General features: G+C 34.2%; 3 protein-coding genes, 4 long non-coding RNA genes and 1 pseudogene across 7 annotated transcripts; 2 read left to right on the top strand and 6 right to left on the bottom strand.

The window, feature by feature from the left end:
- Nucleotides 1-6674: 6674 nt before the first annotated feature.
- On the bottom strand, nucleotides 6675-7177 carry LOC148571272 (uncharacterized). The gene is made up of 3 exons (XR_015907371.1): nucleotides 7080-7177; nucleotides 6866-6981; nucleotides 6675-6792 (listed from the first exon to the last, which is right to left on the bottom strand). It is a non-coding gene; the product is annotated as an uncharacterized LOC148571272 (long non-coding RNA).
- An 8669-nt stretch (nucleotides 7178-15846) lies between these two features.
- LOC148571271 (uncharacterized) lies at nucleotides 15847-17441 on the top strand. The gene is made up of 3 exons (XR_015907135.1): nucleotides 15847-16094; nucleotides 16376-16610; nucleotides 17158-17441. It is a non-coding gene; the product is annotated as an uncharacterized LOC148571271 (long non-coding RNA).
- Nucleotides 17442-20913: 3472 nt separating this feature from the next.
- Nucleotides 20914-22007, bottom strand: LOC148571270 (protein argonaute 2-like; annotated as a pseudogene).
- Nucleotides 22008-41970: 19963 nt separating this feature from the next.
- Nucleotides 41971-42357, bottom strand: LOC148571269 (cysteine proteinase inhibitor 5-like). Its single transcript, XM_088507247.1, has one exon. The coding sequence runs from the start codon at nucleotides 42355-42357 to the stop codon at nucleotides 41971-41973; it is 387 nt and encodes a 128-aa protein (XP_088363373.1).
- A 6176-nt stretch (nucleotides 42358-48533) lies between these two features.
- LOC107637545 (uncharacterized) lies at nucleotides 48534-50128 on the bottom strand. The gene is made up of 3 exons (XR_015907589.1): nucleotides 49596-50128; nucleotides 49400-49455; nucleotides 48534-48999 (listed from the first exon to the last, which is right to left on the bottom strand). It is a non-coding gene; the product is annotated as an uncharacterized LOC107637545 (long non-coding RNA).
- A 1445-nt stretch (nucleotides 50129-51573) lies between these two features.
- LOC148571268 (cysteine proteinase inhibitor 1-like) lies at nucleotides 51574-52085 on the bottom strand. The gene has a single exon (XM_088509932.1). It carries the CDS (start codon nucleotides 52023-52025, stop codon nucleotides 51675-51677), a length of 351 nt encoding a protein of 116 aa, XP_088366058.1. The 5' UTR covers nucleotides 52026-52085; the 3' UTR covers nucleotides 51574-51674.
- A 2630-nt stretch (nucleotides 52086-54715) lies between these two features.
- On the top strand, nucleotides 54716-59130 carry LOC148571267 (uncharacterized). The gene is made up of 3 exons (XR_015907637.1): nucleotides 54716-54996; nucleotides 55228-55557; nucleotides 58962-59130. It is a non-coding gene; the product is annotated as an uncharacterized LOC148571267 (long non-coding RNA).
- A 6998-nt stretch (nucleotides 59131-66128) lies between these two features.
- Nucleotides 66129-69825, bottom strand: LOC148571266 (tonoplast dicarboxylate transporter-like). The gene is made up of 6 exons (XM_088508867.1): nucleotides 69270-69825; nucleotides 68694-69171; nucleotides 67640-67683; nucleotides 67440-67535; nucleotides 66623-67136; nucleotides 66129-66522 (listed from the first exon to the last, which is right to left on the bottom strand). Exons 1-6 carry the CDS (start codon nucleotides 69714-69716, stop codon nucleotides 66452-66454), a joined length of 1650 nt encoding a protein of 549 aa, XP_088364993.1. The 5' UTR covers nucleotides 69717-69825; the 3' UTR covers nucleotides 66129-66451.
- Nucleotides 69826-72089: the final 2264 nt, after the last annotated feature.

The raw sequence follows: 72089 nt of genomic DNA, 5'->3' as shown, positions 1-72089 counted from the left end.
GCATATGTGGAAGAATTTCATAAACCGATTCAAGGATCTGTATATAAGAGAAATTGTGTGGAACTGTGCTAGATGCACAACCATCTCAGAGTTCAAGACAACCATGGAAAGACTGAAAGTAGTGAACAAGGATGCTTGGGCCTATCTTATGAAATTTGAACCTGCTACCTGGATTAGAGCATACTTTAGCCATGGTCCCAAGGTCGACAACCTAACAAACAACATGTGTGAGTCGTTTAACGCAAAGGTGGTGAAGTACAGAAGCAAGCCCATACTTACAATGTGCGAGGAGTTACGGTGCTATGTGATGCGGCGAATGGTTCAACACAAGAAACTTCTGGGGACTCATGAGGGAAAACTGGCGCCAGTACAAGAGAAAAGGCTACAGAGGCTTATCAAACCAAGCAACAAATGGACAGCAGAGTGGATTGGTGATAACGAGCACAAACGGTTTGAAATCACTCACAAGGGATCCAAAGTTGATGTGGATCTGATCAAACACAGCTGCTCGTGTAACAAATGGCAACTCACAGGTTTGTCAAGTTCCTGAATTTCAATATTACCATGCTGTGTATTTTTTTAATTTAAGCCTGCTGTGAATTCATAGTTGATGTGAATTTCAATTTTACTTATAGATGATGTTAACCATGTTGTGAATTTGGACATGCTTGGTGTGAATCTAATTAACATGCTGTGAATGTGTTGATATTAACTATGCTGTGAGTTTGTATTAACATGCTGTGAATCTGTTGATATTAACTATGCCGTGAACCTGTTAGTCATGCTGTGAATTTATATTAGTTCATTCAACTTTTATTCATGTTTATGCCATTTTGTTGTTGTGAAACTGCTGTTTTGTTGTGAAGGGATGCCGTGCATTCATGCTATAGCAGCAATCAGAAAACGGCATGATAATCCCGACGATTATGTTCATCCATGGCTATGTATGGAATCTATTAGAAAGACATATGAGCACTTCATCCAGCTAGTAACGAGTGAGGAATACTGGACAAGATCTGAGTTTACTAAGCCTGTTCCACCTGTGTTAAAAAGGCCGATTGGACGTCCCAAGGTACATAACAGACAGAAAGACCCAGCTGAGACTGTTATTGATGGTGACAAATTGAAGAGGAGTTTCTATGTCACATGTAGCAAGTGTGGTGAGAGGGGACACAACTACAAGACGTGCAAAGGGGCCCCATCCAACCCTAACTGGAAGCCAAAGATGAAAAAATCAAGAACAAATGCCAAGGACTCTCAATCACTTGTGGTTCTACCTTTGTCACAGTCAGCCCCCGAGGAAGAGGTAATCCTTACTTTCCCAGGGATGTAATTGTCCCCCCGATAATAAACTCAGGGATTTAAGTGTCTATTTTAGTTTTAGTTAGGGATCTATTTGTCTATATTTTCAGACTTCAAGGTTTTAAATGTCTTATGATATAATGTGCTTTTATTGGGACTGTTTAAACTAACTGGATACATTATACACAATGCCTCATCTCAGAGTGTGGAACAGAGTCCCCCTGCTGCTATGAACCCTCCTCATGTGAATATTGGAACTTGATTGAGATTTTGAAAAGCTTGAGAAAGGGTTTTGGTGTGCAAAAATCTATTCTTAGAGGTGTTGAGACCTTGAGAGCTTGTGGACAAGTGATTTGGAAGTGCTCCGGTTGAGCTTGGGAAATCGGCTAAGGTATGGTCTCGGTTTCCTGTATCTAAAATGTAATGTGGTGTGAAAACTTAGGCTAGAGGCCCTAAGATAGGAATTGAATTGTTGATGTTGTTGAATGGTTGAGATACATGATGTGGTCATATATGTAATTATGAATATTGATGCCTTGATTGTGTGATATATGAGAAAAATGCATGTTGTGATATATGCTTGATGAATGGTTGAGGTTGAATTTGGGTGAAACCATGTTGATGGTGAGTATGATATTGATTATGTATAATGATGATTGATTGAAAATGATATTGTTGGAAATTGGGATGAGGAAGGATGTATGACATGTTAATGTGTTTGTGATTTAGCCATTTGATTAGAATGGGTAAAATGGTTGGATGGTGGTTTTGTGAATTGTGGTAAAGTGTTAATGTGTGAGTTGAGGAGGCTTGATGTTGATTTTTTTTTGTATATTTTGATTGATTTAAAAAAAAGTTGAAATTGGTATGTTTTGGTTGATTTTGAAAAGGGATGAATTGGTTTGTTTTGAAAATGGCACTTTGTGGTTTTATATGAAAATATGATTTTTGGACATACTTTGACGGGACATAACTTGGACTCCGGATTCCCGTTTTGTGCCAAACTTGTTTAGAAATGAAATTGGATCCGGGATGTTCATGCCATTCAAAGAACGGGCGAAAAATGATTTAAAATGAAGAAGTTATGCCCGTTGGAAGATTGGGGGTTTAATCTGTGAATTCTGCAGCTTTTAACTTAGAAAAAATTTTTAGCAGAATACTCCCCACGCGTAGGCGTGCCTGATGCGTACGCGTCGTTTTTCAAAAACGTGCCATCCACGCGTGTGCATCGATGCGCTGCACCAAATGTCCAGCCATTTTCCCGAGAGTTGTGCCAGAATTGGGCCAGTTTTATGCGTGGGGCACAAACGCACCCACGCGTACGCGTGGCTGACGTGTACGCGTCATTTGGCTGTTTTCCATCCACACGTGCGCATGAAGGACGCGTACGCGTGGCCTTGTTTTCATCCCAAAGTTGATTTTTGAGTTTAAAAAGCCAAATTTCATACTTCTAAGCCTTCGATCTCACCCTTTATGTCTTAAATCATTATGATATGCCTAGCAATGAGAAAGGAGCTAGGGAATGTGGTAACTTGTAAATGAAGCAAGGGAAAAAATTATGATCAAAGATGATTATATGAGATACGGAGGATGGCGGTGGAAGTGCTTTATGTGCCATGAGCCGAAGGGCTGTATTTGTTGATAAATGGCTGATTCTGGATTGAACTGTGAGCCGGATGGCTGAGTTATTGCCATGGTTACGGCGGAGCCATTATTGATTATGGCTAAGTATTATTGCATATATGCGTATTGAATGAAATGTGAATGTTGCACTTCCACTATCTGAGATACGAGTTTCCCTGGGTGAAAGCAGTGGCTAGCCACCATATGCTCCAGGTGGAGACTCGATACTCTGCTGACCCTATGTCGTAAGTGTGGCCGAACACTGTGAAAGTTCCGGATGAGCTCGCCCCCATGAATATACACCAGTGATGGTGTTGGATATGGATTATGAGTATGATCATGATGATGATCGAGAATAACTCGAGTTGGGGATGCACGACAGAGGGATAGTCCAATGGTTAGCTACCAGGACTTGTCGGGTTGGCTATATAACCGACAGATGATATCATCAGCTATTAGGACAGACATACATCATATGCATACTATGTGAATTGTTTGAGATTGCCTATTCGACTGCATATTACTTGTTAATTGTCTAAATGCCTTATCTGTTCCTACTTGTATATCTCTTGTTTGATATAACTGTGTTTTTTATATTATACTCATGCTGGTGGTTGGGAGGTCTGAAGAAATTGGAAAGGGAAGTGTTAGTTAGACTGAAGAATCTTTAGTCAATTGCCATTTATGGTTTAACTTGTTTATAATCTTTGAATTATCTGTTGGAAGTTCTAGGATTGCCTTTGGCTTTCCCAGGACATTACATGTTAGATATGTGGGCACTGTTACTATACTGAGAACTCCCGATTCTCAGCCATGCAGATTTTGTGGTTTTCAGATGCAGGACGTGAGGCTTCTCGCTGAAGCATGCTGGAGACTTCTGGATTAGCGAAGATCCTTTGTTCTCAGGACTCTGTCTTGGTTTTATATGTTCTGCTTAGATACTTTTATCTCTATTAAATAATACAAACTGTGATGACTCTTCTTAGAGAAGATTTTGGAGAATAGGTTTTCTGTATTTATGTCCCTTTGGATTTCCTTGGGGTTTCTTACTTTATTTACCTGTATATATTGCTATGCTCGGACCGGTTATCTTCGCAACCGGATTTTGAGTTTTGATATTCCTGTTTTTGACACTCCTTGTATATATATAATCTTGCGATAGTTCTTTCCTTTATTCGTTACATTTTATATCGGAGTGTTGCGCTTTAGAGTTACGATTTTGTTTTACTCCTTTTCTTCAAAGGCTCCTAGTTATAATCATTATGCACACTACTATATGTACTAAATTTTAACTTTTAGAGGTCGTAATACCTTGCCATCTCTGAATTATGACTTGAGCATAAAACTCTGTATGGTAGGGTGTTACATAAAATAGAATTTTTTTTATTTTTCTAATTACAAAATAAACTTATTTTCATACAAAATAAATATAAATTTAATACAAATTTTTATCTAATTTGTATTCGAATATTTATAATATTACAAAAAATAAACAAATTCATCATATTATAAAACTAAAAGAAAATTATTATAAACAAGCAAGTCAATATAATTCAAAATGTAAACAAAGTGTATTATCAACTATAATCCTCAGTATATTGTTCAACCATATTAAATTTTACACAATTTTACATGTATTACAGAAATATTAACTGAATTCTTTCTCAAAAAATGGAAGTGAATCAGCATCCATCAACCATATGTGCATGAATTCTTCTTGAACCTGATAGGTTTTGATTCAGAAGAGTTGATCACCAAAGGGAAAGTAATTTCCTTATGGTGCTTTGTTCTTACTAGTTTCCCCACCACATTCCCTCTTGAACGAATCTCAAGGTTCATAGCATTCTTATTCCCATTAAATTTCTCAACAGCAGCTTCTTCTGAATGACATCCACTTCCTGTTGGATTAGAATCTAGTTCATTGTAAATAGAATCATTAAGTTCTAATTTTGACATGCCTTTCTCCATGGAAATTGATGATGAATATGCTGATGAGGGCAAGAGACACCAGTCCCCTAATTGGCAATTTGCATGAGCAAAACAGGACAACAATTTTAAGTTCTTTGGACTTTGCTCTTCATCTGGTGCAGTATAACTAATAGAAGTTTAGTGTAATAGAATCAGCTAAGAAGTTATAACAAAAAGAGAAACTCCACAATAACAGTACAATTTTGATGAATTGCATTTGACTAAGCAGTGATGGCAGGGATGGCAGTCGACAGAGTTTCCTATTTCTACTGCTATTTTTCAACGCAGTGATGGCAGTCGACAGAGTTAGCAAACACTAAATAAAGCAAATTAAAACCATATAATTGCAAGTTTGTCAAAAGGAAAATTTTTAATACTTCAAGAGAGAGTGGGGTAGAAGATGAAAAGGAAAATAAACTAAAGCAATTTGCAATGCAGAAGACATACTTAAACTATATAATTGCAAGTTTGTCAAACATCATATCATAGAATCATAGTAGCTTCTTCTTAGCAGACTTACAATGATGCATTGTGTGCTCTGTAGTTTATAGCATTGTACTCAAATGAATTGCTTCTTGCAATCTTTTATCTTCTGCTCTCACCTTTCTTTGAATTCAGCAACACAATCACCACAATCAAAACATCATCAATAATCAAAAAAGGATAAAAGCTTAAAAAAATTATTTGAAGATTCTTATAAATTGGAAAATTCAAATTGTCTTTATATTTTAAAAGCTTCTTGTTAGGTTTATATGACTAGTCAGTGGTTCTGTTGTGTTGGCCTTACATCGAGGAGAAATTCAATTGTTAATATAGATTATTAGGATCGATTGCATTTTCCATCAAATGTTGAAATTCTTCCTTTTTCCATTAGAAACCTTTGCAATTGGGGAGCCAGATTGAAAATTTTGATGACAGTAATCACAGGAACCAAATTCAAAACTTCTTAAGTCATATTGTTAAAATAGGATAAATTGTCTTCATCAGTGATATTACCAAGTGAGAAATAATGGTCGATGTCTTAAAAGTCTATTCCATCTACTACTGAAGACTTACCAAGCTTAATCTCAGACGTGGGGTTGCCAAGAGCATGAAGCAATCCTACTGTACCACAAGCATTACCCACAGTTTGCTTCATAAAATATATCTATTTTTGAGACCCTTACCCGGCCCTAAACCCGATGAAATCACACCAAATTAGCCTCTAAAGTGTTTGGGACCGGGCCGGGCCTTCGGGCCGGGCCGGGTCTGTGCACCCCTAACTTTACTGCTATATTCCTCAAAAAAAACCCTCAAAAAAGGTTGTTCATAAAAAAAATCAAGGATAATGCACTATGTGCTAACCAGAATAGAATTTTATTATTTTTCTAAATATTGAAACATGCATGTAAAGTGTCGTAAAATTGAAAATGCATATCCACAAACAGATTATGTGCACTCACCCTTTTTTCATGTTCCTGTTGCAACCTCTCTTCTTCAGTCTGGTAATATCAAAATGTTTTAAAAAATCAGAAGAAAAGAAACAGCATAGTCATTTCTAGTACTTAACACGTTCTTTTCTTCCAAACAATAATAATCATTTCTAGTACTGAATGGATATGAGGAAGGATCTAAATTCTAAAAGTGACTTATAACCTTCCCTCATTTAGTTATAATTTGATTATTCCATCCACATGGAAAGCTGAGCAAAAGAATCTCAAACTTCAAATTATTAATATTATTCTTCATCAAACGTAATAATTGAATCACAGATTAATTCATCCATGCTGACATAAGATCAAGCCACATCCACATTTTTCTTTTATCTTTTTCTCCCTCTAGATGTGGCTAAATAAATTGTCACCTCTTTGACCTCCCCATATGTCCCAAATATGGGCTAAGATAGCACCTATGAGTAACCTGTGTCAGGTGAATAGTGTCAACAACTATTACAAAGTTGTCCAATATGTGTATGTATGATTTTGTTAATTACCTTGGAAGACCATAAAGAACAAGAATAGCTGTAACTTCACATTTTCTAGTCAGTTTTTTATGTTAAGTTCTCATTCCTATGAATCTATGCCCTCCCATTCTTGGCCATCTATGTACCTGAAAGTATAGTAACAAAATCATGATTAGTAGAGATTGATAAACACATTCTAATAAGATAAAACTATAAACAAGCAAGTGTTTCTAAACAATCATACACTGGTGACAGTTTGCTCTTCTGAGAGGCACAAACCCTTCTGAGAGGCACAAACAAGCAAGTGTTTCTAAACAAGCAAGGATAGTTTTCATTGAAAATTTGAAACCAAAGAGATCTGACCAAAAATAAAAATTGATACCAAAGAGACACATTATGTCTGAAATTATCAATATTTATGTCCAAAAAACAAGACTCCATTATTTATTTATTTAGTTTCTGATAATTAAATTATGGCTCAACATTTGAAGTTAATGGAATAAATATTAGAATAATAAATTTAAAAAATAAAATTCTACAAACATAAAACCTAAATAAACTCCATTTATTCTACTTTTAAATTTTGGCAAAGGGAAATTGGCCTAACATAACATCCCTCATTCCCTCCAAACTTAAAAGTATTAGATCCTTTAAGCTGTAGTGTTTTTCTTTTCTTCCCCCAATTTGATTACTCCATTTCCACTTTTCAATTTCTTTTTCTCTTTATGATAAATTTTAACTGAAAAAAGCTTTGAGATAAAAATAGTAAGCACAAGCATTAGCACAAAAACAATGAAACAAACCTTCTGATCCTCATGTTTAAGCTTAGTTTGATAATTGGAGTCTACAACTACAAATTCTCCATTCCCAACCCTATTATTTGATAAATAGAAGAGTGAGTGAGTGAGAGATAAGGTATATTTGATAAATAAGAGAGTGAGTGAGGGAGAGATAAGAGAGTGAGAAAGAGAGTAACTTGAGGTTAAATCAAAGGCATGATGATAGTGCTGTTGTTGAAAGACAAGAGCAACCGCAAGATCAGAATCAATTAAACGTGTTGTTGTCTTTGGAGTTGTGTTAGTGTCATCTCCCCTGTTTCAAAAATACTGAAAAGAATGAGTTATCTGTCTGTAATTCAGCAGATTCAGACAAGGACAAGAAGGAGGAGCCAAAATCAAGTCATAAAAAGAACAGGAAGGAACAAGAATATGCATGCAAATTCCAGATAAAATATCTCAACAATTCAAATATATAGTTCATAAACAAACTTCAATCTATACTACAATAATAGAAATTATGTTTCAGATTTCACAAATTACAGGAATATACAAAATTCATACCTTAGAATTTAGAAACTCCGTTCTCTGCAGCAGTAACAGCTGATTTGCAAACATAAGAGCTCTCCTCGATCGTATTCTTTGATTTTCAACTTCAATCAAAACAGGGAAGGGACAGGGTTAGGGATAGGGATAATGAAATCGAAACAGAATCACAATGGAAGGGTTAGGGCTAGGGACGAGAAGGAGGCGGAGGCATACCTGAACTAACAGCGACGCGAAGAGATGATGACAAACCTCCGGCGAGGAGAGAAGAAGCAGCGCGAGAACGGCGGCAGAGGGAGCTCGTAAGATAAGAGCACGGCCGAGAGAGCTCGTGTGACGACGAAAGGAGCAAACGCATTGAAAGCAGCGGTGGAAGGAGCTCGTGCGACGCGAGCGGTGGCGGCGGTGACAGCGGAGGACATCACATCATAATTGAAGGAGAAGGGGAGAACGTGAAAAAAAAGTGAACCGAAGGATTGGGAGTAAAGTGACCCATCTTCTTATTCTAATATTTTCGACGGAAAAATTTAAATTATAGACGGATTTTCTGTTTGTAATAATTTAATAAAATGTAACATTTTTGTCCATTTAATTACAGATTGATTTTCTGTTTATAACTATTTTCCACGGAAAAAATTAATTTTTTCATTAGAATTATCGACGGATTCTCTTTTTCGTCTGTAATTTATGCTAATTCATTTTTTTTTGTTTTTCAACAAAAAATTTTTCTAAAATTCTGTCTGTATTTTCGTGGGATAAAATTCGTCGGAAATATCCGTCCGTAATAAATAGTTTTCTAGTAGTGAACAACAACAACAAAGCATTGTCTCACTAGGTGGGGTCGGCTACATGAATCAAACGATGACATTATGCTCTGCCATGTATCATGTCTATAGAGAAACCGTTTACATGTAGATCTCATTTGACCACCTTATAGATAGTCTTTTTAGGTCTTTCTCTGCCTTTCACCCCTTGTTCATCTTCCATCTCATCCACCCTCCTGATTGGGTGTTCTGTCAGTCTTCTTCTCACATGTCCAAACTACCTGAGACGCGATTCAACCTTCTTTTCCACAATGGGTGCTACTCCAACTCTCTCCCTTATATCTTCGTTCTTTATTTTATCCAATCGCGTATGACCACTCATCCATCTCAACATCTTCATCTCTGCCACACTCAGCTTATGTTCGTGCTCTCCTTTGGCGCCCAGCACTCCGTACCATAAAGCATAGCCGATCTTATAACAATGCGATAGAATTTACCTTTTAAGTTTTAAAGGCACTTTTTTGTCGCATATAAAACCAGATGCACTCCGCTATTTTGACCAACCTGCTTGGATCCTATGATTTACATCCTGTTCAATCTCTCCATTATCCTGTATGATGCACCTAAGATACTTAAAACTTTTAACTTTCTGTAGGATATTTTCTCCAATCTTCACCTCTATATTAAGGTTTTCCCTTCTTAGACTGAACTTACATTCCATATATTCTATCTTGCTACGCCTTATGCGCAGACCATACACTCCTAGAGCTTATCTCCATAAGTCCAACTTTTTATTTAAGTCTTCCCTTGACTCTTCCATAAGGACGATATCATCGGCAAAAAGCATGCATCATGGCACATGCTCTTGGATGTGATCTGTGAGTACTTCCAAGACTAATGTGAAAAGGTATGGACTTAAGGATGAGCCCTGGTGTAATCTTATACCAATAAGAAATTTCTCTGCCACACCACCTTGAGTCTTCACACTAGTTATGGCCCCATCATACATTTCTTTAATTGCATGAATATATGCGATCCTTACTCTCCTCTTTTCTAAAACCTTCCATAAGACCTCCCTTGACACATTATCGTACGCTTTTTCCAAATCAATAAACAACATATGTAGATCCCTTTATTACTACGATACCTCTCCATCATCCTTCTTAATAGGTATATCGCTTCGGTGGTGGATCTACCTGGCATAAATCCAAATTGGTTCTCTGTTACTTGTGTCTCTTTTCTCAACCTCCATTCTATCACCCTTTTCCATAACTTCATGGTATGGCTCATGAGCTTGATCCCTCTATAGTTTCCGCAACTTTGTATATCTCCCTTATTCTTGTAGATAGGCACCAATGTGCTCTTTCTCCACTCATTAGGCATCTTCTTTGACCTTAAAATCTCATTAAAAAGCTTGGTTAATCAGTTGATGCATTTTCCTCCAAGGCCCATCCAAACCTCAATCGGGATATTATCAGATCCTACTGCCCTGCCATTTTTCATCTGCTTTTGAGCCTCTTTTACCTCGAAGTCTCGAATCCTTCGATAGTAGTCAAAGTTTTGATCTTCTTCCCTTGTGCATAACCGACCAAGGCTAAGAAGAGTCTTCTGTCCTTCATTAAATAACTCGTAGAAGTTGCTCTTCCACCTTTCATTAATCTTCTCCTCTTGAGCCAACATCTCTCCATCCTTATCCTTTATGCACTTAACCTGATCCAAATCTCTCGTTCTTCTTTCACGGCTCTTTGCGATTCTATATATACATTTTTCTCCTTCTTTCGTGTCCAAAGACTGGTAGAGACCCTCATATGCTCTTGTTCTTGCTTCACTTACAGCCACTTTTGCCTCTTTCTTAGCCGCCTTATATTTTTCCCAATTATCTGCATTGCGGCATAAAGACCACTCTTTAAAGCACTCCCTTTTTATCTTTATCTTTTCTTGTACACTCGCATTCCACCACCAGGACTTCTTATCTCTGGGTCCTATTCCTTTATATTCACCAAAGCTTTCTTTTGCTATTCTTCTAATAACTTCTGTCATCTCCCTCCACATCTCTTCCGTGCTTCCATTCCCATCCCACTTTGCCTCTTCTCCTACCCGTCTTAGGAAGCTTCTTTGTTCCTTACCTTTCATCCGCCACCACCTCGTCCTTGGGTTCTTCGTATGATGTCTTTTCCTCAACTTTTGCTCAACGCGAAAATCCATGGCGAGCACCCTCTGTTGTGTTGTCAATCTCTCTCCCGGGATAATTTTACAATTAATGCAAAATTTTTGGTCGACTCTCCTCAACAAGAAAAAGTTGATTTGAGAGCTTGTCATGCCACTCTTATAGGTTATAAGATGTCCGTCTCTCTTTTTAAAACATGTATTTGCGATGAGAAGGTCAAAGGTTGAGGAGAAGTCCAAAATAGTTTTACCCTCGGTATTGATCACCCCGAAACTATGGCCTCCGTAAATACTTTCATACCCAGTCACTTCTCTTCCAACATGGCCATTTAAATCTCCTCCTAAGAAAATCTTATCTCCCGAAGGTATGTCTTGGATCAAACTCTCTAGATCCTCCCAAAATCTTATCTTGTGTTGTTCGTCCGAACTCACATGCGGTGCATAGACGCTAATCACATGAAAAGCACCTCCCTCTACCATAAGTTTGATAGAGATGATCCGATCTCCCACCCTCTTGACATCCACTACGTCCTTCACTGCTTATCCACAATAATACTAATCCCATTCCTATTCTTCACCTTTCTTGTATACCAAAGTTTAAAACCAGAAGTATCCAACTCCTTAGCCTTCGCATCAACCCATTTTGTTTCTTGTAGACACATAATGTTAATCTTTTTCCTTGTCATTGTGTCCACCACCTCTATGGACTTTCCTGTTAGAGTGCCTATGTTTCATGTCCCAAATCTCAACCTTCTGTCACTCCAACCTTTACCTTTTACTTTGTGAATTAGCTTATTTACCCTCGTCCGTTGACGAAAACGCGGGAATCCTTGCTCATTTAACACTACATCCGGACACTAATGCAGTGACTCTTGCTTATTTGACACCGTACTCGAGCCATACAGCGCGTTGCTTCTGGGCAACGACCTAGTTTTAGCGCAATAATATTTTTGATTCATGTCATGGCTATTCGACTATATTTTTATGTTGGTTGTCGAAGACCTAACACAATCCTCATCATTTATCCGAATTTGAGACCGACTATGTACTGCAAGTGTAACATAAGCAGAATTTTGCTGCAATATGTTGCATCTATGTTAACTTTCTTCCGTCTTTTAGAGGAGGCCTCCAGGTAACTTCTCTGTCCCCAGCGGAGTTGAATAATTGTTTATTTCGATGGCTTTATGTCTTATGACTTATTATCACTAATTTCCAAGCGTATATTGTCTCTAAACATAAGTTCTTACCAAATCTTAATTAAACTAAGCGAGGTAAATTTTAGATAATTAAAGACCACACGACAAAATTATAATTCTAAAATATAACCAAAAAAACTCATAAAATTTAAATAATGAGTCACCATTTTATTAATTTTAAAAAACAATAATTACAAATAAAATACAAAAAGATCTAAATTCTAGATCTTGAAAGCACCTAAGTTTTAGAAACATTGTATGTTATCTTTTTAGGAGATGCATGGGGATTATTTTTATTCCTGAGATGATAGAAATTTTTACCCCTGAGATAATTGAGATTTTTATCCAAGAGATTATTGATATTTTTAGAGGATTATTAGGAGATTAGCATTTTTGTTAAATTCTGGTCAGCATTTAACTATCAAAAGAAAATTAAATGATTCTACACCATTAGATACAATCTCACACCATTAAAAACATCATTGATGGTTAAAACCCACAAAATCTGCAGGTCCCTAGACTTTCTCGTATTTTTATCTTTGAAGTTGTTGGTACTTTTACCGTGCAAAATGTGTTTATTTTTATGGCTAAAGAAATTGGTACTATTACCCTTCAAGAATGTGCTCATTTTTAGATACAAGGTGGATAGACCTGTCGATGAGCCAATGGTTGAGACCATGCTGAAGATAATAGTGACAATTTACTAACTACTACTTGATTTGAAAAACAAAAAAACAAAAAAACTACATACTTTATGTTACAAAAAATAAAAATAAGAAATCATCTACATGATTCCAACCAAATAATAATATTACTACAAAATTGTTTGTGTATCATTAATTTTACTGAAAAAAATATTTTTAATATTTTTTTTAGTTTTTTAATATGTTTAGCAAATTTTTAATAGTAAAAATTAAAAACAAAAGTACTTAAAAAAATATATTTTTTTAGACGTTACAATTTGTATTTTTTTTAAAATATTTTTATTAAAAAAATTATATTTACATAATAAATAAAAAAAATATTTTTATATTATTATACCTAAATATAATTGATAAATAAAAAATATTTTTATATAAAATATTCAAACATAAAATTATTTTTATTTTTTTAATAAATTTTTTGAAAAAAATAATTTAAAAAAAATCTTTTTTTAAAATCTTAGGATATTTATTATATTATAATTTCTATTGTGTTTTAATAAATTAGAAATTTTATGGTTTGAATATTTTTTACCCTCCTATTTTAAAGAATTTTTTTAATCTTAAAGTTAACTTTAGCTTTTTTTTAATTTCATTATAGAATTTTCAAAAGAGAGAGAGTTTGGAGGATATAAAGAATTTATTGGCTGCAAGTATAGAGAAGATATGTATAAATCAAAATTTATTGAGATGAATTGAGATGTGAAAATAAAAAGTAATGTAGTAATTTGTCATGATCCATAGTATTTTTATGAATTATTAGTTGTTAACTTCATGCTAATTTATCACGTAGAAGTTGTTATCATTTGAAATTCATTAGTAGTTTTGTCATGTAACTTACACTCTATATTTCTATTCCATGAAATTAGTAAAAAGAAGGTCAATCAAAACCACGTAGAATAGACTAAAGAGAGTACATAAAGAGTACATAGTCTATAGAGAGTTTGGAGTATATAAAGAATTTATTGGCTGCAAGCATAGAAAAGATATGTATAATTCAAAATTTATTGAGATGAATTGAGATGTGAAAATGAAGTAGTTTGTCATGATCCATAGTATTTTCATGAATTGTAAGTTGTTAACTTCATGCTAATTTATCACGTAGAAGTTGTTATCATTTGAAATGCATTAGTAGTTTTGTCATGTAACTTACATTTTATATTTCTATTTGATGAAATTAGAAAAAAAGAAGGTCAACCAAAGCCACGTAGAATAGATTAAAGAGTACATAAAGATTACATAGTATATATAGAGAGTTTGGAGGATATAAAGAATTTATTTGCTACAAGTATAGAAAAGATATGTATAAATCAAAATTTATTGAGATGAATTGAGATGTGAAAATGAAAAGCAATGTAGTAATTTGTCATGATCCATAGTATTTTCATGAATTGTTAGTTGTTAACTTCATGCTAATTTATCATGTAGAAGTTGTTATCATTTGAAATGCATTAATAGTTTTATCATGTAACTTACATTCTATATTTCTATTCCATGAAATTAGTAAAAAAATGTCAACCAAAGCCACGTAGAATAAATTAAAGAGTACATAAACATTACATATTATATAGAGATATTATATAGAGAGTTTGGAGGATATAAAGAATTTACTGGCTGCAAGTATAGAAAATATATGTATAAATCAAAATTTACTGAGATAAATTGAGTTGTGAAAATGAAAAATAATGTAGTAGTTTATCATAATACATAGTATTTTCATGAATTGTTAGTTGTTAACTTTAATTTATGCTAATTTATCACGTAGAAGTTGTTATCATTTGAAATGTATTAGTAGTTTTGTCATGTAACTTACATTCTATATTTCTATTCCATGAAATTAGTAAAAAGAAGGTCAACCAAAACCACGTAAAATAGATTAAAGAGTACATAAAAATTACATAGTATACAAAAAATTTAGAGGATATAAAGAATTTATTGGCTGCAAGTATAGAAAAGATATGTATAATCAAAATTTATTGAGATAAATTGAGATGTGAAAATGAAAAGTAATGTAGTAGTTTGTCATGATCCATAGTTTTTTCATGAATTGTCAGTTGTTAACTTCATGCTAATTTATCACGTAGAAGTTGTTATCATTTGAAATGCATTAGTAGTTTTGTCATGTAACTTAGGTTCTATATTTCTATTCCATGAAATTAGTAAAAAGAAGATCAATCAAAGCCACGTAAAATAGATTAAAGAGTACATAAAGAGTACATAGTATATAGAGTGTTTGGAGGATATAAAGAATTTATTGGCTGCAAGTATAGAAAAGATATGTATAAATCATAATTTATTGAGATGACTTGATGTGAAAATGAAGTAGTTTGTCATGATCCATAGTTTTTTCATGAATTGTCGGGTTGTTAACTTCATGCTAATTTATCACGTAGAAGTTGTTATCATTTGAAATGCATTAGTAGTTTTGTCATGTAACATATATTCTATATTTCTATTCCATAAAATTAGTAAAAAAAGGTCAATCAAAGCCACGTAGAATAATTAAAGAATACATAAAGAGTACATAGTATATAGAGAGTTTAGAGGATATAAAGAATTTATTGGCTGCAAGTATAGAAAAGATATGTATAAATCAAAATTTACTGAGATGAATTGAGATGTGAAAATAAAAAGTAATGTAGTAGTTTGTCATGATCCATAGTATTTTCATGAAGGAAAAGTATGAGGAGACAATAGCTTTATTGTACAATGCATACAATGGGGTTTAATTGAATTTAAAATTAAATTATGGATACAAGTATTAATTATAAAGATGTGATAATTTTGAATTTTTTGAAAAATTAGGATTCAGTTATATGAAATCCAAAACCACGAACATCTCTTTCTGAAGGGCAAGGACAGACCAAAAACGTAGCCTCTCCTGTCGACGGTGATAACGCATCTTCTCCCTGGCTCGTATCTTGTCACCGGAAGTCCGCACCAGTGAACTCCCAGCAGCGCATTCTGGTCGTCCGGCGTGATTTGACGGCACCGCATCAAGTCCACCTGCAAGAAATCCCAGTGCAACCCAGCAGCGGCTGAGCTCTGTGCCGCTGCAACACCGCCTCTGCTACTCCTCTCTTTTCATTCTTCCCCTTTCACCAACGCAGGTTCCATGCTCCCTCCTTCCCGTGTTCTTTCGTTTATTTATGTTAACTAATTTTTAATTCTGTTTTTAGTGTTTAGATTAGGCTTAGATTAATGGATTGATACTTTTTGGATTCCAAAATGTTTGATGGCTGATTTTTCTGGATTGATTGCTGCTTAAATTAAGTGAAAAATCCCTATTTACATATTGTGCACACCATATGCTCGATGAAATGCTTGAGTGAAATTTTTTATGTAATTCCTATGTTTGGCCAATATTTGTCTTAAATTTTGTTATCTTTAGGCATTTCGTCGCAGCCGGCTTGCGTCTTCCTTGCGACGTAGGCATTCGCAAGTTAGAGGGATTACAAGTGGAGTCAGGCTTGAGACGTCCATCACGCCTCGGAAGAGCATAAATGGAGTTGAATTTCATTCAACCGCTATGTGGTGTTCTATTGGCCGTCAGTAACGGAAATTCATCAAATTCACATAACAATGATCCCAACCATTGCGTAGAAGATGGTGAGGAATCCAACAAGGTAAGTAATTTATGTGGAGGCATGCATAGCGGATGGTTATTTGTTTATGATTTTTATTCATTCCACTTAGTGAAAGTAGGGGGCTCTTTTTTATGTTAAATGCTTCAGTAGATGCAACAGAAGTACTCCACATGCAACCACTTCTATGGTTTTATTAAATTCTTTTTATGATTATATGGACGAAGAATTTGCATGTGATAATTCAATGTCATGTACATTTGATATGTGCAGAATTTGCGTGTGATAATGATTCCAAAGCTCCACTGGAACCGTATTAGTGAAGTATATAATATAAAATATAGCTAATGGAGATGTGGTTATGACTCTTTGTAAAATAATTGTTAAATATTCAGAAGATATGAATTCATGGTTGACTAAATATTTATCCTGCATATTTAGATTAACTATATTTATATGATGAATAAACTAGATAGAGAATAAATTAAATGTCGCTCCGGTACATGATTAAATTAATCCGACCTTGCACGATTATTTAGTACATTACTATGCAAGTAGTTAATTGTTGTCATCTTTTTGTGTTGTTTAGCATGTGGTTCCTCTGGATGCCTCTCAAAATATGGAATTTGGTGCTCCGATTTGCCGGCATGAGCGCCAACAAGCTGGTAGCTGCATGTCTTTGTTAAGCTCATTCGGCAGCAGTTAGAATCTGTTGGAAATGGTTTCGAGTACCTTTAATATTTTTCTTCATGGATATAGGATTTCAATAGTTATTCATTTGTCAGCAATTGTAGATGAAGATGATATTTTTCAAAGACGCAAATGCCAAGTGTGATGCTTTTGTTGTTAGCAACGGGTGGCTTTATTCTCTAAAGATATAGGTATCCGGTGTGTTCGTAATTGTTGTAAGAAACTAGACTTGATTAATTTCAATGAACCAATTTAATCTAGATAAGTTCCGATGCTTTGTTGTATAAGGAGCTTGATTAATTTCATTCGGTGTGCAGCTAGTCGCTTTAGATAGTAGTTACATGTTTATCTTTACTTAGATGTGTTGGATGTTCATTTATGTATGAAATCGGACGTTTACTGTAACTGTATACGTGGATGGTTGTTTTCGGGTATTCAACCCTTGTAAACTGTAGCAGGTACTCAAAACAAATTATAGTATATTGGTTCAAGAACAGTGATAATGAAGTCAACACTTATCAGATTCAAGTAATGTCAGCTTGAAATACAAAAAAGATATCCCTGTACTAAGAAATAGTATACTGGATGTTCAGTTCACCATGTATCTAGATGGTTACTTTCATAAGAAAAATAGATGGTCATTTTCGACTCACTCGTCAGTGTCATGCTTGAATTCTTTTACACCAACAGATTCACATAAGTTCTAAAAAAAAGGGATCCGCCACAAAAATGTCATCCCAATGTGTCATAAATAAATTCCAAAGACTCTAACTAGTAAATAAGGTAAATATTCAAATCTTAAGTATGCTAAGTTTTTCTTCCTTTGAACTTTCTCCCTTTTGGCAATCCTTCTGTACGTTATTTCAACGTCCTCGTGCTCGGAGCCGTGAATGGTGATCTCACTTCCTTTTTACCCATCTGATTTATAGCTTGGACTGTAGGAGACTGTATGATTGGATCGCCGTGAATAAATACTCACTCAATAGGTTCTCTGCAATCCAAGTGAATATTCTTTTCAGTTTATAATCAAGTAAGAAAAATTAAAACAACATGAGACATAAAAATGTATTCATTCCAGCTGCTAATAAAAAATAGCAGCCCCATGTAGAGAAAGAAAATCTTCAGCAAGAATTTAATTGGATTTAGAGACCAAATCAACCAATTATAAACACAACAATGAGCAAGGTAAATAAGAATCACACAGCACAACAACATGTTATCACCAAACAACAATGGCTACAGTAAAAAATAACCACCGCAACATGAATTAAAATAACCTGCTTTTCAGCACCATATATACACTAGTTTACGTAGAAAACAGAGACTCTTTTAGCATTACCTTTTAAAAAGGTGCTGTCACTACAATCAAATCAAAATAGCAATTCCCATTATGAAAAATGACCATCCAATTGCCTGAAAAACTAACCATCCGACATGTAATTAATCTCATCATGTGTACATCGAGTTAGTAGCAAATACAAAAAAAAAAGCATACATCTAATACCAATGCAACAACGATATATGCAAGTACTAATTAATTAAGGGAAAAGAAATAAAATAAAATCCCCTCATTTCTAACACTCGACTCTCATTCTACCCTCAATTCCAGCAACAATCCAAGATGCTCTCAAAATCAATTCCAGGAGCATTTAACAATAAAAAATGATCTCATAATATATATATATATATATATATATATATATATATATAGTGACATAAAAAATTCAAAGACGATCACTCATGAAGATCAAACCTCACAATTTCCCTTTTGTAACCATCTATAAATGAGATAAAAAAAACTAACTCATGAAGACATAGCAGCAAATACGAAATCCAACCATCTAATCCCCTATCAAAGTGACCATCCAAGTTCTACAAATGAAATTATTAACAACCCATGAGGAGGAGCACAGCCATCAATTACAAACACACCAAACACAACCACATATCATGCACGGTCTATCAAAACAAAGTATCCCAATTTAATAAGTAATTTAATAACCTATTTGGTAGTAGTTAATATAATAAATCATTTGTTATTTTCAATAAAAAATTGAGAGATGAAACTAGCTAGACAATAGATAGAGCAAGTAAATAGAGACAAGGCAGTGAAAAATCATAGTTTTGCAACCTAACAATTAAACAACCATAAGGCAAGTATGGAAGTTGGTGGAATGAGTTAATCCGACTTCCCTTTCAGAGTCTGAAAGAAATTTACTTTATGTAAAGCTGCAGATAAAATAAGCTACCACAGCTTGTTCACCATGGGTAATCAAGGATTTAATCAACAAAATCTATCTACATTCAAACATGTAAGAGCGATTACCAATTAAAACATGAACAACTAAACCCACTTACATTGGATGGTTAGGATTCTTCCAGAGATGATGTTTATTGTGTTTCCAGTGAACTGTTGACCATCATACGGCTGTTTTCCCGGGTCGGCTGCACCGCTGCTATGGAGAGGAAAGCGCCCGCACGAGGAGAACTCTGCTGCTGCTCGGTTCGTCGGTGAGGGCTCCTTGGTTGCGTTCCTAATCGGCGGCGTCGCGCCCGGTGGCTCGATTGCAGAGACGGCCGGATGTTCAGCAGAGAGAGGCCGCCGTCCTTGATGCCAACGATGAGGAGTATTGCGTTCAGGGGTGACCTTCCTCGGTTGTAACTTGAGAGGTTCTCAGGCTTCTGCGCCGTAACGGGTGTGTGCAAAGATTGGGAGGGTTTGGGTGTTGGGGGAGGGGGAGGGGGGACGGCAAAAAATAAGGGTTGGGTAATTTGGGGAAAAAGTGAAAATATGAAAATTTGGGTGGTGTGTTAATCTAAACAGCCATAATAGGATTAAGGTTATTAATGGGTTAATTCTCTCTGTTAATATTAATCGGGCCTAATAAACGGCCCATTGTATACATTGTATACATATTTCATTGTCTCCCTAGCGGTGCTCTTTCATGAATTGTTAGTTGTTAACTTCATGCTAATTTATCACGTAGAAGTGGTTATCATTTGAAATGCGCATTAGTAGTTTTGTCATGTAACTAACATTCTATATTTCTATTCCATGAAATTAGTAAAAAGAAGGTCAACCAAAGCTACGTAGAATAGATTAAAGAGTACATAAAAATTACATATTATATAGAGAGTTTGAAGGATATAAAGAATTTACTGGCTGCAAGTATAGAAAAGATATGTATAAATCAAAATTTATTGAGATAAATTGAGATGTGAAAATGAAAAGTAATATAGTAGTGTGTCATGATTCATAGTATTTTCATGAATTGTTAGTTGTTAACTTCATGCTAATTTATCACGTAGAAGTTGTTATCATTTGAAATGCATTAGTAGTTTTGTCATGTAACTTACATTCTATATTTTTATTCCATGAAATTAGTAAAAAGAAGGTCAACCAAAACCCCGTAGAATATATTAAAGAGTACATAGTATATAGAAGCACAATGCAAGTTTTGATATATAATTAACAGACAAGGCGAGATTTGATAATTCAACCCAAAAAATAGTTGATGGCATTTTCATTTTTCAGCATGCAAATAAAAAACAATGCAGCATTGTCATTCAATACTTAAAATCAAGTAGAGGATAAATTAAGTAAACCAAACAATTCAAGTTTCAAAAATAGCATAATCATGAAATCATAGACCACCTACCCACAAGGTCCACAGCTTGAATTCACCATCTCCGGTATTGCAGCTTGCCTCACTGTCGATGAAGGCAGGCATAAATTTTTCAAATTCTTCACAGCATCCCTGCTCAAATGCTTTTGGGGATGAATCTGACCCTCAACAAAGTCACAAAGTTCCATTGGCACATATCTTGGTCCTATTACCTCCAAAAACCAGTGCAGGGATATCCTTGTTCTTGATATCAATCTGATACTTATCGTGGAAGTAGCCAACAAGGCTAAGCTGCCCGGTGGGGTTCCCCTGTGCATCCACTGCAGGGAAAGTGATTTGTCACGTGTCTTTGCCAGTTAGACGAGCAACTGTGTACTTCTGTTTGGTCTTTCGGTGGGTGACCTGAACCTTCAAACCAATTAGCAAATTTTCAACATTTTTTCTATAGGTCCCGAATTTAAGCAAATTGAAACCGGTAATCTGTTTTTCAAGGAAATCCAGCACTGACATTTGTTTCTTGAAAGACAAAACCGAAGAATCCAAGCTGACAGTCCTTGATGGGTTAGTTTGAGACTATGCTAAAACCCTCTAATAGCAATCACACCAGGCTGAAGATTCGTCTCACTAAACTTTGGGTCCATTGGGTAAAAGAAGCGCCCAACAGGAACCGTACATTTTGTTGGATTCTCCTGGGGATTGACAATGCCCTGCCTCGGATGTAATCATCCAACCTACTCATTTCAAGGATTTTTACTAGAGTCAACATCACGGTGAATCCTGTGGGTTTCTTGTTCTCTCCCTTGGATACTTCCACCAGAAGAGCTTCCGGAAAATTAACCATGCTAAAAATGCTCTTCTAACCGTCATAGGTGGTCATCCCTGGCGGCACCTACGGATGGTTAAGGAACTTGTCACGTATCAATGACAATTTAGTCTTTGATATCCTCCTCGGTGGATGGCCCAGTTGCAGCGGCGATTAGGGACTCACCTCGACATTGTAGTGCATTATCCTGCTTTTTAGGTTGAATTTCACTAGAAAATGGTTTGCCTGAAGAGTCTTGGTCCGAACAACCACCGTGCCACCGGTGTCGGGCCTCTGAACTAGTGAGATCGTTCGGGTGTAATATAATTATTACACGTGCCACTTTTATTTATTAATCAATGACACCTAATGAAGCATTAGTCACCATAAATTATCAATTCATTCCTATCAGCCTTATCACCTTCATTTCTTTGCTTTCACTATCGAATTGAACTTGGGTAAAAGAAGAAAGAAAGGCCGAGAGAGAGAATGTGAGCTTCCATGGAAACCATGAATTTTTGGCTCCAATTTTTTGAGATTTGTAACTCTAATAAAAAATATAATCCGATAAAAGTGTTCGTATCCTCCTCCTCTACATGTTGGCGTTACTTTTACCCCGTAGAAGTTGACGGTAACTAGCTCCTCTTCTCTTTGAGTTCGGATAATTGGAGTTCTAGGAGGTACAGGCAATTTCTGACGTTTTCTTCTTCAGTGACTTAGTCAGAAAGATTTTCCGAAATTTCCGTTGCTTTTATTTCAAGCAGAGGTAGGGGGTTTCGTTTTAAATTAAAAGTTTTTAATTCAAGAATGCCAAAACGTTTATTGAGTAATTGCAAATAATTTATACGTATTTTGTATGTCTAATTGATGAGAATTGGTTATATTGTGATTGTGAATGTTGATAAATTTAGTGTTGCTTGTTAAATTGAAATATGAATTGAGTTTATGAATTGAGTTTGAATCGAGACTGTGATGCTGGAATTTATGGTTGTGGAAGTGAATGGTAATTGATTTTGGTGTTAGTATGATGGTGAGTAAGTGCTGATGAAAGGCTGGTAAAAATATGTGAAAAGGTGATTTTGGTTAGTATTAAATGCTAAACGAATATTGTCGAACAGTTTTGTAAAATTTGAATGAAGAAATGAATTTCCTTTAATTTCAAAAGCAAAAGATTTGAAATGTGGCTAGTTTTATTGGAATAGAAAGTGTCTTACCTTCAAAGAAAAAACGGTTTGACTAATGAAAAGAATTTGATATTCGAAATATTTGAGAAATGATTTGGTTGGGACTCTTAGAGGGTGGTAAAGCCCAAATTTTAGAAGAAACGTTGCAGAAATTTTTATAAAACACCAAGGCTTTGTTTAAAGCGTTATTTAAAAGAAAATTTGATTTAAAAATCGTATTAATTGATTTCGACGTATAAAGAAAAGATTCTTGTTTTCAGTTTGATTTATTAAAAAAAAGTATAATATTTTAATTTCAATCTGTCGAGAAAAGATTTTGTTTTAAGTTTTGAATTGAGTTCGGTTTATTAAGAAAATGACATTTATCTTGATTAAATATTAAAGAAGTTTGGATACTTAGGAATTAATCATTTTGACGATACGAGGGATGAGCAACTAAACGTGTACCTTTTTGGAGATGCGGAGGTGTGAATAATATATGGTGATACAGAGGTGTGAATAAATATGTGGTGATGCGGATGTGTGATTGATTATTTGGTGATGCGGAGGCATGACAAAAAGAAAAAGAATGAGAAACTAGGAATGAAAGGAAAATTGAATATTGTATGTTTGAATGGGCCTTTATGCCAAAGTGCTAATGCGGAAGTGCCCACCTGACTGATAGCCTAAGGTTGCTAATGCGGGAATATCTGCCTAACTGATAGCATATTGTATGTTGAAGGGGCCTTGTGCCAAATTGCTAATGCGGAAGTGGCCCGCCTAACTGATAGCCTAATGTTGCTAATGCGTGAATGTTCGCCTAACTGATAGTCTATTTCTTACCGTGATGCCAAGATATCCTAAATGACATGGGTTCGTCCATGATGATAATTGTGCCTGACTGACACGGTAAAGAAACCATATGCGTGGTTCACTCCGAGTAACGTCGGGTTGCGGGTAGACAACCGACGCATGAGCTCATGGCCTGCATAGAAAAGGCATTCATCATATGCATTGCGTGAATTACTTAAGTCTTCCTGTATGTTGTGCTATATTTTTTGTGAATTTCTTGTATTTGATTTATGTGTGAACTATTTGTGTGTTTGTGTGGCGTGTGTGCTCATGCTTATTGGTTCCTGTATGTGTCAAGGATTAAGATAGCCGAGAACTGATTACTGTAACTCAAAAACTGAGTGACGTAACTGGGATTTGTTTAGAATAATATAATTTGAATGGAACTAACTAAAGTCTTTAAAGTAAGTTTTCAGGAATTCTAATGGTAATTATTTTAAAGTTATAAAGTAATTATTTGCAACTTATTTCCTTAATCTCACGGCATTCACTGTCCCTACTGAGAACCTGTGAGGATGAAGTTCTCACCCCCTTACAGATTTCCTTTTCAGTAACAGGTTCAGGAATCCTTGGCGCGGAGCCGCGACTGAACTATGAAGCTTTACGCATATATGTATTCATACTTTTTTTATGTTTAGTTTAATCTTAGATTTTATTTTTCCCTCGTCATTTAATGTTTGGCTTTTTAGAGGGGTAGGACTTGTAGTTGAGGATCTTTGAATAAGTTTATGTATATATTGCTATGTGAATATATATATTTTTTTGTGATTAAGAGATTTTAAGTGAAGACTTTTCGTTTTTTTAATTAAAGTTTCGGTTCGTATTCCCAAAGGCACGATATTAAATAAAGATAGTATAAAATAAAAAGGTTTAGAGGTAAGTAACGCCTAAACTTTTAGTACGATCATGAGGTGCTAAAAGTTAGGGTGTTACACTTTTAAAGCGTGGCAATAGAGGGAGATATGGCCACATTTTAGAAGCGGGACAATAGAGAAAGATATGGCCACGTTTTAGAAACGGGGCAATAGAGAAAGATATGACCACACTTTAGAAACGTGCCAATAAATGGAAATAAGGCCACACTTTAGAAACGTGGCAATAGAGGAAGATATGGCCACGCTTGAAAAGCGTGGTAACAGAGAAAGATATGGCCATATGGCCACGCTTTAAAAGCATGGTTGTTGATAACTACTATACAATATAGCCACTCTTTCAAAGCGTGGCTATAAGTTTAGTCAGTATCCTACTTATTCTTTTTAATCTTCAATGACCAATAATTTTAAATCAACTAATCCAACCTAAACTAATCCATCCTTCATAAAGTTGTCACCAAAAAAAGTGTGTGATCACATAACATGCTCTAACAAAATACCAAAAATCAAAGTCATAACAACTACCCATGAATTCCTAATACATGAATTAGAATTCCAACAACTATTACATTATCTACTTCTTCTACTTCATTAAAAAATATAAAACTTCATGTATCATCCATTGTGAGCGAAATTATTTAGACCACTGCCTTGCAAATTATAAAACACAAATGAACACCTACAACTCTTTCAGGATGTAACTTTACATTTCAATTTTGGCAGCTCAAGATGTAAGGCAATGCATGTGAGGTAGCAACTTTGAAGGTATGTGTATTGTATCATATCAAGCACTTAGACAAAAATTAATCACAATTAATTTGACCAACTTGAGTGAATCTTGTTAGTGCTGAAGAAGTGACTCATACGGTAGATCCAGGTCCTCCATAAGTTCATGAATTTCTAATACTCACTAATTTGTTTATATTATTAAGGGATCTCATGCATCCTGGTTTAGTAAGATATAAGGAAAAAAGAAAACGTTCCTTTCAATACATAAATTCATGCAATATATATCATTTTATTGGTAATTGGTTTGCATCTAAATATGTTTAATATTGAAAAGGCAAAATTGCTATACCAATTTGATTTCACAACCCAACAATTTTATATAACATATAATTGGATGACTCTTTTCTTTTATTACCATCATTTTATACAAAATTAACGCCATGTTATTACTATAAAATACAAAGAAAAATGAGTGATATAAATAATTTTCTATGGAAAACACACATATTTCTAAATCGTTCAAAATGGTAGCAATTTAAGCAACAATAGGCCTACACTTTCTTAGATTACGAACACAAGTTGAAGCCACTTTTTATTTTACAAAAACAAATGGTATTTTAACAATGCATATTCAGCCGGCAACAGTAGCATGAACTACAAACAGAAAATTTAACATGGAAAATGAAATTCTATAATTCGGAGCAACATGATAGTGACCATTATTTTTTTCTTTTTATCAGTATCTCTATGACAATAAAATGAAAAAGATAGTTACTTACATCATCTTTGTGTGGAATGTGAGTTGATTTGGAGGAGCAAGGAGTATTTCTTGGTCTACTACTTAAGGTATCCAAAGGAGAATCTTGGGAAGCTTGCGCTAATGCTGCTACCTCTTCATCACTCATTCCAAGGTTTATTTGGTGCACTAATACCTTTAATAAACCACATACACCATCCATCTTCTTCTCTAATGATGAGTCCTTAACGTTGTATTCAAATTTTATGTGGCGAATCTCCTCATCCTTTTTAAGAGAGCTTCTTGTAATCAAAGCCCCATAACAACGAACTCAACCTGGTTGGTCCTTCCCTAGCACTCCTATAAATGCATCCTCGTCATTTTCCCCTGCCCCTAAGCGCTTCTGAAGTTCAGTCTATCAAAAAGCAACAACCAATAAAATACAAAGTCGCATTAACTCAATATAAATAGAAATCACTTTAGAATTCATATTGTACATATCCAAATACAAATAGAGATAACTCACAGTTATGGTTTGTGTTTTAGCATCAATTTCTTTTCCTTTTTTACTTGTGCGAGTTGCTATAAAAACTTCAGCCCTTGATAGTTCTTCATTGTTCTCTTTCGAATAGCACTAGAGTACATAGAGAAAAGTTTACATGAAGCATACTAACTAGACAACTACACCATGAATATATAACAGAGAAATCACAAAAAAATAAGTTATATTACCAGCTGCTTATGCACTATTTCAAAATTTGTGGATCCCATTCGGTAAGGACATATTTGCTTTGACCTATTTTTAGTATTCTTAGCAGAGATAGCCTAAGTGTAAACATGAAGAAGAGATATTATCATTCTTACAAGACATGTTTTCTTGTGCTTTCAACATCATGTCACTTTTTTTTCAAAACAACTAAGTTTAGGAACATGAAGAACCAATGATAGTATGCTTGATGGTACATAGGAAGAAATAAAAGGCAATATTACCTTGATAGCCGGAAGGCTCTAATACCATATTAATTTGCGAAATTGAACCTCAGAGATCTCTAATGGTCGATTCTTTATCATTTCTTTCTTTGTGTTGTACTTCAAGAAATATTCCTTTTTTATTTTGCCCTTGTATTTTTTTCATGCACAACAAAATCTCCACATTACCCACGGCTTTGAACTTATGGAAAGAACAAACTTTTGCTATGCAACACAACACATTAGAATGTCAACGGTTAGCACAAATAATGTGACAAATAAATTAACAAAAAATTATCCATAATATCATATTTACATACATTGACATACCCCCCACATGTCCTCTTTGAGTTTCTTAGGCATACTATGCCAACTAGTATCTAGCAAAGTCACAAAACGAGGGTTTCTAACTATTGTGCCCAATAGTTGGTTGAGGTCAGATATGACCTCCTTGGTTGGACCTATAGGCTGTCTTTTAAAAAATTCTACCTCCTGTCGATCATTAAAATCTGTGGATGGAACTTTTTGCACATAGTCTTTCCATGGGTTTTCTTCTTTATTGTGCCTAAGTCCGATTAAAATAACATAATTCAATTGAGAAGTAATATAAGCTATAATTAGACAATAAGATAAATAAGAAAAGTACCTTCATTACTAGCTTGTCCTCCACTACCCGCATCATTTGCATCATCATCAAGCTCATTTTCCTCATCTTTCTCATCTTCTTCATCTTCCAAATTTATCCCATGTACCTTAAAATACATGTCAAGACTCATTCCTTTTTTATTTGAACTTGCACTCATCTCACTTGTATCTTCTCCTCATCATCAGAATTTATGTCATTTTGTTCCATTGTATCAGGTTCAGCAGTCCTTTGATTCCCAGTTTTAGAGTTCTTTTCAGCTTCAAACATTGTCTCATTTCCATTATACTCGCATTCTTGAAAAAGTGATGTTGGTTGGACCTTCCTTTTCTTCTTCGGAGTCCTAGCTTGCTCTTCAAATACATCTTCCACTATTGTGATGTGTTATTTTCTTGTTGGATCCTTTGGGTCTTGAGCTTGCAAGCTAACATTCTTATTTTCAGCCATGATATTTTCTCTCTTAATCTTGTATTGTTGTAGCAATTCAGCACTTGACTTTACTTGTGTAACCTCAAAGGAAATTTTTTTTTAGACTTTTTCCTTTCATTTTTTGGCCTAAGGTAAGTATTCGTTTTCTTTTAGTGATCCTCTCTTTCTCCATTCTGCATACACACAATAATTCCAATGAATAAAATGTAATTTAAATAATAATTAAATGAACATAATCAACTGAAGCAAGTAATTAAATAAGCAAAACAACTAAGAAAAATGAGTCATTTAGGATCTACCAAAAAAACACTACATGAAACTTTTTAAGATGTTTCAGAATCAAGGTCCTCCATGTACTCATATTCGCTTTCAAAGTCTTCCTTACAATGTTGTTTGGCAAACATGTTTGGATCCATATCTATAATGGTTGCTCGTAGATCATTCCTCACTATATTAATTTCTCCATTATTATTTGGAAGACTTGGAATTACTTCAGGTTCACATGGCTCCCTTGCATATATTATAGGAGAATCAGACTCAAGGTCATTACTTACTCTAAATAAATCTCTTGGAATTGTTTTCATAACATAGTGTTTGCACTCACATATAGGTCTTGCACATAAAAACATTTGTTTACCTGAGATGCTAGCACAAATAGTTCTTGTTGTTAGTATTTTTTATTGAAATACACATATAAAATACCAAAGTTGTCTTTTGCAACTGTATACCACTCACACCTAAACAAGATTACCTTAAATTGGTCATAATAATCTAACTCAAACATATCAACAATTCTACCACAGTAGGCTACTTTTGTTTCAATTGGATTCTTATCTTTCACACTAGAAAAACTAGGAGTCAATGCCTCTAATGTGACACCACTATTTTAAATTTTACGTCTCTTATCACGTGCCTTGTATGGAACCTATACCCATTAATAATATAACTTAAAAATCTTTTTGCAACTCTATTTGGACCCCTAGCCAACTCTTTTGCCCAACCAGGCACATCTTTTTTCATGGCGTGAATTTTAAACCATTTTGAGAATTGTTGACTATGGTATTTGGCTTTCTCCCACTTTGTTCTTCATGGATTGTTATCATTAACTGCCTCCTCATGCTCTCTGAAGAGATCAAATATTCATAGTCTTATTTGTTAGTAAGGTTAAATATTATGATTGAGATCTAACAAATGATAATGAATCAAACAAAATACCTCATGTAGACTTTGATCTTATCACAATTATTTAGGATGTATGCATGACCTTGTATTTCTGATTTTTCATCTAAAATAAATAAATCTCCCATTTTTTCACCAAGAGGACATCCTTTGCTTGGAAACAAACTAGGAGTTCGCAGCTCATCTGAAACACACTCATCATTGTTTCGAGGGATTCTATTGAATCTTGTCTGAACATCTTCATGCAAATATCTTGAGCAAAAGTTTATACACTCATTCGCCAAATATCCTTTGGCAATAGATCCTTCTGGACGACTTCTATTACGAACATACGATATTAGTGTGCACATATACCGTTCAACAGGGTACATCCAACGATATTAAACTGGACCACCTAACCTCACTTCATTTGCCAAATGAATAGGCAAGTGCACCATTATGTCAAAAAATCTAGGAGGGAAAATCCTATCCAATTAGTATAATGTCTCATCAATCTCTACTTCTAAGTTAACTACCTCATCTAGGCTAATTATCTTCTGATATATCTGGCAAAAAAAAATGAACAGAACTAGAGCGATGGCAACATGGTCAGGAAGTTGCTCTTGATTGGTACTTACAACAAATAATGCAACATGAAATGAGCATCATGGGTCTTGTAACCAGAAATTTTCTTTTCTGTTTTATGTACACATTGAGCAATATTGGAAGCGCTACTGTCTAGTAATTTTATTTTCTCTGCTGGAGTCATTGAGAAGCATTCCTTTACTTAGTTTTTTTTTTTACCATCCTTCGTATCTTTTGGTTGAAGGTTTTTCCTGATACCCATGTCTTTAAGGTCAAAACAAGCAGCTGCATGATATTTTGCCTTTCTAGGAATATCTAAAAGAGATCCAATTATGCTATCAACTATATTCTTCTCTATGTGCATGATATCAAGGTTGTGTCTAAACATGTTGTACTTCCAATATGGTAAATAAAAAAAGATTGACCATTTTTTCCAATTTGATATGCCAATCTTTGATCTCTTTTGCTTCTTCTCAAAAGAATTATCTACATCTTGCAATATATCAAATATAGTTGAACCTCTAATAACTGCGGTGGAGACCTAAGTTCAGTTTTTCCATTGAAAGATATTTTGTTATGCCTCCATGGATGATTCATGGGTAAAAACCTTCAGTGATCCATATAAACAGTCATATGACTATGTTTCAGATAGATAGAAAAAGTTTCATCATTACAACATGGACAAGCCAATTTTCCCTTTGTACTCTACCCAGATAACATATCATATGCAGGAAAGTCATTAATTATCCACAAAAGACATGCTCTCATGTTGAATGTTTTGTTTTCTTTGGAATCATATGTTTTGACACCTGACTCCCACAATCCTTTTAATTCTTCAATCAACGGTTGAAGAAAGACATCAATGTCATTTTCTGGTGATTGTGGTCCAGGAATGAGTAAAGATAGCATAAAATAATCAGGCTTCATGCTCATCCAAGGGGGTAGATTATACACCATCAGAACAACAGGCCATGTACTGTACGTACTGCTTAAAGTTCGAAATGGATTGAATTCGTCGCTTGCTAACCCAAGTCTCACATTACGAGGCTCCTTTGCAAAATCTTCATGTCGATTGTCAAATTCTTTCTAAGATTCACCATCGGCAAGATGCCTTAACGACTCGTCTTTAACATGCTCATTATGATTCCAAGACATAGCTTCGACAGTTCTTGTGCACATAAAAAGCATTTGAAGTTTGGGAATTAAAGGAAAATGCCTTAGAGTTTTTGCAGCAACTTTGCGGAGCTTTCTAGATGAGGTAGCATCATCCTCTTCTACATGATGCTCAATATAATGGGATGTTCCACAGAGATGGCAAGATGAGTCATTCTCATACCCGTGCCGATACAACATGCAGTCATTGCAACATACATCGATCTTTTGGTAGTCAAGACACAAATTCTTTACTATATTCTTGGTTTTATCAAAATAAATAGGAATATTCAAATATGGCATTCCTTCTTTCAATAATTCTAAGAGAGAAGTGAACGACTCATTACTCCAACCATGTAAAGTGCAAACATTTTAACAAGTAAAGACGGATGGTAAAGGATAATCTTGTGAATCCTTTACACCCGGGTATAGTTCTTGGCTTGCCTCATCTACCAATTTATAAAATTCCTTTGCGCATTCTTTAGGCCCCATGTTTTGTCCATCAACTTGTGTAATATCTCTAAATCTATCACATAACATCTCATCAATGTTATCATTCCATTTATATTCACCATCTATATCACTGTCAACATACATAGCAACAAGTGATTCCCTATGATTAAACCACCGCCTATAACCTTCTACAAAATCGTGGCATATTAGATGACCATATACATCATTTCTCTTTAACCAAAGTCTATTACAACACTTTGCATATGGGCATTGAATTTCTTCCCCTTGAGGAACTCCCGTTGATGAGAAAGCAAAATACAAAAATCTTTCTACACCAACTTGATATTCTTTCTCATGACGTGGAGTATCCATTCAGTCCTTGGACACATCCATCGAAAACCTATATATTTCAAATAGATAGCTAAGTTTCTAGATTGAAGTCCTTACTGTTAGTCTCACTAACTGTGAATCTAGCTTCCTAATTAACTAAGAGACAATGCTGTGCAAGCCTCCAAAATACTTTGAAGGCATTAGACATAAAATAACAAAGAAAATTAAATTTCAACAATACTTAAATAAGGTCCTAAAGTGATGAGTACCTCAGGAAAGCACTTAAGTTTCATGCATAAATAACAAATTAATATATGTATTCAAATTCGAATAAACCAATCTTAATTATTGTGTAAATCCATACCACAACAGCAGCAAAGTGGTAGCACAGTAGAAGCAGAATTAGAGAGGTGGCGGCGGCAGCGAATAGCTATTCGACAGCAGATAATTATAGTACCACAAGAGTAGCAGAATAAAAGAAGTGGCAGCAGTAGTGGATAGATAACTATCAAAAGCCTAAAAAAATAGACTTATATAGACTTAAGTAAATACTAAAATAGAGGAAATGTGCATTGATTGGGCATGCAGTGAATACCACCTTCATTCCTGGGGAGAAGTCTTCAGTGGGAATCTTCTTATTTCTCCATCCCCTGGGAACTTTCTTCTTTTTAAGAACCTCCTCCTTGGTGGATGATGCATTCCCGACACCAAACTTAGGTTTGATGTCAGGGAGAATTTTGTTGATTGTCACCAAAGGAGGTTTGAGCTGCAGATCCTGTGATGCATCATCAGAGGGTTCTTGAAGGTTTGGATCAATAAGCTCAGTCTGCATGCACCTCTCCTCTTTACTTGCTGAATACATATCTTTGAAGACATGGAAGACCAATTGCTCATCATACACTCTAAGCACTAATTCACCTACTTCTACATCAATTAGAGCTCTCCCAGTGGCTAGGAATGGCCTTCCTAGAATTATAGAGGCATTCTCATCCTCCCCCGTGTCAAGAATCACAAAATCTGCTAGAAGGAAGAACTTATCCACTTTGACTAAGATATTCTCCATTAATCCATATGCAGGCTTTAGAGATTTGTTTGTCATCTGTAATGCTATCCTTGTGGGTTGTGCCTCTTGGATTTGCAACTTCTTCATCACAGACAAAGGCATTAGATTTATGCTTGCACCCAAATCACATAAGGCTTTCTCAAGGGTGGTGCTCCCAATGGTACATGGAATTTGGAAGCTCCCTGGATCTGGCATCTTCCTTAGCAAGTTATTCTGAATTATGGCACTATATTCCTTAGCCAAGACCACTGGCTCATCCCCCTTTAAAGGCTTCTTCTTTGACAACAACTCCTTCATGAACTTGATATAGAGAGGCATTTGCTCCAAAACCTCAGCAAAAAGAATATTATTTGCAACTTTCTGAAGACTTCTAAGAACTTTGAAAACTGCTTGTCCTTGGTCTCCTTTTGAAGTCTCTGAGGATATGGCATCTTAGGCTTGTATTCATGAGCTTTAGGTGGAGCGTGTTCAACTTCCTCCTTTTTCTCCTCCGAAACTTCTTTTTCAACTGGCTCCTTAGTAACTTGTGCTTCCATACTTGCCACTTGTCCACTTATCACTTGTCCACTTGGTGTTATCGCTTCAAGCGTTTTCTTCATGTGCAATGAACCACCTATAGAATTATCTAAACACATTTTAGACATTTCACAGAGGCCTTCATAAAAGATCTCCAACTGTGTCCATTTAGAAAACATGTCAGGGGTGCATTGCCTGGTCATCAGCTTGAACCTCTCCTAGGCTTCATAGAGGGTCTCACTATCTCTCTGCATGAAGGTTTGAACATCCACCCTTAGCTTAGTCAGCTTCTGTGGTAGGAAGAATTTGGACAAAAATCCAGTGACTACCTTATCCCAAGTGTTCAGGCTCTCCTTGGGCTGAGAATCTAGCCACAACTTTGCTCTATTCCTCACAGTAAACGGAAAGAGCATGAGCTTGTAAACCTCAAGATTCACTCCATTTGTTTTCACAGTGTCACAAATCTGTAGGAAGTTAGAGATAAATTGGTTTGGATCTTCCTACAGGAGTCTATGATACTGACAATTTTGCTGCACCAGAGTGACTAACTGAGACTTCAGCTCAAAGTTGTTTGCAGCTATAGGAGGCACCACAATACTGTTCCGATAGAAATCTGGATTGGGGGCAGTGTATGAGCCAAGCACTCTTCTAGGTTGTTCATTCTCATTCAGATTTACCACATTGGCATTAACAGCACGATTAGGATCCATAGTGGACTCTGCAGCTTCCTTTTCAAAAGTCTCACTTAAATTTTCATTAGCCTTGTAAAATCTAGCTTGTTGTAAGCGTCACCACGGAGTCCTTTCAGGTTCAGGATTAAAATCTGTAAGAGGTCCATTGTCCCTGTTCCTGCTCATAAACAAACATAAAATAAGAAAGTGGAATTCTTTACATCAGAGTGCAGAGAATTTCCAATGAGGTAACCTGTGTAAAAGAAATAAAATAAAACAACCAAATAATTAAAGCAAAAGAAATTTTCAAAAATTGTAATTAAAATTAAGCTAGAAATTTTGAAATTTAAAAAAAATTAACAAGAAAATTAAAATAAAATTAACTAGGTAACACCAAACTTAATTCCAGAAATTAAGAAAAAATACTAGTTATAATTTTCGAAAATTAAGGAGCAACAATTAAATAAAATCAAAGCTAAAACGCCTAATCTAAGCAATCAAACAACTAATAGTTGTCAATCACAGTCAATCCCTAGCAACGGCGCCAAAAACTTGGTGCGAGGATTTATAACCCACAAACTAACCGGCAAGTGCATCGAGTCGTACCAAGTAGTACCTCAAGTGAATGAGGGTCGATCCCACGAGGATTGATAGATCAAGCAACAATGATTGAGTGATTGGCTTAGTCAGACAAGCTAAAAAGAGTGTTTGGTTCTCAATTGCATCAAACAGTAAATTCAGAAAATCAGAAAGCAAGCAATAAACGGGTTGTGAAATATATGGAGAAAACAGTTAAGGTTTCAGATATATTTATTTTTCGGATTAACTTTTCTTACCAACTATTTTAATCATGCAAGATTCAATTCATGACAAACTATATGTGACTAAACCCTAATTCCTTAGACCTTTTTAGTCTCCTTTAACCTTTATCAACCGCCAATTCCTTGGTCACTTGATTTCGATTAGAGGGCTAAGTTCAATTCTAGTTTATGTGCCACAGAAACCCTAATTACCCAAATATAAGAGGATTATATGTCATGTATCCCGTTAAGTCCAGATAATTGGTGATTTAGGAGAAATTATTTTCAAGTTGTTATTCAGGTAAATTGTTTTTCCAAAGTTTACAAGAACTCAATTAGAACAAGGGTCATACTTTCATTCCACCCAAATTCATAAGATAAAGAACGAAAACAATTCTTGAATTTGAAATCAATACATGAATTAAAATAGAAGAGTAATAGTATTAATCCATAGAATAAACAGAGCTCCTGACCTTAATAGTGGGGGTTTAGTTGCTCACGGTTCAGAGAAAAAATAAGGATTCTCAAAAACTGTAAAATGCAGAATGAGGTATGAGAGAGGAGAAGAGCCCGAAGAGATTATTCTTTTTCCTTTTATATCTAATCCTAATTAATGTAAAATATATTTTCTAAAACTAATTAATATCTTTTTCTAATTATAAAATAAAATAAAGTTTAATCAAAAATTAATAAATATCTTCATTACTTGCTTCATCATGCGCTGGGACCACTTGATTAATTTGGGCTGGCGCCTAACTTGGAAAATTCCAAGTTAGGCGCCACTATGGCAGCCTTGGATTGACTTGTTTTGCTTCAACTGGTGCCTAACTTGGAGAATCCCAAGTTAGACACCACCGAGACCGTACAGTCTGAGAGCAAAGTGTATACTATTATACATCGTTGGAAAGTTTTGAAAGTTAGCTTTCCAATGCCGCTAGAATCACATTGATTGGATCTCTGTAGCTCAAGTTATGTTCGTTAGAATGCAAGGAAGTCATGGTTGACAGCATCATTCACTTTCTGCTCTTTTTCTACAAAATTCCGTCAAATCCATCTGAATGCACCGAAATAAACAGAATTGCACACAACTCAAAGTAGTATTCATAGTGGCTAAAAGATATTTAAATCTTGATTAAATTTAACAATTCAAATGTAAATTCACTAGGAAAAGATAAAAAAGATGCTCACACATCAGTGACCGATAAGAGAAGGCAACGCTATGAAAGAAAAGAGGGCGATGGAGTTTGTGGCGTGTGAGGCAAAGAATAGAGAAGGGACTGCGGGTGTGTTGAGGAGACATTAGGTTAGGATTTGGAGTAAATACCCATAGTCGTCCTTGAGATTCACGCAATTACTCATAGTAATCCCTAAGATCCCGATTTTCCTATTGTAGTCCTCCAGATAGAGCTCCGAGCACTCAAACTGGTCCCTGGCCATATTTCAGGTGATGACTCATCACCGGAGCGCTGACGTGGCTGCGGATTGCCACGCTGGAGGGCTCCCAACGGCTAGCTGAGCTGGCTAATTTACAATTTGTACCCATATTGGTCCCTCGTACTATATGTAACCCTAAATCCCCAAATTATCAAATACTTCATCCCTTCATCTTGTTCATCTCTTCTTCTTCTTCTTTCATACACTTCTTCCCGTTCTCACACAGTTCCAGCTGGGGCTGCTACTCATGTCGATGATGGGTGGTGGTAGCACTGCAGGTGGAAGCTCTGTTCGTTCCCCATCTAGCTGGAACCGGAGTAGAACGCAAACAAAGAGCAGTAGATCGGTCCCGCCAGAATGGTGTGGCTATGGCTGCAGGCTGGTCCTCAAATGGTCTGGAACAGATTCGAATCCAAACAAACTGTTTTATGGCTTCCCCAACTATAATGTGGGTTAGAATAATTACTTGTGTTGTTATGATTCTCCTCCTTTGACTGTTCTTGTGTTGTTCCTCTCTGAACTTTGATCCTTTCTTGGTTACAGACAAGTGGGAAGAGATGGTGCGGGCTTTTTGTGTGGGCAGATTCTGTGAATGAGGAACAGGATGAGAAGTCAGAATCGTGTGGTGATGAAGTGAAGATGAACTTTGATTGGAGGCTTCGAAGGTTGGTAGAGGATGTCCAAATGCAAAAAGTGATTATCCAATTATTAGTGTTAGCTGTGTTTGTATTGATAGTGTTGTTGGTGATCCTGTATTGTAAATGATGAATGAGTTGGTGGTTTAGGAATTTCTGTTAGCAACAGATGTAAAAAACTGCTTCTTGATTGAATGAAAAATGATGTTAACTATGAAATTATTGTTAAGATAAATTTCATTGTTTATAAAAAAAAAAACTGCTTGTTGATGGAATGAAAAATGCTGTTAACTATGAAACTGTTGTTAAGATAAATTCCATTGTTTATCAAAAAAAATAAAAAAAACTGCTTCCACCTGAATGGTAAACCACAAAGCATAGTATATTAAGATAAATTCCATTGTTTATCAAAAAACAACAAAAGATGAAGGTACAAAGGCAGCCTAGAAACCATTATGCTGCTATCTGTAGTTTCATCAAAAGCATGGCATATCAAAAAGACCTTTGGATCATAATTCACCATCTAGTCATTGTACGATGAAAAAGATTAATTACACAAAACAGAAATTCCTAAATATGGCTGAATAAGCTTCTAGTCCAACATCCATCAGCCACTTCTGTAAATATGCCCAAGCATCCTCATTTAACTTTTTGATCTTGTCCATTCCATCTCTAAATTCTTGGTATGTTGTTGCTCTTACACATTCTCACAAAAGTTCCCGTAATTGTAAGTCCTTCCAATTCTTGTTGAAATTTTTTCATAAATGCTAGACGCAGAATATATGATGCACATCAGGTATCACCTCTTTCACTGCTGATATCAGTCCCTGCCAGATTCAGAAAACATTATACATATATAGCTTCAACAAAATGTAAACATATATAACCCTGACTTTATATTCGTGACCCATAATAGTCCCTAACGTTTATGCTTATCCCCATAAAGGTCCTTAAAATTTACAATCGATCCCTATAAAAGTCCCTAACAGATATGCAGATAATCTGACAATGATTCAGGAGCTAAACTATAAACAATGCAATTGGAGTGACAAATTTCTTCTAAAAAAGATGGTATCAAATGAATAAACTTGGTTTACCACAGGCACCATGTAAAAAGTTGGTAAGAACGTGGAGTATGTTACTATTGAAAAGCTATCATTAATTAAGTATTGAAGCCAAAAAAGAACAGAACATATAAGAAGAAACCTATACCTCAATTTGCTTTGGTCAACTAATGCAATAGCAATCTATTTCCCTGACAATATGAGAATAGAAATCTCTCTTCCACTTGATCTACATCTTGCTGTCAAACTTAACTATATAGCAATCAATGGTGTACTTCAAGACAATGTAAGCTTTGATAAATTTATTGTAGTACTAGTATATTTTAACTCATATCCAAATCACTATCAAATAAAAACTCATCTCTTAAATTCATCTTACTACAAAAACTTAAGTGCACAAAGATAAAATTAAGATAAAAGCTCATTATTTGTTCCTGAAATTTTTTGAACATCAACATTCTCTTGGAAAGATTATAACAAGTGGTCCTCAAATAGAAGTAATTAGTCTAAGAATTACTGCAGGACGGCCAAAAAAAAAATCACTCCAGGATCAAGTGAATCCCTAAAAAATTAAACTGATATTTGGAAAACTATTCATAAGCTGGGATTTTTTTGTTGGCACCTTGGGCTGGGTAGGAGTCTTTGACATTGATGGTGGCTGTGTGACTTTAGATGTAGTATGAGCTTTTGTATTGGAGTGTGACATGAACACCTCAAGAACACATTTTTGAACTATATCCCTATTTCATTTCGGTTAAATATAGCAACCCCACAAACTCCAGCCAACCTTCAAACCCTAGACACTACAATGACACCAAAACTCCCGAACCTCAGACACACAAACAACTTGATATATCAACAACCAACACTGAATCGAAAATGCAAAGTAAAAAAAAAAAAGGAGGGAGATTACCTTGAATACGATCACAAAGTCCGAATCTCTTGCTTCTGGTGATGGAGGGGAAGAACGAAAACCTCTTGCTTCTTCTTCTCTCAACTTTTTCAACCCAGGGATTAGAACCCTACGGTTACGCCATTGATGAGTATACGAAGATGGAGTCAGAGGGTGGAAGAAGAAGAGACGAGTGAAGTTTGTATTGGCGAGAAAACTGATATTCATGCTAAATAACGTCAAAACGGCGATGTTTTTGGCTATCAAGGGCACCAAACCAAAACGACGCCGTTTCGGAGCCTTCCAGCGTGGCAATCCGCGGCCACGTCAGCGCTCCGGTGATGAGTCATCACCTGAAATATGGTCAGGGACCAGTTTGAGTACTCGGAGCTCTATCTGGAGGACTGCAATAGGAAAATCGGGATCTTAGGGATTAGTATGAGTAATTGCGTGAATCTCAGGGACGACTATGGGTATTTACTCTAGGATTTGGGATGAAGTTTGGGGTTGGCACAGTTAGAGAATTTCTTCTTCTACTTTACCGGGAAAAGGAGAACACATATGAAGAATAGTGAACCTTATGGAAGAAATGATGAACAATTTTTTTTATTTTTTATTATTTTTTAGATGTGTTTTTGTTTTATTTTTTAAATTATTTAAAATTTTGGCTAATTTAAAAAAATAGTTTTTATTCAATATAAAAAAAACAGTGAAACTTTTTTATAAAATTAAATAAAAATATATTTTTTATTTTTATCACACTATAAAAATATTTTAGTAAAAATAACGATATGATATATATTTTAAAAAAAAATTAAATGCTAATATAAAAAATATAATTTACGTCGAAATTTTGTTTGTTTATATTTTTAACGTATTAATACATATAAATTTATTATCTTACCCAAATAGACACCTTTAAAAGAGTGATAGGACAAATATACCTTTGTGATCAATTAAAAACTTTATCCCGTAAACGGATTGAAGAGCCAGCAACCAACAAAATTTCCTTTTATATATACATGCAGCAGCACAAATAGATGATGGTATCATTAATTAAAAGAAGGTATAACATGAGAACTTATTGCCTTATTACGTTGTTCCTTTTCCACTTCGCCACCGTTACAACCGCCACATCGCTTATGAGTGTAATGCTTCCTTTAAATTTGAACGTGAATGATGGTTTGGTGATTGAGATGGCAAATTTCGCGGTAACAGAGCATAACAAGAGAACCAACGCGAACCTGAAGCTCGCACAAATCTTAAGTTGCAAAGCATTTCTATCCGCGATTAGCAACACCTACACCATTGAACTGTTGGCCAATGATATAGCTGAGACTAAGAAGTACACGGCTCGATTAATTGAGATCTTTACAGATTCCACCTACAAGCTACAAAGCTTTCAACTTGCACCATGAGTGTCATGCATCCATGGCATTTATCTTGGACGTCCTAATAGCTATGTCGCTGTTCTTTTTAAAATAATGACTATGGCTATTGAAGAAGGAATATTTACGTGTCATCTTGTAAGATCAAAATAAAATTGAAATTAGATCTAGTATTAAAGATGTTTTTATAATTATATTTTATAAGAATTATAATAAAGTACCATAAAAAATGAAAACATAAATATACTTTATTGGAATATACGCGATATGCAATTAACTTATATTGGTCGAGTAGTTAATTCATTTGTTTACTTAAATAAGTATTAAAAGTTAAAATTTTATTTTATGTATACAATAATTTTTAATTTTATTATTTTTTATCAACACAAATATTAAATTATCTTTAACAAATAACTTTTATTAATTTATGTATGTAAATTCTAAAAAATGTGAGTACAAATCGTATTAATTTATGTGTTTAAATTCTGATAAATATAGATATAAACTATATGATTTTTGTATACAAAACTTTTATAAATATAGGTGCTGACTAATATTATTGGCCAAAAATAATAATATTTGTTGAGGAATATATAGCATTACCCTATATATACATGATACACCTTTAAGTAATTCTAAAAAATAGGAGAAATTTTATCGCAATCAAAAAAAATCTAGCATTACCTAATTAAAAGTTAATTTATATATTTTCTTATATTTTAACTTTGTAAACGTCACTACTACTACATTTGAATCATCACATAACATGTCTATGGATATCATGTGATAGATTATCGTAGTTTGTTTACATAATTATGACTCTTAAGTAAAGTGTTTGGGCATAAATGTATGTTTTATTTTCATAATTAAGTAATGTCTAAATCCCGTAGGTTAATTGAAGAGGCAACCTTCCCTTACTATAAGTTGCAACCAGCAGCGCCACCGCACAAAACACCCCCATCACCATGAAAACTAACCGCCTAATTACTAGTATTATCCTCTCCCTCTTTTTGGTTGGTGCAGTGTCTGTCTCTGCAGCCACCGGGCGGCGGATGACTCTAATTCTTCCATTGAACTTGGATGTGGACGACCCGGCGGTGATTGAGATGGCCAAATTTGCAATCGCGGAGCATAACAAGAGATCTAATGGGAAGAACTTGAAGCTCGCTTACATCCTCAGTTGCATGGGATTCGCATACGCAATCTACTCTCTGGAGTTGTTGGCCAACGATGGAGCCATCACTAACAAGTACTTGGCTCAATTGCTTCAGACCACGCCTATGTACGAGCTACAAAGCTTTGAACTTGCACCATTTCTTTCTTGATAGTAAATTCATCTATGTAGATCTTCATCAATGAACCAATGCGCGCATGTTTATTATTGCTCATAAACATCCACAAACTCAATCCATTTTATTGATTATTAGTAAGGATTGTTATAAGAAATTTCTGCCTTTTATTTCATAAAATTTTTACTTTTTGTTATTTACTCATGTTTATTATTGCTTCTTCACTTAACATTTTGCTTTTTGGACACAATGAATGTTGCAATGAAATTAAAACAGAAAATAATAAAAAAACATTATGATTATTATAGACAAACACCTAACAATATATACTAAGTAGCTAGCTAGAATATTCTAACCAACTGAATGAAATGGGGTAGTAAAACCCACTTATTTATCGAATATATATTTGCATTGATTTTCACATATCATGCATTTAAGAATATATAGAAATAAATATGATTCTACTGGAGAAGAGCTCTGAAGGAAGTGAGGTTCCTGGAACGCCTATGGATGTCTTCCCACACAACAGCCTCATAATCCATCTTCTTGCTTTTCTCGTCCTCCACGGCCAACACAAGGCGGAAGTTGGTGCCGTCAACAACCTGCGTGTCACCCTTCACAACCTGTACAAACGTCAGGTTCGTCCCGGATTGCTTGTTGTACTCTTTAACGGCGAATTCCCCCGTCGCCACGGCACGGAGGTTTTTATGGGCGTCCTTGATGTGGGTCCAGCGCCCACCCAGGGCTACCGGCGGCCGAGAAGTGGCCAAGGCAGAGAAACAAGCCGAGAGGAAGAGGAGAGAGAGCAGGGAGAGGAGGAGGAGGTAGTTTTGTTTCATGCTAACCATTTTGTTTATTATTCTTTTTCTTAAGAATTTTGAATTTCTTTTTTTTTTTGTTTTTTGTTTTTGTTTTTTTTTTTTTATTTTGTTGGATGGTGATAATAATGGTGAGGATTTATAGTAGAATGAAGAAGGTAAGTAATGGTTAAACGTGATGTTAGTTCCTGCTTTCAATATGTGCCTACTGTTTCTGGAAAATTGAATTTTAGTGTACTAATTTACTATGTTTGGGACGGACTCAAAATTTAGTTCAACAAATCTATTTGTTGATGAATATGTCTAAATTAAATCGAGTGATCAGTTAATTAGTTAGTTTAAGTAAATGGTGACAATTAATTTATTTACTAGCTAATTAATAGACTCTTAAAAGGAGGTTAGAAAATCGCAATTGATTAATTAGCTACTGACCTGTTGAATAAAAACATACAATGGAAGACAAAAAATACATACGATTAAAATTTAATACATGCATATATTGTAAGGTATTTGTTATCCTAAAATATTATGTTTGGTTTTATGGCAAATTGTAGATATAAATTAATATAAAAATGACAAATAGAGTGTTATTTTTAAATTGGTCAAATTTATTCAAATATTAACCAAATCATATTATTTTACCGCAACATATATAACTTGATTTTATCTATTTGACAACCCAACTCATTGTAATGGGTATCTATTAAGTTTTATTGTTACGAAAGTTTCTAATCTCGATCTCTGATTTCTAGTCTCAGTTTCAGAGAAATTTTCTAATTAATTCAGGATGTGTACGTGGTTCTCAAATGACAATAATATATAAAGAAAGTAACACTAGTTAATCTTCTACCATGCAATTTAATTGGTGATTAATTCATTTACTTATCCGGTTAGTTCAAATTTTATTTTATATATTAAGCGATGAACTGATTAATGACAAATGTTACTATTTATACAAGGTGAAAACTTAGGTGAAGTTCACTTTACGTGAAATTGATATCTAAGAGTTGTTAGATGAAAATTTAGTCAAATCAGTTAAATTATCTAACAGCTCTCAGGTATCAACTTCACGTGAAGTTGACTATACCTGAGTTTCACCTTTATACAATTTTAAATAGAAAAGACAGAGAAAATTCATTAATGGTGCAACCAACTGCAATTAATTAAGGAACAAAAAGTCTAATGAGAAAAACAACAATAAAAAAGAATTAATCTAATTTCACCCAGTACTCCAACTCTATTCACAGGGGAAAAAAACACATAAATTCTTATATCTCTCTCTCATAATCGCATGCCACGTCTCTCTTTGTCAATCGCATGCCCAACTCTATTCACAGGGAAAAAAACACATAAATTCTTATATCTCTCTCTCTCGTAATCGCATGCCACGTCTCTCTTTGTCAATCGCATGCCGCACCTCTCTTTTATTGTCTTACTTTGCGTCTCTCTTTTCACCACCGCATGCTACACCCTCTCCGATAGCCGCACGCTACACCCTTCTCTCCCAAAGTCAACCACCGAGGGTCGTGCATGTCATTGTTGTTGTTGCACGCCACCGCGAATTGCAACGGAATGGTCAACGAGAAAGAAGAATGTTGTGCGCTGCCACATCCAAAAAATGCCGTGCTCTGGCCACATTATTTTTTTTGTTTTGGATAATTCTTTTTACTACTTTTAGATGTTTCTTTTTCATAAGTTTCGAATATTTTTTTTTTATATTTTGGATGTTTCTTCTTTTTAGATTTTGGATATTTTTAATAGTTTTAGATGTTTTTTCCTTAGTTTTTGGAGGTTCTTTTTTCAATATTTTTTTAATGTTTCGTTTTATTATGTTTTAAAATTTTTTAAATGATTTTGGATATCTCTTTTTTGTTAGGTTTTAGATTTTTTTTTGTTGTATTTTGGATGTTTCTTTTATTAGAAATTTTTATAATGATTTTGGATGAGTTTTGGAAATTTTAAAATTGTTTGAATTTTTTAGATTTTGGATTTTTTTTTTATTAGGTTTTGGACGTTTCTCATGAATGAAAGTTTGAATTCATGTTTCCTTATTACGCCATTAGATGCGGGAGTTTGCGGCGGTTATATAGCAGCGGTTCAAAACCGTCGCTAAATGACAAGGTTGCGGCGGTTGTGCATCTGTTTGGGATGCGTGCGTAGTGACATCACTAGAATTAGCGGCTGTTTGGAGTCAAACTGCTGCTAAATGAAATACCTTTATCAATTAAAACCCACCCCTAGTGTTTTCTCTATATGTTTTCTCTGAATTGAAAATCTATATATTGGCGTGGCTCTCTTCTCTGAATCCCTTTTACTTGCACTGCAAGCTCATTCGCCGCAGTCTCATTGTGCCCTTCCTGATCATCTATCACCCTTCATTCCTCCACTGATCCACATCCATACCATTGTGTCCCAGTTCATCTCTACCTCTCCATTCTCTTGCATTCGGTGCCTCCTTAATTTTCTCTGTCCTATTATGCATTGTGAGCTCTTCAGCCCCTGACCCTCTGCCCTGTTTTCCTCTCTCTCTTGCCCTCCCTCGCAGACACCAATCCATCGTCGTCCTGTGTGATGCAGATCTCTCACTTAGCGTAGTCATGGTCTTTTGCGCAGTCACAATTGCAATCACCCTCCAATCAGTTTGCAGCTGCCATCATCCTCTTCGCAGTTCCCACCCGCTGACGATGTCATCCTTGACTTCATTTTTTGTTCCCAGAATCTTAGATATAACATTAACTCATTATCTTGTGCATTTTTGTGTTTTATGGAATATGCACACAAATTGTTTGTTAGTTTTTTTCGGTGAAAGAAGGAGGAGCTCAACTTTTTATTTTCATGGATTTTAAAAAACAGTTGTATGATTCTTCCTCTTTTAAAGTTTTAGTTCGATTATTCTGTTTTGTTATAAAACTAGTGTATGTTTAATGGTACCAATTATGCTGTGATTATGAGTTTATCAAAAGATTGATTATGCTTGATTCATCCACTATTGTGTTTGATTTGTTCTAAAAAAATTTATTAACTATGAAACTAGTTTTACTTTTGCTTTTTTTATCTATTTAATTGCTTTTTCTTTTTGGTAACTATTATCGTAATAATGTCTATTACTGTGAGCTGCGATTTACTAATTTAATGGGTTGTTATCTTATACTTAGAGTTTAATGTGAGTCTGTTATTGAAATTTATGTATAAGGAACTGGAATCATTTTATCATTCTTTGGTTGGTTTATGTTTAATTAATGCTATTTTCAATTCATAACTGCTATCTTATCTGATTAAAGGTATTTGTCTTTAGTTTGCTAATTTTGTACATCAATGTGTTTTTCTTGATTATATCCATAGGTATAGAGAACGAAATTTGTGCATTGCAATTGGAAGTTATGTTTCTAATCATAATATATTTGCTTTACTAACTGATTTGTTTTGGATGAAAATATTATGAAGGCAAAGGGCTCTTGATTTGAGAGTTTTTTCAATATAAGTTTTAAAGTATGTTAGCCCGTAACATTTAGTCATCAATTATGTATGATTGTTTATCATTTTTGTGTGCATAGACTTATTTTATTTTGAGATGCAGAGGAACATAATTCAATGATGTAAAAGAAAATAGTTTACTGCAACAGTAGAATAATAGCACTTCTTGTCAGTGAGTGAGCTGTTCTTGCATAATAAACTTGGCTATTTATAATAATTTTTTTAATAATTGACTTACGGGGAACAATTAAAATTTTTCACAAAGCTTAAATGGCTTTTTTGTCTTACAAGAGCATTCAGTAGGTATTGCACACTCCTTTGTGCAATTTATAAGAAAAAATAAACAAACATTAATTTCCTTTTATCTTTATAATTTCATTCAAAGGCTAGTTTGGCTTTTCCACATTCTCTCTTTCATTGATAAATCAATATTAGTATGGAATATCTTCTTAGACCTTCACTTTTACATGAGTCTTTGCTGTCTATCCACCTATTCACCAGGGAAGACCATTATTAGAATGATGGATTGAAGATGGATTAAAGTGGCACAATGAACTCCGTGCTATGGAAGCAGAGGTAAATAACATATGACTCAATAAAAATAGTGTTATTGTAATAGAATTCCATGCATAGCTATAATTTGAATTGTTAATAGTATAAATGTATCAGATTTAATCTCTTGTTAAAAATTTAGCACCTTTATATTATGTTTTTTATTTTATTTTTTTTTTTGAAAATTGTAGTTGAGGCTATGTCATGCTAAAGGTAACTACTTTTGTTTGCTTTATACTTTATTGATATTTTTAGTAAGGAGCTTGCTTGCTAATTTATCATGACATAAATATTTATGTGGGTGCATGAGCAAAGAGAAAACATAAAGTTTACATTCTTGTGATTTTATCATTTTTTATGGATATTTTGTTAATAATTCATGTGATGAGGAAATAGAAGTAATAATTTTTATTTTGCATTCTTTCTTCTTTTTTTTTTTTCTCATTTATGTTTGTGACTTGCTTTCCAATATATCTCTATCTATCCATCTGAGTTATGTGTGAGATATGAATGGTTGTCTATACAGGTTCTTTCAAATAAAGTTAATCAATACTTGAAAGTTTTTAATATTGCACAATAATTTCCTTTTTTTTTGGATTATATATTTCTTTGTAATTGATGTCCACTGTCCTTTTTTAGAATCATCATATTGGGTTCATACTTTCATGTTATGATACTCTTCTGTGCTATGGCCCTAGAACTGACGTCTTTCAAGTAAGGTATGTTAAAAGATGTTATTCATTATTGTTGAACTTAGTCTAATCTAATCTGGTAAATTATTCAACAGATTACTAATTGGCATTGTTTATTCAATAGATTACTACTACATGTACATTAACTATGGCAGAATGGAAGCAAATGTTAACAGCATTGTTTATTCAAATTTTACTTTTTTTTTCACTTTCCTTCCAAAATAAGGTTTAGATCTGTAGACAGGATTATTTACTTTAAAATTTGATCAAAGCATCAACTAAAAGCTTTGATGTAGCTAATAGAATTTTTTTAGCATAATAATTTTGCATTGTTCAATATTTTTTGAGTAAATAATTTTTAAATAAGTGTTTTTTTAGTTAATATTGTAGAATTATATATCTACAAGTTTAATATTATTTATTTAATATTTTTTATATTAATATCTCAAGTTTAATAAATATGATATAAAAAAAATAAATTATAGTAAAAAAAATGGTATAAACTATTGAAGTTGGTCATTTTTTAAGCTCGGATATAAAATTGCAACGGTTCAAAACCGTTGCAATTTTTTAAAAAACACACAAATTTACGGCAATTGTGTAACCGTCGTAAATTATTTTTTAAATCCGCTTACTAAAATAGCGGCAATAAACAACCGCAAAATCATCAACCTAATCAGTGAGGGTTATATCAGCGGTTCTTAAAAATCGACGCAAAATCAAATTTCCATACCCTAAACAGCAACGATTGCCAAACCGCTGGTATGTTATTTTGCAGTCGTTGCAATTCCCTAAAAAAAATCACCGCTATTCAGCGTGTCCTTTATAGTGTCTCAAAAAAAATTAAAAAATAATTGCTAGTTGACTGCAATCCTTGTTGGTTACCTAGCAAATGTTTCTAATAACATAGTAAATGTTGGTTGATTTATTCAAAAATACCAAAAAATGTTTAGTTTCACTTATTAGATAGAGGGTATAAGTATTCTCAAAGTTTAGTGCATTACATGTAGGGGTGAAAATGTGATAAGTTTTTGTTCTACCCGATCCTGCTCTACCCTACAATAATTCTATAGAATTCGTCCTACTCTTATTTGCGGGTAATAAAAAGTTAAACCCTAATCTGTCTTTGCGGGTACCCGCCTCGCTCCTACTCGTCCATATAATGATTAAAATTTAATAAATAAAATTAAATTTCAAAATTTATACAACTATGATTATATACATAACATAAATTAAAGTAAAAATTTAAGAGATCCGCTAGAGAACTAATAGGGGTATAACCAACAACAAGCCAACAAGCATGTAATGGTCATTAATTATTAATTATTTAAATTTTTCTTTTTAAAAAAAAACTTTCAAACTAAAAAAAAACACTAAAACATAAGATAATGAATCATCCAAATTCTAAGAAAAAAATATACATAGGAAAAAGAATCATCCAAATCCTAAGAAAAAAACATACAAAACATTAAAAAAAATATCCAAAACTAATAAAAAGAATCATCCGAAATTTAGGAAAAAGAAGCATAAACAACTAATTAAAAGAATCATTCAAAACCAAATAGGAGGAGGAGAAGAAGAAGAAGAAGAGCCGTAGAGTGACCGGCGACGACATCTTAGATGGCGTTGCTTGCGCGGTGGGGACTCGCAGTGTCGCGAATGGGGGCTCGGCAGTACAGATGCGTCGGGACGGTGGGCAGCGGCGTTGACGAAAGAAGGACGGCGACGGAACGAGAAGAAGAGGCGACGGACGGAATAAACCTTCAACAAGCAAGAATGGGGGACCAACAGGCAAGACTGAGGCAGACCAAGGAGGAAACGACGTCATTGTTAGAGAGGCTTGACTGGCGGTGCACTGGAGCAGCGGCAATAAGGGCTTTGAGTGAGAGCGATACACACGTTGAATTACATTTAATGATAATGACAGTGATAAAAGGGGTAATTGCACTGAATCCTACAATTTCAAATTACGTAATTAATGCAGCAAATTCTGAATTAATGAAATAAATTAAAAATTAATAATTATTAAAATTAATAATTAAATAAAATTGTTTAAAAAGTTGGCTTATTTATGTTATCTACCTATATTTTTTCAAAACTTAAATATGATATAATATTATTAATCATTTTACTAATTATATATATATATATATATATATATATATATATATATATATATATATTGGGGGGTGAATAGGACGTGGGTATTACCTAAACCCAACCCGTTAAAAGCACGCTCTGAGCGGGTAAGGACGGGATGAGTACCAGATAGTGTTGTCATGTATCTAGTTGTAAAATTATCTCAAAACCTCTCTACTTTACCTATGAAGTTCCATTATGTGCGTTCTACATACCTGTATACTTTCTTCTTGTCTTTCGCATTTCTCTTGTCAAAATGACTACCTTTGCCCTGTAATATATAGTTTTATAGCGATGGAGGATAATAATAATTGAAAGAAGATTCATCCAAATTTAAAAATTAATATATAGTAATTTTCCCCTTAATTAGTCTAAAAGACAATAAAAGTGCAATACAATATATACAAATACCATTTGATGCTAAGAAAGAGGAGTGAAGGAAGTGAGACTCTTGAAATGATCCCATGTCTTCTCCCACACAACAGCCTCATAATTACTGGATCTAGATTCATCTTTGGCCTCCAACACGAAGCGGTAGTTGAATCCGGCAACAACCTGCATATCGCCCTTCACAAGTTTAACCAGCTTGAGGTTCTTCCCAGATTGCTTGTTGTACTCTGTCACCGCAAATTCTGCAAGCTCAGTTACATGTGGATAGTTATCAACGTCCTTCAAGGCCGTCCAGTGGCCGCCAAGAGAAGCAGCCATGCCGGAGAGACAAGTAGAGAGGAGGGCAACGAGGACGAAAACGAGGTAGTAGCCATTATTTCTCATGGCTGGTAACCGTTTTTGGTAGCCAAGAGATTTGAATTTGTGTTGTGTTTTGTGGTTTTTGGTAGGGCTATGCATGATGGTTGGAAATTTATTTATTGGAGAGGAAAGAGAGTAGGTAACGGTGAATGGTGAATCTTGATCTTAGTTTCTGAATTCGCTACCCTGTGATATTTAATTATTTATAGCCATTATTCATGTCTCTGTTATACATTTACCCTCCAACAATGTGGTCAATGGGAGACAAACAAAAAACATCCTCCTAAATCTACACACATCAAAATAAAAGTAGTTTGAGATTTTATTATTTTGGTAACTCATATTTAAGTACAAGTAGTAATAGTAATAATGTGACAGTTCTATATAAGAGTTTGTTATTAATCAAATAAGTTATTGTTATACAAGAAAAAATTTAAAATTCTAATATTTATTTAAATGAATCAGTGAGATAATTAACTTACTCTCTCTTTTTTTTTTTTTTGGGACTTGAAAAGTTAGTTTTTTTTTTGGCCATACATAAGTTAGTTTAAAACTCACAAATTAAATTAATTAAAAGGTGAAATCTCATATCAAATTTTGTTGGGCCGGATACAAAATTGACTGTTATCTCAAAGCATTCAGGGAGAGGGACAGTGAGGCCCAAGGAAATAAGAATAGTATTACCCACCAACAGAAAACTGTGTTAACCCAAAAGTAAAGCCGGTAAGAACTTTGCCTTTAAGGTGTAAAATTTTTTGTTTTTGGACAGAGAAGGTGTAAGATTCAAAATGTCAAAATTTTAATGACAAAAAAAAAAGTCAAAATTTTATTCTGCCAACAATTTGATTAAACCAATCACATCTCTAATAATATAATAATAATGCCTATGTAAGACTTTTAAGTCTTAACCCAACTTTTTGAAAGGGACTCCGAGCCTAAACTTCGGCCTTTTAAGAGGATCCAAAAATTGAGAACAAATCATTTTAAGAAGATTTTGAGCTCGTGACAAAAATAAAAGCATTTAGGCTCATATGCTTCTAGTACTTAAGATAATTTTTATTTGTACTTTTTCACAATAAAATTACAAACATTTGGAAAAATCCATCGAAGTATACATCGGTTCTTCGTAGTACTCCAGTACTCCAAACGTTTATGATATCTAGAGTGAATAGTGTACTTTGTCTCACTTAGATCGTGCATTATTGTGTATTTATAAAATTATTGTGTTTATAAACAGTTGTTGACAAGTTAATCTTAATACCCATTAAGTTTGTTAGAGAAATTGACGGAAAGAACTTCTCTTATTCATTTTATTTAGATTCCAAGTATATAGGTTCCAATTGAACGGATTATAACTAATCACAATCCAATCTAATATGTTAAGAATAAGCAAAACAAACCAACTTTTAATTAGTTAAATTTTTATTCTTAAATTATTTTTTAATTCTTATATTTTAAAAATAATAAATACGTCATTATCCCTTACTGTAGAGGACAACGAAATTCAGTTGGGAAAAGAACAAATGGAATCGAACCGTTCAGCAACCTAAACTAGGCAACGCCAATCTCGCTTTCTATTTTCTATTTTCTATAATTTTCCCTAAAACAAAGCAATGAATATAATTCTGATACCTCGAAATAACAATATAATACACTATTATAACATAATACTCAATAATAATAACACGAAGCTCATAAGAGTTTTTATTAATTAAAATACTAACAAAGATGACTATATGATTAATGAAGAGGAGTGAAGGAAGTGAGATTCTTGAAATGTTCCCATGGCTTCTCCCACACGACAGCCTGATAGTCCTGAGTCTTGGATCCGTCAGTTGCTTTGAGGTCAAGACGGTAATTTGTTCCAGCAACAACCTGACTCTCTCCCTTAACAACCTTCACCAGCTTCAGTTTCGCACCGGAACGCCTGTTGTACTCCGAGACTGCATAATCTGCGATCTCAGCCACGTGGTGGTTGTTCTGGAGGTCCTTGATTGGCGTCCAGCCTCCGACTAGAGCGGCGAAGGCTGAGATCGAAGCGAAGAGCAGTACGGAGAGGATGATGACGTGGTGAGGCCTCGTGATCGCCATTCTTACTTGAAGACTAAGTGTTTGTGTTATTGTGTGAACGAAGAGTGCGGTTCGGGGTGGTTGCAATTTATAGAGAGAGAGAGAGAGGATAATAAGGTAACGGTAAAGCGTGTGCCTATGCTTTAATAATTTGCCCACAAACTTCATTCATATTACGAGTCCATCATTAAGTAAATGCTTCAACTTTTTTTTGGTGACTAAGTAAATGCTTCAATTTATTATTCTTCGGAAGTACATCAGTAATAAACACAGTTTTCATATTTTCTTACTTCTTACTTATTGCTTAAGACTTCCCTTTTTTTTTTTTTTTGTCGTTTTACCAAGCTAAGTTTTGTTACGGTAATATAACTGATTCTCTGATATTTAAAGAGTTCTTATCAATTAATAATTATATTATAAAAGGAATGATAGTGACTAATAAAAGATCATTTATGCCCTGACCTTAGCTATCAAATAATCCCTAAGCATGTTATAAAATTTCTAACCTTTCGAAATATTTTCTCATTGTACTATGTATGTAATATTATAAATTAACCTCGTTAATTATATAAAAATATCAAAAAATAAAGAATACAAATAATTGTGTAATGTAACAAGGTGAAGTAACCTGAAGAATTGAAGATATGAGTAACCTACCGACATACGCATGTTTCTTAGCTGGTGTCCACTTGGCACTGGTTAAAGGCTACTGTTTGCCACTAGATTTGATGAATCGGATAAAGTACGAAACTATGTGATTTGGATAGACACGGACAACAAAACTTTTTTAATTATTTAATTAATTAATTAATTAATAATCAATGAATATTTATATTCAAAATGTTTAATGTTTATATATTATTTTGGTGTAAATAAAATGATATTAAGTTACAAAATGTAATGTCAGTCATTTTCGATTATAATTAAAATATGAAAGGACATTGGTCACAAGAGGAAGGGGACACCTGCATGGGGCCAATTCAACACGCTAAGTAAGGAATTAGGATATCATAATTTATTTCGAAATGATGGGATATGGAAGAAATAATATTGGAAATTTTGAACACTCAACAAAAAAGACACGGCGCAAATTAGGGAACCATGTGCTGGTAGCCCACAGTAACTACAGTCACAGATGAAGACACTCAGCTTCACCTACCAAACTCAACTCACAAGTTACGACTTACTAGCTCACAACCTTTCTGGAATCCACTAATGTCACCCACAATAATTATTCATTGCAATTAGCCTCGCCCGTATGCATTTAAGCTAGTCGTTTCATTTCAATTAATGCATGCCTTGTTAATATTTTTAATTTTTTATCACATGCTTTGCCTTTGTTTGAAATTTAAGAAAAATAAAAAACTTTTTCTTGTATTTTGATTTTTGGTCATATATGTATAATTATTTATCTGTCTTTTTTATTAATTTAAATATTTTTAGAGAAATATTTTGTAATATGACATTAAAATTTTATATAAAAAATTTAGTTAAATTAAAACAACAAAGTTTTCTTATGCAAAAAAGCATGTTATTAGAAATATAATTACTTGTATATACTTCGTTTTATCTGTTTAAGTTCTTAATAAAAGTATTTCTAACATGTTTTTTTGTTTTTGTATATTAATTTAAGAAAAAGTTTGAGGCTTCGATTGTTGGACTAATATTTTTTAAAAATAAAAATTTTCATTCTTTAATTGATATCATTTTTTAATTTTTTTATTGTCAAATTAGTTTTGCATAGAAAATTTTCTCTCATCATCATAAAAAATCAAATCAAATAATGATTTAATGGATATGGATAATATTTTTTAAAAGGAAAAAAAGAAGACACAAAAGGATAGTGTACTCAGTCACAAAAAAAAAGGATAGTGTACTCAGTAATGTATTGGTGGTACTCAAGCAATTTGAAGCCCAAAATAGCATGGGTTTGGGTTGTCCTTGTTACCAAATGCTAATAGGTAACTGTGGACTTTGTTGGAAAAAAAAATAGAGGACAAAAATCCCTCATACCTGAAGAGCCAAGACCAGAAAAAAAAATTGTCAACACCTTTGACCACTAAACATTTGCTTATTATGATTTAGTTCAACTGTAATTCAAAATTTAAAATCATATTTTGAATAGTAATTTATAAGCTCCATCCTTAGTCATAATAGCTCTCTGTGATCTTTATTGATGGTGAATAAGTTGTGGTTCCATTTGTTTTTATTCTTGTTTGTTGTGCTCTTTTGTAAAGATCTTAGTAGAATGATAATTTTATGTATTATTAATTAGTTGTAGTTTAATAATGATCTCTTTAATTGTGGATCGATTATTTGATCATTTTTATCAACAAACTTAGTTAGTACTTTGTGATAATATGGCTTAAAATTTTGAGTCAGTCACTTTTTTTTTATCAAAAATATTGGATATTTTATTGTAAAAAAAAAAAGTAAATAATACATTTGTCTATGAGACCAGAATACAAACATAGTAGAAAAGTAAGATATTTCCAATTGAAAGTAGAATCAGACAAAAAAAACTTAGAAAGAAAAAACATAAAATAGAAAAGTGAATTAAGAAAATTGGTGGTGGTGTCTCTGGTCCTTAAAGAATTCATTAGCAAAGTATAAGATTTGGGATAGAATTTTTCTAATCGGCTTACGTTGGCCTTCAAACACCTAAAGATTTTGGTCGATCCATACTCTCCAAAGAATATTAGCTACTCTGGCTAAGTTATTCTTGAAGTCTGGTTGTTTCACTAATGTTTCCACAAGTTTTATCTACCATTGCCAAGGTTGAAACTGTGGGTTTTGGGGATCAAGCTGCTCAAAGGTGAGTAGTCCCAGGCACTTACTATTTGAGAGCAAAAAACTATTGTATTGAGTGCTGATTTCGGAGTAGTAATACAACGGAGGCACTGTTCACCAGCATGAAGAAGGTGTTCATGGAGTTTCTCTTTCATTGCCAGTCCGTTATGAAGTTGTTTCCAAACAAAAGTACGAATTTTAGGTTGGCACTTTAAACTCCAAACAGATTTTCAAATTCCTTTTTCTTTAAATCTTTTTAGAAGAAGGTCAATTGGGGGTGGAAGAAATGATATACTTTGGAGTATCCCAATTTGATAGTATATTGTTCTAAATTATTTAGAGTTCGGGTGAGGGAGTTTTCTACTTCATCTATTGAAGTTTAACCGATTTGAATTGTAATTTCTGAGTTGAAATGTTCTTGAATCAATTGTAGATTCTAATTTTCAAATGCATCTAGAAGTTGTTTCACTCAGAAGAGATCAAGATTTCTAGCTTCATTGGGAGGGAGTCTGAAAAGGGGGTTCAAACCCAACTATGGATCATCTATGAACTTTACAATCCCTGTTTTGACACTTGCTATTCAACATCTTTTTCAAGCACCTTCCTTCCTTCCAGGAGGTTTCTCCAGGTTCAGGATGGTCTATTTCCTGCTTGAGCTTTTAAGAACGAGGTAAGCATGAAGTATTTATTTTTGTATATCTTATAGAAGAGTGAATGTGATTTTGTTAGTAGTTATCAGCCTTGTTTAACTAACATTGCTAGTGTAACGACCCAATTTTCAATATGTCTAGATCATACCAAAAATTGAGCGCTACCAATTTGTCTTTCTAATTATTATCTATTATTTATCATATGAGCCTGATTCGTTGTTAAAAACGTAGTTAATTTTTGAGGTTTTTTTTTCGATAACGTTTGTCTAACGCTCGGAATCATTCACCAATCAACTCGCAAATAATAACAGATACAACAGTTATAAGCAACCACACATAAATACATCACAAGCAGTTAACAACATTCAGTGATCCAGCCTTTATTAGAGTATAGACTTTTAGTTAGAACACCTCTAGATATAGCTAGATAATAACAATATACATATATATACATACAACATCACGGGCCCTGACCTATTCAAGAAGTCCCTAAGCTGGCACCCAGGCTAGTCTAGACTCTATACTCGCCTAGTCCCTCTAGACTACTAAAGCGAGGAAAAGTACGTTCTAATTCTTCAAAACACGAGTCAGGTCGAATGTCATCAAAAGGTGGTAGGTCGTCTACTACTCCTCTGCACGATCATACGTCGTCAAAGAGCGTCTCTCTAGTATTTCATCAAGTAGCCACATAACAGGAGTCTCGTACACAGGATTTAGGTCAGAGTTCGCATACAAACGGGGTGCAGACGATGGCTGGTCTCACAGTATATACATATAAACATATAATGGAGTTCACTCTAGACTCAGAAGACTACCTAGAGCGGAATCCTTTTCGCGAACAATCGTCAGCGAACTACGGAGGGGTACTCATGCTTCCATCTGAAGGGGGAAGGGAGAGAGAAGGGGTAAGAACTGGGGAGTTCTTAGTAGGGTCGGGGTTATTAGTTAAGTTCATTAATTCTGTGTTGTTTAGCAGATAAATAGAGAAGATAGAGAAAACAGATAGCAGAACACAAACAGAAGAATACAAAAAAATAACACAAACACAAACACAAAGAATAAAATACAAACAAAGAAAGCATACATTCATGCAACAATCATAATAGAGAAAATGCACAACCAAGTATGATGCATGTCTAGCTCTAGTGCAGGTAATGAGCTCATTTGTCGGTTACATACCCGCTCCCGACATTACCCGGAGTCTTCTGACCAAGTAGGGCTTCCCTGTTGGTAATGCCCTTTACAAGAGTCCTTTGACTTGTGAGGCATACCCCTGCAAGAGTCCTTTGACTTGCATGGCAGAGCTAGTTAACTTATATCTGCTCAACACACTCACTGTAAGAGTCCTTTGACTTACATGAATATATGCTAGTTGTGTTTTCTCGATACCTCTGTAAGAGTCCTCTGACTTACAGAATAGCATTATAGCTAAGTATCCCAAGAAAGCACTCTCAGTGGTCGTACTACCATCTATCTGACTGCCTCTCTGCAGCAGATTATTACATAATCATTCTCATTATTCATCATCACTTTCACATTCTTATGCAATACCTCTTTCTTTCTCTGTTCAATCATACTATACAAATTTTACAGACTTTTCTTTGGTGTTTATCTTTTCTTTAAATTTTTATCTTTTATTTATCTTTGCCTCATTAACATGTTATTACCACTCCCTAGGTGTTTTATGAAGGTAATTATGAGATTCTGCGCTTAAAGTTGTCTTTCTAAAACTTTTACAGAAAATTGCTTTTTCGTATTATTTTATTCTTTTTATTAAAATATTATTTTTAATTAAATATTATTATTTAATATTTTATTATTATTTATTATTTTATTATTAAATTTTCGAAAATTACCCCAATTTAACTTTTAACCTTTAAAATTTACTTTTTACCACCCGTAACTTTTAATATTTCTACTTTAACCACCCTAACTTTTAGAAATTACCAAATAACCCCCCAAACACCAAAATATTTGCTTCCTTGCCCTTTAATGGATCAAAAAGGTGTTCTTAATTGTTCTTCACCACACTCAAAGTGTTCTTCGTGTTCTTCATAAATTGTTCAGATTCTTTCTTTGTTTTCACCCGTTTTTCAATCTTTTCAGCGATGGATCTTTACCATAATTCAAAATAAAATTGTATCCACTAAAGCCCCATATTTTGCCTTGATTACAACACAAATTGAATCCCAATTTAAGGGTTAGGGTTCGTTTTTCCAGCAGCTCCAAGAACACAAACTCATAACTTGAATTTCATCAAATTTAATCAAATTTTCACCAAAATTTCAACAAGAATTACTCATATAAACAATCCATTTCAAGCATAACCAAATCATATCATAATCACACATCTCAAACACAATTAATCGAGATTATTTTCGTCAAACCCCACCTAGTTTTGCTGCTCCTAATTCGCTTATACTTTCAGGTGGTCCTTAAGCACTTTTTCCTCCTAAATCACATCAAGAACAACTTTAAATCCAAAAACCCCCCAACTAACCAAATCTCACTCAGCATGTTAGGAAGGGATTTCTCACCTTAGAGTTGCTGGAAATTAACATTTCTTGGCCCTCAAGTCAAGTTAAGCATGATTCCTAAGGAAGAACATCAAGAAAACACATGTTTAAGCATGTTTCTTTGAAAACCGAATTGAAGAGGGAGGAAGACAGCCATCTCACCTTATTTCCAGCCTTGATATGTTATATGGTTATGTAGAGGAAGAAGAGAGGATCATTTTGGTGAAATCGGAGTTTTGATTTGAGTTTTAGTTCAGAAGAAATCAAGCTTTGAAGATTAAATGTTCATGAAAGTTTCTCTCTTTTCTCTCTTATTATTTTCGGCCAAAATGAAGAAATGAGATAGCCTTGGAGGTCTTGGGGGTGTAAGGTAAGTTGTGATTGGTTGGCTTGGGGGTGGATTAAAATAATATTAAAATATCTCTGGTATATAACTACTAAAACTAGGTGTATCGGAACACTTGTAAAAATATCTCTAAAAATTATTTTCTGAGCTACTAGCATAAATGACACTAGTAACATATTTAATATGAGAATAGAACATGTATGATGAGGCCTTAGCATTGCTAAAGTCATCAGAGAGTGCTGGTGCTAAGCTGCACCAGTAAACTGTGAACCCGGTTAAACCGATTTCCTGTTTTTAACTAAAACAGACCAGGTAACCTTATAATATCATTCTAGCAGCTTCTAATACTCATATAATGATAATATTATACTATTATCTCTCTTCTCTCATGAATCAAGTCCAGTTCGTCAAACTGAGACTATTTACGAAAATCAGAATCAAAACTCCTAACCGATACGGTTCAAAAACTAGGTTCTTCACGATTGCGTTATCGAGCTTGCCTCAGAAGAGGTTCTAGCTTAAGGATGACATAATGACAATGAGGATTGAAATAATTTATGATATATAAGAGGTGTTCCCTTTACTGATCTTCAGGAGAAATCCGTGCCTTCAGAAAAGATCTTGCGTACTCGAAAATCGAGGTTATCACAGCTAGGTTGAAGGCCTTTAGATCTTTGAAATCCATGTCTCCTTCATCTTTTGGTCTACTCAAAGTATCCCAACCAATTCAATGTAATTTTAGTTTATTTTATCTCTGACCCCATAAAAAAATTATTATTATTTTCTACAATTCATCAATTAGAGATTCTAGAAGCTTAAAGCAACTTAGTGTGTAGATTGGAATGATTGTCCTTACAGATTTTATCAGTATTTCTCTCCCACTAGCCGACAAAAAAAGAACGTTTCCAGTGATTAAGCTTTTTTGCAACTTTGTCTTTGACATAAGCAAAGGTCTCTGCCTTTGATCTCATGATGGTAGAAGATAATCCTAGATATTTGTCTTGTGCACCCACATTAGAGATACCTAAATGTTGGTCAGGTCTTGTTTACTCTACTGAGGAGTGTTTTTACTGAAGAAAATTACAGATTTATTAAGGTTTATCCTCTGGCCACTGAGATCACCATAAACTCATAAAGTATTCATTAAGTTTGTACAGTTGAATTGGTTTGCTTAACAAAAAAGAAGCGAGTCATCTGCAAATAGTAAATGATTAATAGAGGGGAATCTATTGTTCAACTAAAGTCCCTGAAATAGGTTATTCTGTTCTTCTTTGTGGAACAGAAAAAAAAAAAAGACTTTCTGCATATAGTATAAATAGATAAGGGGAGAGGGGATCTCCTTGACAAAGCCCTCTAGATAGTTTAAAAAAAAACAATAGGAGAACCATCCACAACAACAGGATAAGAGATGGTAGACACACATTCTTTCATCCAATTAATCCATTTATCAGAAAAACTCAACTTTTTCATAACAAACCACACAAGGTTCCATTTCACCTTATCATAGGCTTTACTTATCTCAACCTTTAAAGCTAAATCATAATCACCATAGCTTTTAGATTTAAGAAAGTGCATGGATTCATGAGCTACCATAATGTTATCACTAATAAGCGTCCTCAGATAAAAGTGCTCTAATTGTCACTAATGATTCTATTCATGAGAGGCTGGAGTCTATGTACTAAGATTTTAGAGATAATTTTATAGAAAATCGTACTCAAGCTGATGGGTCTAATATGATTCATAAACATAGCATTTGGGATCTTAAGAATGAGACAAATTTGAGTATGATTGAAACCTTTGATAATATTGTTACATTTAAAGAAGTTTTTCACCGTTTTGCACATTTCTGACTTGATAACAACCCAATAAAATTGAAAAAATTTAGTTGTAAAGCCATCATCTCCCAGGGCAGCATCTGGATTAATGGAGAAAATAGCTTTTCTGATCTCTTCATCTGTTACTGGCTTAGTCAGATTGTGGTTAGTCTCAGCTGACACTTTTCTCCTTAAATCACCTAGCACATCGGAGGGGTCTTGAATATCCCCTGCTAAAAACAACTCCTGAAGGTATCTCTGAGCCCTCGCCCCTATGGATTCTGGTGTGGTACACCATAACCCATTCTCGTCTTCTAGCCTCCATATCTTATTTTTTCTGTTTCTGGCCTGATTCTAGGAATGAAAAATTATAGTGTTTTGATCCCTACACTGCAATTACTTCACTCTAGATTTTTTTCCAGAACCTCTCTTCTTTAAGATAGGCTTCAAATAACTCATCCCCAATCTGTAAAATTTTAGACTTCTCAACTAGCTCCGGATGCTCCTTCAAAACCGTGAGCCTGTCCTCCAATCTCATAATCAATTTCTTACTATTATTCATACCAGAAGATTACCACTTCACCAGTTTTTATCTGCATAATTTTAGTTTTTGAAACAGCTGGTACATAGGAGATCCTTCTATATAAATTGGCCAAGTCTCTCTAATTATTTTATCAACCATCTCTTTCTCACACCGTCTTTCTTGGAATTTGAACCTCCTCTTACTTTTCATTATTTCTGAATTAGTGATCAGCACGAGAGGCCTATGATCTGATCCCGAGTCCTCTAAATGAGCAACAATGGCCATTGGATATTCTTCTCTTAGTTTTTTAGAAATTAAAGTATGGTCTAACCGTTTTCTGATTGCCCTTTTTTGACAGCTGTGATTCCACCAAGTAAACTTTTCACTTGTGAAACCCATATCCATCAGATCACTCCTATTAATAAATCTCCGAAAACTCTTAATAGATTATAGAGATTTTTTTCTGCCGCCCTCCTTTTCGTTGTTTGTCAATATTGCATTGAAATCCCCCATAACTACAAATCTATCTCCTGTTTGATTGAGTATGTTGAGCAGTTTATCATATGGATTCTCTCAGATTTGATTTATACTGCTTAGGTGAACTCCCAAGACTTTTCAAGTGATCTATCTTTCTTGGTCATCTACTGAAACCCATATAAAGAAATCCTTCGTCATCTGGATCTCCAATTTCACTCTATCCATCCATCCAACAACCAACCCTCCTGCCATTCCATGCGGATGAACATGGTAACTCTTTTTGAATCCACACGTTCTCATCTGCATCTCTACGAACGAGAATATGATGTTTTGTCTCACATAGATACATCACCTCGGGAAAATTGAATCTTTGGATCCCTTGAATGTTGTGAATTGCCAGGGGTTTTTCCAAATTCCAGCAATTCCACATCATTATCTTCATATCGATGTGGGTGTCTGATTTTGGTAGCACCCTCCTCTCTTTCATCAACAGCTTCAATTTTACTACTCATCATCTTACCGTCCTGCCATTCCTCCATCTCCTCTTGTCTTCTTTTAGTACCAGCAACATTTTTATTATTCTCCTCAATAGTGTTCTTCCTTGTCAGGTATTTCAGTTTAGGTCTCTTGTTGCAACCTCTGTTTTTTTGTTGAATGCTGCCAATTTGAAAACTTCCTATTTTCTCCCGTTCTCCAGTTGCACCATGAGCAGCAGAAAATGCTTGTGTTCTATATTCTACCTATTACTGATTTTCAGCAACGGGGACTTATCTTGCTAAGGACTCACTTCTTTCTATTTCTGAGTAGGAGAGGTATGACTCCCATGATTCTCTATTACAACTAGTTGAGAGAAGCTTTTAATGAGGCTAGTTGGTGTGGGCTTTCTGATACGTGGTCAAGGGGCATTTTTGTCATCTTAGAACTAAGGGACGGAATGATAATCTTGTCATATTCAAGGATTTGAATTCTAGAAGAATTGTGCCATGTCAGTCTTGGACATCTAGAAGACCAAGAGTCCGTCTCAAAAACAGTGGTGTTGAAAGGGCAACAATTCATAAAGCCCATTAGGTTAAGGCAACACAACAAGAAGCCCAATAAAGCTTTTCAAATTCAATGGGAGGCATATTTTATTATTTAATTTTGAATTTTTAGGCCTTTATTTTAAGTTTATTTTGTTGTTAGAGTTTGTTGGAAGGTTTGATTTACTTTTGATTTGTTTAGTAGTATTTTTTAAGAATTTTAAATTTAAATCAATCTGATCTAATCTAATAAGATCAAATTTGATTTGAATTAGTTATCATATCTTTAGGATTTTAAAATTTAAATCAAATCTGATCTAATCCAATAAGATCAAATCTGATTTAAATTAGTTATTTTATCTTATCTTTTAGCTAGTTTGTTAGGAGTCTATTTAAATACCTTTGATGAGACAATTTACATAACTTTGATGAATAATATTTTCTTAGTGCTTTATGCACTTTTTTTAGTGTGATTAAGTGAGGTGAGTGATTTGCTTCGCTTGTTGCATGGAGAAGATTGAGTGATTCAATTTTCATCCCTCTGATCTACGTTGTCAAGGACAAGTTCTTTGAAGGTCTAATAGGGAATCCTTTCCAGTCACCTAGGTTGCTAAGAACAGGTATCTTAGAGGTCTAGTTGAAAAATCTTTATCTATCTTTTATGTTTTCGCTGTCTCTTTATGCCAATAAATTCCTCTTCTTGATGCCTTTTTTTCTTGTCCCCCTTCCATTAGGATTTTAATACTTCGAATGTATTAAACCCCAACATAATTCTTATCATCTGGTATGTTACAGTTGTAGGTAAATTTTTATTTATCTGCACGTTCTAGAATTTTGTTTAGTCTCATTAGTTTTCTTTTTCCTAAAGAGTTAAAAAAAACAAAAAGAGTCTTAAAAAAATGTTTGCGTACTACGATAGTGATGATGAAGGAAGTTCATATGCTAAAAAGGGTTCTCAGTTGCAAATTCCTGCCTTCAAAGGGAGGAATGATCCTGAAGCGTATTTTAAATGGGAAAGGAAGGTATAATCAATTTTTGCAAATTGCATCTTTCAGAGGAAAAATTGGCTTATAGAACCTTTTTTCCCTCTGAAATGATGCAATTTGCAAAAATTGATTCTACCTTCCTTTCCCATTTAAAATATGCTTCAAGATCATTCCTTCCTTTAAATGCAGGGATTTGCAACTGATATAAGCTTCCTTCATCATCACTATCACTATCTTAATACGCAAACATTTTTTTTGCGACTCTTTTTGTTTTGTTTTTTTTTCGTTTTTTTTTAACTCTGTAGGCAGATAAATAAAAATTTACCTACAAGTAACTGATACCAGATGATAAGAATTATGTTTGGGGTTTAATACATTCGAAGTATTAAAATCCTAATGGAAGGGGGAAAAGAACGGCATCAAGAAGAGGAATTTATTGGCATAAAGAGACACAACGGAAATATAAAAGATAGATAAAAGTTTTTCTACTAGACCTCTAAGATACTTGTTCTTAGCAAACTAAGTCACCGGAAAGAATTTCCTACTAGACCTTCAAAGAACTTGTCCTTGACAACCTAGGGTGAAAATTGAATCCCTCAATCTTCTCCATTCAACAAGCGAAGCAAATTACTCACCTCACTTAATCACACTAAAAAAACGTGCATAAAGCACTAAGAAAATTTTATTCATCAAAGTGATGTAAATTGTCTCACCAAAGGTATTCAAATAGACCCTAACAAACTAGCTAAAAGATAAGATAGGATAACTAATTTAAATCAGATTTGATTTTATTGGATTAGATCAGATTTGATTTAAATTTTAAAATCCTAAAGATATGATAACTAATTCAAATCAAATTTGATTTTATTATATTAGATCAGATTTGATTTAAATTTAAAATCCCTAAAAATACTACTAAACAAATCAAAAGTAAATCAAACTTTTCAACAAACTCTAACAAAACAAACTTAAAATAAAGGCCTAAAAATTCGAAAATAAATAATAAAATATGCCTCCCATTGAATTTGAAAAGTTTTATTGGGTTTTTTTTGTTGTGTTGCCTTATCCCAATGGGCCTTATCCCTTTCAGCACTACTGTTTTTGAGACGAACTTTTAGGCTTAGTTTGGTAAAGCTTTTACTTTTTAAAAGTAGTTTATAAAAGCTAACTTTTAAAATATGGTTTTTTAAAAGTTATAGCATTTATGTTTGGTAAATCAAATTAAAAATTGCTTTTAATAATCACAAGCAACAACAATTACATTTGGTAAAATAGCTTTTAAAATTTAAAAATACTATAATAGACATAAATGCAAGCATTAAATTTGAAAATTAGTTAACATATGAGGTTATATTAGACTTTTAAATTTTGAAAAACACAAGCCAACTTTAAAAAGCTCTATCTTAGGTGCTTTCAAAAGTACGCCGATCTTTTAAAAGCTGCAAGCACAAGCACATGATCTTTTTTATTTACCAAATACAAAATGAGGAGTTTGAGCTTTTAAAAAGCACAAGCACCTCTTCGAAAAGCTTTACCAAACCAAGCATTAGTCTTCTAGATGTCCAAAACTGCCATGACACAATTCTTCTAAAATTCATATTCTTGAATACGACAAGATTATCATTCCGTTTCTTAGCTCTAAGATGACGAAAATGCCCGCTCACCACCACGTATTACTTTTGATTCGCTTGCTCTGTTTCAGACTCCCATCTACCCTTGGTAGGGTTGAGGTTTTCCTTTAGCTCCTCTAATTTCCTCCTTATTAAATCAGCCTTCAGATCCGGTTTTCACCTTTCCTTTTTATTTTCCTGATCCTCCAAAAGTTATAGTATTTTACTACAGTTTCTTGTTTCGTGGCACAAAAAACCACAGAAGCAACAATAAATTCCTAATCTTTCATATTTTAGAAGGATTATCGAAACTGTTCCATCAGGACTAGCTATTTTAATTGATTGTTTCAGGGTATTTGTTACATTCACGTTAACTCAAACCTTCAACAAGTCACCAAAAAAAACCTTCAACAAACGATCCTCTCTAGGTTTCATTAAAAACAAATCCGCCTCCAGCACTTTCCCTAACCGTGAACCCACCTTCTTTGTCGCTTCCTTTGTTTTACAGAATTTAAGGAACCCTATAACTGAATCTACATTGGGATATTTGAGTAATTCTGTTCAGCAATATTCATGTTCGAATTCCATCTCCTTAGATAAATGATGAACTGTTTAATTTAAATAGCTAAGAAGATCCTCATTTCACTCTAACTACATCTGATTCCTGTAAAAAGAAGAATTGAAAAATATTATCTCCATAGAATTTAATCCTAAGTCCCTCTCGGTGATTCTAGATAGCCTCGAAGACTGCCTCTATCGTCCCTGAACTAAAATTTCTGTCTACCATGATCCTCCCCATTGTGCTACGGTGACATTCTTCCATACCAAATTTGATATCTTCATCCTCCAGGAAAATTATTTTTTCTCCTAGGTCTTCAGTATGATTCTGATCTCTCATTCTCATCCTTTCAATTCTTAACATTGTAAAGACACTCAATTGAAAAACACTCGGACTATTATTATTAATTTTCATTCGTTGATTATTACCAAAAGACACTCAACTCTCACTTTATTTTGACTTTTACGCACACAAACTCTAGCAGTCACACATTATTTTGAAGTTAGCCAGTCACTTTCTATTGATTGTATTATAGATCTATTTTGTATGTTATTAAACTTTGGTGTGCCATTTGGATATAATTTATTCACTGCATTTGAATATTTGATTACAAATCAATGACAAGTATCTATCATCGTTGACTGGAAAATATAAATCGCTAATTAGACCATGTCATGGTACAAGAGAGAAAGAAACCAAATCAAACTAACACACTATACTAAGTTTTAATGAAATCATTACAATTAAAATATAACCACAGCTGCAAATATACACAATATATTATAGGAAATTGAAGATTCTTTGAACTAATTGGATTGCAATTTAACATACGGATTATTGACCTGTAAAACAAATCTTCAATTTCTTTTTTTATTGGTGAAAGAAAACAAATTACAACATAAATTGATAAAATCTTCTCTTCCAGAGAACAAAGATATAAATTAAAATCAAGAAACAAATAGAGACGGAGATCTTTCTCTCCCTTCTTTCTTTTTTCTTTTTCCTATTGATATACTACTATGTACAGGACAACAGGGAGGGTATTTCTTTTTTTTTTTTATCTTCTTTTTTTTTTTTTCCAATACTTACCTATATATATATATGATAGACACACCAAAAACTTTACAAACCAAGTTGGAATTTGGTGAAGGAATCAATCAAGTCCGTATAGGAGCTTTTACCTGTGTCACCCATTGAGTTCCATCATTTGTTCCAAAAACAACACTCCCTGCGATCGAGAGCAAGACTTACAACATGAGTATCATTTTTAACCAAATTACTAAACTTATAAATATTTAAAAAAATGAATTATTTTAAATGTAACGCACCTAGTGTGGGCATGAGAATGGACAGGACGACAATCCCGGCAACCTTAAGAGGGACACCGAGCTTAAGCATGTCCTTAATTTCAATGTGACCAGTGGCAAATCCAACAACATTTGAAGGTGTGGAAGTTGGAAGCCAGAAGGCAAATTCGGTTGCAATTGCTCCCGGAACCATAAGAAGAAGAGGGTGCACATGCATAGTCCTAGCAATGTGGTACAATAGTGGCACAATAAGTGTGGCAGTGGCATCATTGGAAGTTATGAACTCGGTGATTATGCTACTAATTAGACTGACGGCAGGTGCAATTGCCCAGAATGGTGCATCTTCCAAGAAATCTATGGCTCTTGAAAACACATCTGCTAGCCCACTAGATTGCACTCCATCTGCTAAGGCAAAACCAGCTCCTAGCAGTAATATTAGGTTCCATGGTAACTTCTTGCATTCATTCCAGCTCATTAGCTTCTCCCCTTCTTGCTTCATGTTTGGGATTATGAACAATAACACAGCTACCAAAACCTACATCCAATGCAATGTTGTATAAAATCCTTCTCATGATATATATTTTCGCATGATATTCTCGTACTCGACAATTAATTATGCATACGAGTGAACTGGTTACTCGACCAATTCAAATTGATTCTCATTTTATCTTTATTTTCTAATAAATTTTGTTATAAATATTTTGATTGGGAGAAAGTTACTAAACCGAATTTAAAGATATATGCATAAGAGATCAAAAATCAAGAAACACATACACCAAGTCCTATCTCTAGATTGATAACTTTGTTGAGCTAAAAAGAAAGTGGACAAGGTACTTACACTAACACTTCCGTCACCAACAAGGTTATTGAATAAAGATCCCCATCCAGGAATATCATCCGTGATATTTCTAGTCATCCATAGTAAGATCAGCAGCTACATTATTATATTCATCATAGATAACTCCTTGTTATTAATTATATTAATGCCTTTGTAAACAAAATTAAGGAATTGGAATTTGAATTTAGTCTCACACTCACCCCAAAAACAGACAAGACCATCTTCTCAGCAAAAGACATTGGACCTGTAATCACCCCATTACATAATCCAAATTAAAATTGCATAAGCTTCTACTTCTGTAGCTAATATTGTTATGTGTTGATTAAAAATGCAGTTAGCAGTTTCAATGGGATAGGCAGTTACCGATTTGTCCTTTACTATTCTTTCCAATCAATCGTTATTTCATGTTTAGTTTTCCAAGTAATAAACCTCGGAATTCCTTGTTCAATTGTATCACTATAGCTTGGCTAGAGTTTTGCAATATGTAAATAGGTGCGTGGAATGATGATAAATGCATCTTATAGTGACAGTGTGACACTTAAGTCTGCTAAGAAATAATTGAGGGCATATTATTGAATATGTTAAGCTGTATTAAGAGTTTAATTAATTTCAGTAGTTGAAAACATATCTAACTGTCAGATATTGAATGCGTATTTAAAAAAAGATGAAGTTTTACATCCTTGAACTCCCCCGTGGACAAAACCAAGTTAAACACAAACACGTGATCCACCTATTTTTCAACATCATTTTATTTAATTATTGATAATTGATTGATATATACACAAAAAAAAATGGGAAATGGATGTTCTCCATTTTTTTAACAATAGAGGAAGTAAAGTGTGATCTCTCACCATCAATTTTAAAAGTGAGACCAATAATAAATATAAAAGAAGGAACAATGAAAGATTAGAGATCACACTTTACATTGTCAATTTTTTTTAACAATTGAGAACATCTATTCTCGGTAACCACTTCAAAAACATGGAATGAAAATTGGGGTGCATGTACCATAAAAGGAAGAAAAAAAATAAGATGGAAAATTGTGGTCCACTAATTATTATTTGGTAAATGGCACCATCGAGGGGTGAGGCTTTAGCTTTAGGCCATAAAAAAAAAATAAAGAAAAGAAAAAACAGCAACTAAGGGTGACGCTTTTGGTCCCTATACGTGCCACATAGTTAGACACACATAATTCATGAGGATGAGAGGTAGAGTAGAAAATATTAAAAAGAAAGCGACAAATAAAAGAGTTACCTAGAGCTTCAAGGTCCCTCCTCAAGTGGGCTTTTTCCAAGTAAGCAGACAAGGCCCGGGCCGAGCCCTTTTGAACATAGAGGGAGCACATGATGCACCAGAAGGCAATGAGCAAGAGAGCGGCGACAGGGAAGCCATAGAAGAACCAGGTGCTGAAGCTAATGGGCTTGGCACCAGGCACAAGGCTCTTCCACATCCCAATCAGAATAAGGTTGACTCCCGTGCCCGTTAGCGTGCTTATCCCTCCGATGGGTGTAGCGTACACCACAGTCAACACAACTGCCCTGCTGAACTTGTTGACCGCCTCCGACTGCTCGCTGGGCGGTGGTAGCCGCTGCAGGATACCCGTGGCCACCGGCATCATCATGACCGCCGCCGCCACGTTGTGGAGCCACATGCTTACAAAGAATGTGGTGGCGCACAGACCCATGAGTAGCATTGCTGGGTTTAGCGGGTCGCCACAAAACAACAGCGTTACCTGTGGGTCCCATGTCATGTTCCCAAATCCCAATAAAAATTAATTTTTTTGATAATAAAGATGATGATCCTAATGAAAAGAAGAGAGTGATGACTCACATTCAAAGCCAATCTTCTATGAACGTTGTATCGTTCAACAGCGAGAGCAAGAATGAAACTACCCAAAACAAGGGTGATTACATCGTCCATGTAAGAGTGAGCAACACTATCCGCAGAACCGATTCCAAAGAGAGGGAACAGGAACAGCGGGCACAACGAAGTCACCGGCAGCGGCACCGCCTCCGTCACCCACCACGCGAATACCCATGCAATCACCGCCAGCATCTTCACACTACTTGCCGGAGCATCCTTCAGCTTTACCAGCAAGCATATCAGCAGGGATAGCAAGGGTCCTAGGATTATGTACAAGTTCTTCAGTGTTAGAAATGATTTCAGGGTCATCACTTGCTGGTTGCTGTTGTGTGATGCTGAATCTTGGACTGGCAGCAGTGGTGCTTTCATGCCCTTCTGCTGCTCCTCCACCGACCCCGTGTCTTCTCCGCTCATCTTGGAATATGCTGGTTTGGGATTTTCGGTTGTATGTTGTAACGGGAAAGAATCATTATAGGAGATAGGTTGTTATATACATATATAATAATTGAGTGCGTGTGGGGCTTTATTTCTTCAATTTTCACAAATCACAAGGTACCATGAAGTAGGCAAATTGGTTTTTTTCTTTCTTTTTTTTTTATATAAAATACACCTTACATGATAATTTTACAACGATTACAATATATTTAAAATTAACAAATTTAAATTGGTCTAGTAATAGTTAATTTATTAATTTGTTTAAGTAATGTTAAAAATTTAAATTCTCTCTTAAATATGCAGTCATCTATTTGATAAAAAATAAAATTTTAATTTACGAAATTGTTAATTTGTCGGATATATATATATTGGGACCTTCAAACGTTTACACAAACAAATTATATACCATCCAGTGACAATTATAACAGCTGAAATTGAATTGGATTCTTATTAATAATAGTTTAGATTGTTTTTTGTCAGTCCTGCATATGATTAGTTTCTGGGATGAGATTATAGTTACAATTTAGTTAGAATTTCTAACTTGAATTACTTGAGTGCATTGTGCGTGGATCATTTTAATTGAAGAACGCTGTAAACTGTAGCATTGAATAGTAATTTGGAGCGACTTATAATAATGTATATGTCCACCATGTGGAAGTGGTGGCAATATGATAATGAGTGGGGACAAGGGGTCCTTGATTCCAACCAATGGGGTCCAGTTATGACCGAATTATTATTGAACTTGGCACATTTATGTATTTGTACCTTTGGAAATTATTGAATGTGTTACGAGTTACGACGTAATAAAAAGAATGCTTGAAGAAATTTATGTAGGCAAACGCGCTGAGTGCAGCTGTGCTTTAAGAAGTTAAACTGTATCATGAATTTTAATTTGTGAATAATGACATTTATTTTATGAGACGAATAACAAGGACTAATACTTTTATTAAAAAATAAGTAATTAATTAGTATTGATTTAAATATAAGATGAATATAAAAAATGTATCAGCTAACATTTTTTTATTTTAATTTATTAGTTGGAAATAACAAAATGCATTAAGGTGAAACGATGTTCCTTTCCAACTACTACATGCTATTTTTGTTTTCCTACCGTCTACCGAGACAGGATAAATAATATATAAAAATAAGGATCCGGCTATATATAGTTACGAAAAGACGACCCATGAGAAGGGTAAGATAGAGTGTATCAATAGTCCTGTTTGGGGTAGAGATATTTGCGGTGCGATTTTAATCTGTTTTGAGTTAAAAATTAATTCGATTCGAATATTAATTTTATTTGTGATGTGACTTGATTTTAAAAAAAAAAAATTATCCGATCCGATCTAATTTTAAGTGATTTATATTAAATTGGATTTGTGATTTTATAAATTAAATAAATTAAATATATATAACAAGTTTTAATAATATCTTAAAAACTAATAATAATATAACAATAAAAATAAAATTATAGGTTAGTTAAAATAAATAAATAAATCACTTTTTGAATATAAAATATTTATTAAATAATAATAATACATGAATAATATAAAAATATATAACAAATTATACATGTTATAAGTATAATTATAAATATAATAATAAAATAATAATATTATAGCACATTGTGCGATTTGGATTAGATTTGATCAATTATAAAAGATAAATCCAAAATTTAATTCGATCCAACAGTTTGCAATTTGATTTGGATAGCGGTTTAATTTAAATTGGTTTGGATTTGAATCCCCTATTTGAAGGGGGTTTTTGGTTTTGGATATTTTTTTTAATGGGTATCCATTACGACCATTCTAAATGTTGATAGAAAATATTATTTTGATTCCTAATTCTAAACGTGTATATATCTACACTGTTTTAAACGTGTTGACACTATAGGATGATAAATTTGGAGAATGAATTTGTTAGTTAATTCAGGCATATTACTCTGAAGTACATATACAACGAATTTTTTAACAAAATAGTAACAATACATTGCCAACTTCTTAGCTGAACCACCTAACTTCAACAAACTCTTTTTATATGCTAACTGTGAGTTATGTTTTCTCACTAAATTTTTTTATATTAATTAACTGCCGTTTCAGTATATGAACATTATAAACTAGCAATATTATTTGTAACTCGGTGTTTGTTCTTTTAATTATTTACAAGACTTGAATATGGCTTGTGATTTAGAGTACAATATATAATATATAATTTTGAGATCTAATTCTACTGTTTGATAAGTCATATAAAAGTATTAGTAAATTGAACTATTTAACAACATAGTAAACACTAAACAGTACACTACTTATAAAATATGACTGAATTTTTTTGTTATTATATTTTTTAACAAAGTAC

The sequence above is a fragment of the Arachis ipaensis genome, chromosome B3, assembly GCF_059453495.1.
Source record: "Arachis ipaensis isolate K30076 ecotype BB chromosome B3, ASM5945349v1, whole genome shotgun sequence".
NCBI lineage: Eukaryota > Viridiplantae > Streptophyta > Magnoliopsida > Fabales > Fabaceae > Arachis > Arachis ipaensis.
This window is presented reverse-complemented; position numbering and strand designations above follow the sequence as displayed.

Excerpts from the sequence above, each read along its gene's own strand:
- LOC148571269 (XM_088507247.1), bottom strand. The coding sequence starts at position 42,357 with ATGGTTAGCATGAAACAAAACTACCTCCTCCTCCTCTCCCTGCTCTCT.
- LOC148571268 (XM_088509932.1), bottom strand. The coding sequence starts at position 52,025 with ATGGCGATCACGAGGCCTCACCACGTCATCATCCTCTCCGTACTGCTC.
- LOC148571266 (XM_088508867.1), bottom strand. The coding sequence starts at position 69,716 with ATGAGCGGAGAAGACACGGGGTCGGTGGAGGAGCAGCAGAAGGGCATG. Across the intron at positions 67,536-67,639 it reads TGGTCTTGTCTGTTTTTGGG|CTGCTGATCTTACTATGGAT; the intron begins GTGAGTGTGAGA and ends ATAATAATGTAG. Across the intron at positions 66,523-66,622 it reads CATTCTCATGCCCACACTAG|GGAGTGTTGTTTTTGGAACA; the intron begins GTGCGTTACATT and ends TCTCGATCGCAG.